This window comes from Anguilla anguilla, chromosome 14 (assembly GCF_013347855.1).
Source record: "Anguilla anguilla isolate fAngAng1 chromosome 14, fAngAng1.pri, whole genome shotgun sequence".
Lineage (NCBI taxonomy): Eukaryota > Metazoa > Chordata > Actinopteri > Anguilliformes > Anguillidae > Anguilla > Anguilla anguilla.
The window spans coordinates 6,199,818-6,271,906 of NC_049214.1; the positions used below are offsets into that span (position 1 = coordinate 6,199,818).

The 72,089-nt window shown below is 40.5% G+C and overlaps 4 protein-coding genes across 10 annotated transcripts in view; 1 reads left to right on the forward strand and 3 right to left on the reverse strand.

The window, feature by feature from the left end:
* Nucleotides 1–707: 707 nt before the first annotated feature.
* On the reverse strand, nucleotides 708–13,448 carry dmrt1 (doublesex and mab-3 related transcription factor 1). 2 transcript variants are annotated; one of them, XM_035391782.1, is made up of 5 exons: nucleotides 13,185–13,448; nucleotides 11,930–12,110; nucleotides 8,271–8,428; nucleotides 6,429–6,600; nucleotides 708–1,998 (listed from the first exon to the last, which is right to left on the reverse strand). In XM_035391782.1, exons 2-5 carry the CDS (start codon nucleotides 12,072–12,074, stop codon nucleotides 1,850–1,852), a joined length of 624 nt encoding a protein of 207 aa, XP_035247673.1. In that variant the 5' UTR covers nucleotides 12,075–12,110; nucleotides 13,185–13,448; the 3' UTR covers nucleotides 708–1,849. The 2 variants fall into 2 exon arrangements, with proteins under 2 accessions (XP_035247673.1, XP_035247672.1); XM_035391781.1 differs by having other exon boundaries at nucleotides 710–1,998; nucleotides 12,947–13,446.
* Nucleotides 13,449–14,790: 1,342 nt separating this feature from the next.
* On the reverse strand, nucleotides 14,791–59,294 carry LOC118213097 (KN motif and ankyrin repeat domain-containing protein 1-like). 4 transcript variants are annotated; one of them, XM_035391778.1, is made up of 12 exons: nucleotides 59,190–59,294; nucleotides 34,841–34,980; nucleotides 23,220–25,823; nucleotides 21,458–21,640; nucleotides 20,431–20,536; nucleotides 19,818–20,018; nucleotides 19,624–19,711; nucleotides 18,177–18,396; nucleotides 17,706–17,848; nucleotides 16,465–16,665; nucleotides 16,061–16,159; nucleotides 14,791–15,652 (listed from the first exon to the last, which is right to left on the reverse strand). In XM_035391778.1, exons 2-12 carry the CDS (start codon nucleotides 34,875–34,877, stop codon nucleotides 15,590–15,592), a joined length of 3,945 nt encoding a protein of 1,314 aa, XP_035247669.1. In that variant the 5' UTR covers nucleotides 34,878–34,980; nucleotides 59,190–59,294; the 3' UTR covers nucleotides 14,791–15,589. The 4 variants fall into 4 exon arrangements, with proteins under 4 accessions (XP_035247669.1, XP_035247667.1, XP_035247668.1 ...); XM_035391776.1 differs by having other exon boundaries at nucleotides 59,033–59,264; XM_035391777.1 differs by lacking the exon at nucleotides 59,190–59,294 and adding an exon at nucleotides 53,148–53,233.
* Nucleotides 59,295–63,984: 4,690 nt separating this feature from the next.
* LOC118213176 (fructose-1,6-bisphosphatase 1-like) lies at nucleotides 63,985–68,152 on the forward strand. The gene is made up of 7 exons (XM_035391934.1): nucleotides 63,985–64,236; nucleotides 65,595–65,757; nucleotides 65,874–65,966; nucleotides 66,189–66,329; nucleotides 66,605–66,742; nucleotides 66,988–67,107; nucleotides 67,643–68,152. The coding sequence occupies exons 1-7, from the start codon at nucleotides 64,067–64,069 to the stop codon at nucleotides 67,829–67,831; spliced, it is 1,014 nt and encodes a 337-aa protein (XP_035247825.1). The 5' UTR covers nucleotides 63,985–64,066; the 3' UTR covers nucleotides 67,832–68,152.
* Nucleotides 68,153–68,991: 839 nt separating this feature from the next.
* The window catches only part of LOC118213177 (progestin and adipoQ receptor family member 3-like), a 7,092-nt gene continuing 3,994 nt past the window's right edge, over nucleotides 68,992–72,089 (reverse strand). For all 3 annotated transcript variants that reach the window (XM_035391935.1, XM_035391937.1, XM_035391936.1), the window contains exons 6-7: nucleotides 72,067–72,089; nucleotides 68,992–71,835 (exon numbers count right to left, since the gene is read on the reverse strand). The exon at nucleotides 72,067–72,089 is cut by the window's right edge and continues 68 nt beyond it. In XM_035391935.1, coding sequence (XP_035247826.1) covers nucleotides 71,693–71,835; nucleotides 72,067–72,089 — 166 coding nt within the window. In that variant the 3' untranslated portion in view covers nucleotides 68,992–71,692. The remainder of the gene's footprint in view (nucleotides 71,836–72,066) is intronic.

Genomic DNA, 72,089 nt, shown 5'->3' on the forward strand with positions numbered 1-72,089 from the left:
AAGCCTGTTCTATCTATAGAGCACAGGGCTTGATTAACTTCATGTACTTGCTATTTGGGGGTTCAGGCGTGGTGTTTGCCGTTTGCTCTTTTTGCTGTCTCTTGCCTTGCTGCTCAGTAAAGTGTCTTTGTGACAGTTCACTGTAAAAAGCGTTATACAAATACAATTGAACTGAATTGACAGATCAACAGAGGCATAAGAGAAAGAGATACTTTATCCCCAGCCTTTACCAAGCCCCCCAGCACCAGCTGATATAGCCCCCCAGCACCAGCTGATATAGCCCCCCCAGCACCAGCTGATATAGCCCCCCAGCACCAGCAGTGACTGACGACTGCGATTACACGGCCTTCCTTAACTAAGCTCATAAAGCACCAGGCAGTAAAACCGAAACTCCTGTAAAATCCAATTAAGGAATTATCTGACTGACTGTATCTTTAATTGAAAACAGAAGTGACAGTAAATTTCTGTGATATATCAGCATCAATCGATACTGCTGTACAATCCAGTCTCAAGAAGAGATTTATAATGTCAAACCTATATAGGTAACCCCATATTCTCCACCCCTAAAACCACTGGTGGATGAAATTAAGACTAAGTGTGCTTATTAAATAAATAAATAAATAAATAAATAAATAAATAAATAAATAAATAAATAAATAAATAAATAAATAAAAACACAAGATGGTCAGATTATTGTTTACAACATAGGGGGTGAAATCAAATAGATGTTTTAAAAGCACAGAGCAAGAAAATAAAAGTACATTTTCTTTCTATTTTCTGTTGCACTCCCAAAACAGACACATTTGGTCATCAATAACACTTTTATTCCAATAAACTTGGCAGTTACCATAAACACTTGCATATACTATTATACAATTGCTGTTTTCATTAAAACATAACTACTAAAACTAGTCTAATAACATGTAATCAAAAATGAATCTCAGTAAAACATTTTTTTCTCTGTGCTGTTATTGTTCTCAGGAAGCACAAACATTAACATAACGGTCACAACATTGTCAAAGCTCATAGAACATTACTGCTCTCTTTGAGAGGAGCTATTTAAGAAAGAACTTGTTTAGAAATGTGGAGGCAATTGCTGAAACTGATACTGCACATTAGATGAACTTTTCAATTAAAACTGGAAATGCACAGAACTGATGCAGTACTTCCCAAAATAACAAAAAAAAAACAAAATATGAGTGATGAGAAAACAAATTTCAGTGGTGTAGTTATCCATTATGAAATGTTAATTTTAGACTACAGATATACTGTACTGACATGAACATGAACATAAGCACACTATTATTTAGAGCATTACAATAATTCATAATACATTTAAGGGTGATACAACTATATGACAAACACATACTGTAGCACAGTCTGAGCATTCCGTGCTTCTTTGTAAAATGCATGGAGAATGTGCCAAAATGAATATTCACAGTGCTGAGCAATTTGAATACAAAATGAATGTTGTATTGCTACTGACAAAACCGACATTTTGCTTTGTTCAGAACTATGATTATTAATAACTTAAAAAATTATAAACTCAAATTTCATTAATTGTCTTAGAGCAAGGCGATTTCTGCAAAACTATAAAATGCCATTGTTATGCAACGCATTGAGAGTCAATGTTGCTGAATGCATTATACTCCATAATGATGCAATTCCATTTATTTCACCTGGCACAAAAATAATGAATGAAAGTATGAAACTTGAAAACAAATACAGAATACAGGGGGCTATGGAAAAGCCACAGACCCTTTCGCATTGACAGTGCTGCTGGTGATCATCAGTGATTTTGAGCTTGATTTAGCTGCTGTGGTGTGGAGGGGCTGTCACCTGGAAGGCCTCACTCACTGGGCCCATCGATGACAACGTTCACGGCGAAGACCTCAGACTCAGAACTGGTCTCGCACTCCTGCTTGGTGTCAGAGTTGACCAAGGGGTTGATGGACAGGCAGGGCAGGCCAGCGTCATGCCCGCTGCCAGGAGCGAACACTGTGGGGAGGTTGGGCGGGGGGCACACATCAAAAACCATCAACTCACTGCTACAGTCGCTTACTTCACTTACTCCTTAACAAAACAATTTGCTGAATTTCGGACAGCAAATACTGCCAAAAATACTGCTCACTTTTGTTGTACTTCTGTACGTAGTATAGAAGAGAGGTCACAATGTCCTATACAAGAAACTATTGAAAATACATCTGACTCCATGTTTTTCGCAATGGCAATGACTAAAACGCACCTCATTTATTCCCGAAACAAATCAAAATGGCAATGACTTAAATAAAGCACTGAAGTGCTGAAACCAAGCGGCTAAAAACTAGGCTGCATTTTTGAAGCTCACTTCCTGGTCTTGTTGAGAACTGATGTTCACTAGAGACCTAAGTGGTTGGCTCCAGTATAGGTGTTCCCAGCACCCGTTTCAATGCAAGGCCATGGTAACAATACCAAAAAATATGCAGCCAATAATTTTTTCCCCACAAGAAAATATAGTCACAATAGGTGTTTTTTCTTCATCTAATGTCTCCCCATGTGCCGATTTATTAAGTTATTGTGTTATTTGGGTAATAACACTGTTACTCACACGCTAAGACTAGAGCCGCGTTTCCACCGCAGGAACTATACCCCGGAACTAGGAACCTTTTGAGGAACTCAGTGCGTTTCCACCGCAGGAACTAGGGTCTAAATGTAGTTCTGGGGGCTTTGTTTTACCCCCCAAAACGTTCCTGCTCGGGGGGTAGTACTTTCCGAAAGTACAGGAACCTTTTGGGTGGAGCTTGCAGCGCTGAACATTTCTGATTGGTCGAGTACTCGTAGCATTTGTGTTGTATTTATTTTCCGCCATTACCCGCCATGTTTGAAAATATGCAGCGGCAAACCAATTAATTTTCATAATAAGTTCAAATCAAACTTGTATGTTATGCGGCGCAGTAGCCTACTTTTGGTTATAGCCTGTCAACGTCTTGGAATTATAACGTGTGCTCTTCTGTTCTTTTCTTGCTTTAGTATTCGTTTTATAAAATGCTAAACATTCGTGCTGGGACAGCATATTACGTAGGCTACCAAAACATTCAAACGGATTAATTCGGTTGCTGAATATTTTCTTCCGGATTTTCTTTGTTAGCCCGTTGTAATTGACTCAAAACGTTTGATACAGTTATGTGAGGTATGCGGTAGTTCTGCATAATTAACATTGGTGATACAGTACAAGCAAACTGGAAATCACCTTCCGCACTTTTTATCCGGGTAAAATAACAGGTTAATTCTAGTAATCTTCCCTTTAGCTTTTTCAGACTGCCGTAATTTTACTCAATTTTACTGCCATTTTTCAATTCCACGAAAAGACCAGGAAGACTATGGACTCATTTATTGTGCATGGTTCGCATTTGGAGGGCACACTTCGCTGCTCGGCTAGCAGTAACTTCGAAGGAAAGCAAACGGTGGCTGTACCACTACTAATTTACATTTTCACGCAAGTCCGAGTTTTCGTTGTATTCTTGTCATTTTGCGATTAGCCTATATGGAATTGACGACGAGAAAGTAATAAAACAGCAAATTGTTTACAACGTGTGCATGTTTTCTGCTGTTAATGAATGTGTTTGAGAGGATATATGAAAATCAATAAATACAAAAGTAACCATATATAGTCATTGTTGGTAACCCGTTGTATATAAGTGGAATAAACTCCTCCGGGCTGTCCCGGTTATTAGAAAATAATGTAGGCTACTTCGGTGGTAGTATGGGGTTACAGAAGATATCATGACAGATGGACCGACGACAACGTCAGTGGGCTAATTTGCCTAATCTTCGCGGTACTTTAGACCCCGGTGGAAACGCAGACAACCATTGGCTGAAGGAACCTTTTAGTTCCTGGTAAAGTAGTTCCTGGGACTGAAAGTTCCGGGTAATTTTGGTGGAAACGCGGCTTAGGTTTCTGACCTTGATGAACTCAGCAGATCACAGCTGTATTAATCTCCTTCCCTCCAACTGCCCCCTTTCCTTTTTGCCTTCTACCACACAGATAATTAAGAAGCCATGAAGAAGAGCTATTTGTCCCCTCATTAACTCTCTGATTGGTCCATGGCTCAGTGTTCCGCTGGTCTGCAGTTCGTCACCAGTTCAAAATGGCCGATCGTTAATACTAATGTGTGTTGCTAAGGGTGTGATGTATTCACTGCCTCTGTACAGCAATCATTTGCAGATCTGTGGATTAGCTTTTTACTCATAACGCAGAAATCTATAGTGCAATTATCCACAGTTCTACTGGCTGTGTGCTGAAGTTCTTTGCCGGGAGCTAAATAAAAGAATGAGGTACATAAAGCTGACAGGCTCAATGTCAATGCTCTTGGGTGTTTGATCTCCTCTGTAATATTTAATACAGATTACTGCCAATATCTTCAAAAGCACAAGAAAAAAACTAATTTATTTCTATTGTGCTGTACATATGCGGTACACTAAAAAAGGCAGCTTCGTACATAACCAATCATACACAATTACATCATAGTTTCTGACATGAAATTCACAGAAACTAAAATTGTACATTTTACAATGCTGCGCCGCGTGATGGACGGGCAAAGACGCACGGCGAGCTTCATAACTGCTGGCGAATCCTAACTGTTCCCGCTCGCTAGCTCCCGAGGCCATTTTCCCCATGACGGCAGACCTGTGGAAGGACGGCCTTTTGCTCCTGAAGGTTATGCAACCCCTTTTACGGTCCACTGATGGTTATAAACACAGGCTCACAGAGATCAGTATAACAGCAGATAGATTTACACTCTATGCTCATTACTGCAAACCTTGTGGACACTCTTCACAGCCTTTGGAAGGAGGGAGATTACTGAGAAAACAAGCCTTTTCTCATCTGTTTATTTTGTACATCTTACCAGTATGTAAACTATTGTATTAAATGTGTTATACAAATTACTGCTACTGTTAATTTGGGACATGAAGAAACTCTTTCTGATGTTCAACGGGCTGCAACACAAGCACCTCCCTGAATCTGACCGCCCTGCGTGACATGCATACGTCTGACATGCTGGCGCAGAGCTCCTGAAATCAGTGCCATCCATTGGCAGTACGGCAGAGGTCCGAAACCCAACCGGAGCCCGACCGACTGTTTACGTCTCGCGTTTATATTTGGGCTGAGACCGATACCGTATCTCAGCTCCGGGTTGGGCTGAACTCAGAAGAAAGCCTTCGGACGCTTGGCACAGACGGGACGAAGAAAGGATCTTTCAGGCGGAGTGACGAACGCACCTCCACACCGCCGTGGGACTGCTAATCTGAGGCGGTGGCACTGGCTGTACCAGGGCTGGAGGAGGGGCAGATAAAGGCTTATCTCCGCCAGCGACAGGCTGTTCAGCCACACAAGGTCACGCTACTTTCACTAAATGCACCCCGCATCATGCCAAATGTAGCACTCGAGTCTCAGCGAGTGAATGAGAGGGATGTGTTCATTGTTTTTGTGTTTTCTTATTGGTTTACTGCCATTCTTTTCCTGTCCGTGAAATGTTTACTTCATATACCACAGAATTAAATGTCGCTTAGGACATTCTAAATGTCTTCTGGTCTGGTGACAAAGCCATTAAGTTGCCAACAACAACACCCACAACTCATAAACAACCAGCACCAGGAGAGCAGACCCACAACCGCCTTCCCACCCAGTGAAGAGGTACAGTAAAGCATGTAGCCATTCCTTCTGCTGCAGTTTGTCTGAGGACATAATCCGCAGGAGAGGTCATTTAAAGGGCCAGCCATGCTACTTTCTCTGAACAGTAAATTATTGAGAGAAAGTGGCATGTATTCCTATATTTTATTAAGATTAACACAAAGTGCACCCCAAGCCTGAAAATGAATAACTTGCTTTGCATGTGTAACTCAGTGTTAAAGACTGGACGGCTGTACAGACACAGCTCAAGGGGTGATGTGGATAAGGCTTAGCAGGGCCTGAGAGAGCAGGGCGCTGTACGGACAGAGCTCGAGGGGTGATGTGGATAAAGCTTAGCAGGGCCTGAGAGAGCAGGGCGCTGTACAGACAGAGCTCGAGGGGTGATGTGGATAAAGCTTAGCAGGGCCTGAGAGAGCAGGGCGCTGTACAGACAGAGCTCGAGGGGTGATGTGGATAAGGCTTAGCAGGGCCTGAGAGAGCAGGGCGCTGTAGAGACAGAGCTCGAGGGGTGATGTGGATAAGGCTTAGCAAGGCCTGAGAGAGCAGGGCGCTGTACAGACAGAGCTCGAGGGGTGATGTGGATAAGGCTTAGCAGGGCCTGAGAGAGCAGGGCGCTGTACAGACAGAGCTCGAGGGGTGATGTGGATAAGGCTTAGCAGGGCCTGAGAGAGCAGGGCGCTGTACAGACAGAGCTCGAGGGGTGATGTGGATAAGGCTTAGCAGGGCCTGAGAGAGCAGGGCGCTGCACAGCACTCACTTGCAGCCTTGGGCTCAGGGAAGGAGGCGTTGTCCTCCAGGGTGAAGATGGGGGGCACGCAGCCGGGGGCTGCCAGGCCCTGGCTCAGGTAGGAGGCCGCGGAGTAGTACGAGTGCATCCGGTACTGCGGGGACACGTTGTGGCCCGACAGGCGACCCTCGCTGCTGGGCATCTGTGCACAGAAACACAAAGCCACACTGTTCTCATAACAATGCATCTCAATGGCAGGTTCCTGAGGAAGGTACTGTATTATGAAAAAACATCCAAGAACAAAATACTTAATTGGGGAAAACTTTCAAGTCTAGAATACACTGCATGCTCTGCAATAATGGTGCATAATAATTAAACGTACAGGAAATGTACTCATGAATGAAGAAAAATAAATTACTTAACTAGCTGAGGATAATCCAAGTCATGCAGGCACACTGGTAGAGCAGAAACCTGGTTAAGGATTACTTTGGATCATAATGGTTGAATTTTATTGCTCCAAAATCACAAGTGAGCAAGCAGATGTTCAATACTCTACTTTGTGGATATTTCTACTTTACAGAAGTATTAAATACCGCAGATAGGTACTTTTAAAAAGCACAAAAAATGCCTGGGTGCCTGTGCAGCACGCTTTCCTGGACACAGTGTGCTGACGTTCGCCCAGATGCCACGCTCGAACTCCAGTGCACGGCACACTGCGTCATTAATAATGCCCTTATCCCTTATCTGGCACCATCGGATGTCTGGATCATGTGCATGGTTATGCCACCCTTATTTTATCATTCTCCGCCTGCACTGCCGGTGCAGAGCCCCCTCGCAGCAGTGGGAGGTGGCAGATGGGAGCTCAGATAAATCTCAGACCGCAGTGCACGTGGATCGCACCCTATCCTACGCGCCGTCGCCCCCTTCTCAGAGAATATGGGCTACAATGAGCAAGAGTGAGCGCAGAGCTCATGGTCATCGCCTACGTTCCTCCACTAACATGCGTAGAGCTAGGAGGAAACAAATCTGATTTGTCAAAGAAGGCTGTCTGAATCCTTCGGTGAGTAGCTGGGGGTCTGTGGTGAGTAGTAGAGGTTGAAGGTGGAGGGGCAGAGATGTTGCTGTTTTACTGATTGCTAAAACAACTACTTTGCACAAATTGGCTCTCATTTAAAGCAGAGCAGGATCTAACACTTATCACAACAGAAGAGAGCATGCTTATAAAACCCGGCCCCCGGTTTTACAAGTGGAAACAGGAAAACCTCAAACATTTCAAACCCCTGAAGATTTTTTAAAAATAAAATCCAAAAACAAGTTTAAGAATCTGCAATAACATGCAATTTAAAAAAATAATCACAGTCCTATGTAACTGTACTGTGACTCTCCTTTAAGAAGAAACAAGATGAAGGGTTATTGAGGTTACTGAATACAGAAAATATCATCTTCCACTATTAGATCAGATTTTGCCCCCACATAGAGAGGCAGATGGTCTGGGAAGTAAAAATTAATAAATAAATAAATACATAAATCCAACGGTTACAGCTGATCTTGTAACCTAAAGGTCACAGGTTCGATTCCCAGGTAGAACACTGCCATTGTACCCTTGAGCAAAGTACTTAACCTGCAATTGCTTCAGTATATATCCAGCTGTATAAACGGATGCAATGTAAAAACATATGTAACACATGTCGCTCCAGATAAGAGGGTCTGCTAATTGTCTGTAATGTAATGCAATGCAATGCAATGTAATGTAAGGCACAAAGGTTTCTCTGCATTTAATAACGTAAATGCAGAGAAGGCAGCAGGGTTAGCATGGGCAGCATGAGGTGAGAACGCATGAGGGCTAGCCTGGTAGTGAGCTCTCTGGGGCACCTGGTACTGCTGGTAGTTGTACAGGTTGCTGTAGTAGGCAGGGTAGCGGGAGGGCTGGTAGAAGTTGTAGTAGGATGCGTCCACCATCAGATCAGATGAACCCTCAGGGTGCCCCCTGCTGGCCGACGTGGGACTGGACGGCATGGCGGGGCGGTTCCCTGGAAAACAAGGAACAAGTCACTGCGGCTGCCATGCAATTTCCTCTAGGGAGTAACAGAATAATCTTATAGTATTTTTATGCCATTTACATATGCATATACCACATATCTTGTTGTTTCTCCTGCTCAACATGCCACCATCCACTTAGACCTTACACTAACAGAAATTTCAGCATCACAGCTAAGATTTCGAGAATGCTGGGTAAATTCAGTCTAGGTTCCCATTTGGTTGTGAGATAACATTATGAGAGGATAACATTAAAACAGTATTTTGGTATATTTATTGTTCTAAACAAGTCACAGAGAGAAACTGCCACCATTATGCTTACATCATTCCCCTTATGATAAATTATTTATTATTCAGTCATAATAAAAAGCACAGAACATATGTGCCAATAACAATTCCAGAACTTCTGTCTGGAAATACTGCAAAGCAAAAATGGTTACTCTCAAGAATAATTAACAGTCACTGTTTGCTGATCTAATACAGCATTAAGTAGTGTAGCAAAGCAGCCAAAGAACTGTTTCTACCTTCAAAATGGGTAATTGTTCCAGTACATATTCACCTGTGCATATGAAAAATGAAGTTTGCGCAGGCAAGTGAAAAATAACAGAAGCCACTGAACTTCACATCATGGAGAAGACCCTATACCCCAAGATACTGTTTAATCCGTAATAGGATAAGGTATGAAAGTCTCTGACAATAACCTAAAGAATCCAACACCAGTTTACAAATATGCCATTTATGTGCTTAAAACACAACTTTAATGAAAGTGTGTAACACAGGGTTTGATTAATTTAAACAATAGTCTTTTTGAACAGTTCTTACTCAACAAGTCTTAAATGCATCACTATCATGACTGCGATCAAAAAGGAAACTTGCTTATTACAAATGTAGAATGTGCACATGCCATCTGCTGGTGACAGATATAATGCAACAGCACTTGACAAGACCAAATTAGAGACGCATTCAGTTCCACTTCAACTAAAAAAAATAACTCAAATCATTTTATATCAGATGTATCTAAAAGGCCAGCTGTAAAATTTATAATCTGTCAAAGGTTCCCAATAATTGTACAGTCCTGAATTTGACATGTTTCACAGAAAACCATTTTGTGAATGTTAGACAATGTTGTTGGTGTGCCTGGCATTTGACCCCGGTGTTCCAAGATATTAATGCGGACTGTCATGAGCTGTGCTCTTAGCTCTCGTCAGCACAAAATAAATGGGTGCTGAGCTCCTTTTGTACTGTTCTGTCACCAACGCTGGACCTGCCATCGCCGCAGTAGCCTTGACCCATGTGGTATTCCACTCCTGAGAGCACTATCTGAATGGCAGGAACACACTGTTTCTCCCACCACACAAAACCTACGGAATGATCAAGAGATGGCTCAGTTTGGCACAGCGCAATCGCTTCCCTGCAGATACGACAACAGCACAATAATGAAATGTTCACAGATCTCCCCTGTCTCCCCCTGACTTCTTCCTCAGCATGAGCCTACTGCAAACAATTAAAAGCATACTGAAATGATATTGGCATGCACAATACAACGAACAAGACCGCTCTGTTTTGCCCTTTCATCTTAGAACCCGCGTAGCAATGCTTCTGGGAAATGTATGCATAACGACAATGGAATGGTACTCATTGCACTTCAAACAGTAAAGTTTAATTTCAAACAGTAATCTATCCGACCACTGACAGTATGGAAGAAAAAGTGTCTCAAGAATTGTTAGTTTCGGGGGTGTCTCTTGGCGAAGCCTGTAGAGCACTGTCCACATGCTCATTACGAGCCGCGACGTCGGCGGTTCGAGTCCGACCGCGTGACCATTGTCGCATGTCTCTCCCACTCTTCCCCGTTCTTTCTGTCTCTCTGGTCTACACTACACTGTCTAATAAAGCTGAAAAGCCCATAAAATTTTCTTTTTTAAAAAAAAAAGAATTGTTAGCTTCATTGTAACTTATTGGTAGTGTTTCAGAAAGGTTTGCTGTGCGTGGAAAGGAAACTTTTGAAATGCTGCCTGAGTTTCAAGCACTTCCACTCAAAACACAGAAAGTTCTTGGGGCCAGAGGCAGATCTCTGCCAGCAGCTCAAAAGCAAATTCAAACACAGTTGTCATGTGAGCATTATGCATTTACCTGTTTCGATAGATAAAACTATGGAAAAAGCATTCCCATGGCTGTTATTAAACAAATGCATGAGAATAAATGGACCGGAATAAAACAATGTGTCCAAATCTAAAATGACGTCAGTTAAGCAGCCCATAACCAGGCTGGCATTCACTGGCACACAGAATCAGGAAACAACTTGTTTCTGATAATCTTTATCAGCAGTCACTTATCGAAGAACTTCTTAAACTCGACTCCCATTCATTACGGTCAGCTCCCACAACTCCTTCGTACTCTCACTCAGTCCATTCTTTTCAAGTGATATGTCGATACGACACTGTGCTGTAAGCATTGTGATGCTTGAGTTTAAGTTTACCAAGAGTAATGTTCTATTATTAAAAAATAAACATTTCAATAATATTTATTCTATTTTGATTATATCTGCAATTAACTTAATTAATTTGATTATATCTGCAACTAATTAATTCTTGACTTCTTGCATTTGAGCTCGAAAAATCTTGAAATCTGTGACTTATTCTGTCATATGAGGGTGAGAGAATAAGTGGGTCTTGGAGAGAAACAAGAGTTCACATGTATTTCAGGAATCACATCATACATGTATTTACAGATTCTACAGATTATTTATAATTCCCAAGACGCTGATGGTTGCTTCTTTGATCCACAGAAACAAACTGATATTAACCTCATGTTTGTAACTTGACTACAAACATGACTACTGTAATTGTTCACCAGGACCACAACAAATTCTTCTACTAAAAATATTTGCATTTCAGATCTGATTTAGTGCAGTCCTGTGTATTTAAATATGTAAGGTTAGTTTGCATCAGAATAAATTGAAGAAGGGGATTAGTGGTTGTTGGTATACTGGGCAGTATAGCACAGAGATAAAGGGAGAGGACTTTACATTGAAGAGTTGCCAGCTTGGCACCTGGACAGTGCTGTAGTAAACTAAACATGACCAAAAAGACTTTCAGTAAATACGTATCTACTCAAATGAATACGTAGAAATGTAAACTATAGAAACTCCCCTGAATAAAGGCACAGCCTTTTAAAAATTAAACTGCTGAACTAGCATTTCTTTTTGACAGACTCTCCAACCAGTAAATTCTCTTCTGTGAATGTGTTTAGGGGAAAATGCACCAGTTACCTTATATTGGACACCATGTTTATATAATTAGCCCAATTGCAACTATTTGTGGTGTACATGTAGATTTAGGGGGAGAAACCCAAACACAAGCACTGTAAATACCCCTGCATATGGTATCATGTACAGGTACAGTTTTTGATAACCTTTATCTTGCAGTGACTTATCGCTTCTCTCTATGAGCACACAGTACTCTGTGTTCTACTGTGTGCCATTAAGCCTACAGTACCTGTAGCAGAGGGTGATGTGGCTTCGTTGTTTTGGAGAGGGGGAGACTTTTCCCCTGCGGAGAAGAAGCAAGCCCTGTCACCTGTGGCTTCATTCTTCACCATGACCTCCGTGCTGGACAAGGTGACTGGACTGCAGATGCCCATCTCCTCCTCTTGGGCCTGCTGTCTGCGGAGTGCCACCTGGAAGCAGGGGATATGAGAGAGGTTCAGGGTACGAGACAGGCTATTAGATGTGTGCAGCACCTGCTCAAGACCAAACTTCCTTAAAAAGCCTGATAAAATGTGTTAAATATACTAAACACAATGCTATGATCTGCATAAATATTTTATTTTTTACCTTTTTAAAGGTCACATTTGCACTGCGTTCAGAAAGCAATGTTTTTCTTTTCTCTCAATTTAATTCAATGCTCTGGGGTCTTGCAGAGACAACCAATTTATATTAGATTGTTGTTCTCACAGGCAATACCTGATCTAATTATTTTTCTACCTCGCTAAATAATTTCAGTTAGCTGGAAACAAGATATAGCTAACTTGTAGCTATTTGAAGACAGTACATGGCTTCTTGGGTAAGATAAAGCCACTAACGACAGGTTTCATTGTACGAACACAACACCAGCGAGTTAGCCTGCTAATACTACTTAGCTGGTTATATACATAGTATCCACTTTCTGCCTTGCAAAATAAATATTTATTGTTATGGTAAATAATGACATTTGTAACCAACCGAGCTAGCTAGCAAACAAGAAAATGTAGCTAGCGAGCAGGATTGCTAGAAAACAATTAACCAATAGCTAGCTAGTACAAATCGACTTGATTGGATTTAGCTTGTATGATAGCTAGATGGCTAATAGTGATCGATTTAGAGATTACACTTCTAGCTAATGCACAGCCACTTGCAATCTCACAGTAATGCGTTTTTAAAAATAATTTTAAAGTTTGACATCTGAGTTCATGTTAGTTAAAAAGTACAACATTCAATTAAATGCTGAATTCTGATCGTGATTAAATGACTTTACCTGTGCCGCCATCACCCTCTGCCGTTCTGCGATCAATTTGCATTTCTGACATAGACAATCCCTCCAGTTACAAAATCGTTTATGTCCCTTCAAAGGTGACACATAACCATGGTTTCTGCAACGGGAACACTTAGGCATTCTCGGCGGTTTTTTGCCAGAAGACATGGATCCAGCACATTCCATGGACTGCTTGGCCTGTTCGTCGTCGCTCATTTCCGATGAAAAGCGTTAAACCCACCTTAGATGTTGCAGCTTATAAAAAAGGCCCTTAACTTTCTAGAGTTAAAAAATAACTACTGGACAAAAATAGTAAATGAAACAAAAGAATGCCAATCTAGTTCCGCAGCATCAACTGATTGCAGTCTCCCCTTTTAATGCTGTGACGGAGATGTTGCAATGTAAAATGCAACAAGCTTGCATTTACTCCTCGATTCTGCTGTCCAGTCACCTCGCGCAATTTGAAATACTTTGGCGCGCGATCAGTCTCCGAATACCAAAACCGCGTGGGAGACGTTCAGACTCAGGGTAGTCCACTCTCAAATAAGCACACTGCATTCATTGTCACTACAGCGCCTACACAATAAAATAAAAAAAAATAAAAAAACAAGCATTGTAACATCACATCGCTTTAACCAATTTAGTTAAATGCAACAAATTAAAAGCATAATATTATTATTTGGTTATTTGTTTTTACACAGCACGAAAACACAACAACAACGCATGAAGGGATAATCAAACATTTATAGATGTAGAAAGTATTGGGAATGGGGCACGGCAAAATTATTATTTCTGACGCAATGCTATCCTGGACTCCTGGAATGCATTTCAACAACAATGTTTTCTAAAGTAGGCCTAATCGGTGTTAGCAAGAACTAGGCAACCATCTAACAAACGACAAAACTCGTACAACACCAGATGGCAGTATTCCGATGTATTTCGTTTTCCATGTCAAATGGTGCAGAAGTAACTTGAGAAGAAGCGTGTAAGAGGCGATTTCAGTAGTAATAGAATTAGCTTTATGTCCCTTTAAAAATTTCTTTCAAATGTTCAGATGTGCTGGAATATTTGCGCTATTTGAACAGAAGGTTAATACGTTTTGTAGCAACAATAACAGGGATAATAATAATGAAAACTAAGATAACTGTAGATGGAATAGGATAGGTAGAATGCGGCACATTAAAAATATTTACAACCTCCTCTCACAGTGGAAGAAAGAGCCTTTTCTAAGCATAGGTTGCCTGATTTTACGGAAGAAACAGACAGCAAGGATCTATCACTGTATATAGGGCAGTAATGCACAACAAGTAACCATTATTCTTTGAGGATATGTAAGCATCCATTTTGACCTAAATATCAAAAAATAAAAGCATTCAGTATTGTCAGACACGAACATCATCAGTGTTGGTCTGTAATTATTACATTGGATAAAATTGGGTGCACAACACCAAAAGGCTCTTAAAAAAAAAAAAATCCACACAGAAGTGCACTTCGACATCTAAATTCATTTTCATCTTAATACTGAAAAGACATTATGGATTTAGTGACTGCAATAATTCTTCAAGACTTATTATGATCGCAACAGTGTGGGAGAATCAAATCAGCCGAGTTGCAAAAGAAAGTTTTATTTATTTTAACGGAAACTACTCAAAGCATATGGAATGGTTTAAGATACAAATTAACACCAGCAGATGGAGGCAGAGAACTATACACTACTGACACCATGCATGTATGAAAACATGGTTTGAAAAATTAGCAATATGCAAAGAGGGCAAACAGGCTTTGCAAGAGCAGCACTAATATAATGATATAATATGACTTTCTAAAGTAGGATGAAAGAGCACGCATGGCAATTCAGAGAACTTTATTTTGTTATATGGCAGTTGCAAGGCACTTAAGATATTTAAATACAAGCACCTGCTTAGAAAGTTTATTAATGGTACATTTACACATGTAATTGCTCTAAAATACAGTCTATATGGTGAAATAAAATATGTGTATACATTAAAAACTATCATCTACTTAACTTATAAATATTAGACTTCTCCTAATTTAGGGAATCTGAAATAATACAAATAGAGTGATTTTTAAATAGATATAAATGATCTTTTACAAAAGACAGTTTATCCAATATAGATATGAATACATATATGAAAATCAGATATATTCAATCCATATCACTGTATTATTCAAAGGCACCTGGGTAAGAGGTTCTGCATCTCAAAATATAGAGGACAGGTAGAGGAGAAATTATATTTGTACAAAAAGTCAAAAGAGAAAAAAAATACACTGCCTTTAACCAGTACGTTCCAGGATCTGAAATCTCCTTTATATACATGGGTTCTACTGACAGTATAGATTGGCAATTAAAAAGTGAAACAATACTGAAGGATAACACAGACCAACTACTTTCCATATATAAGTGTGTGAAGTAAAAGCTAGATTGAACACTTCCAGTCGAATAACAATTTAGAATAAGCACAATGCTTTCTTTCCTCTACTGTTGGTAAATGCTGGTGAGCTCAGGCACAGAGATATCCGCTTGTAAATACATTCATTCAGTTGTGTTCAGGTTAACATGAACCAATAGCAGCAGCTGGAGCTGGGGAAGAGGTGGGGGGGGGGGGGGGGGGGGGGGCGTTCACACTACTCAAACGCAGTCCTCCGAGTGGGGCTCGGAGGCACCTTTCTCCCAAGACGAGGGGTCCCCTGTAGAGAGGGGGCAAAAAATGAATTAAACTAAACTACTAGTACTACTACTAGTACAACACAACACGTTGCTTAATCGCAAAATACGCAAGCTGCCTTCCCCAAGAACAAGTGCAACATTCTCAAAGCAGTGTCGCTAGCGTTTGTCTCTGAATGTACAGTGCTGTAAAAAAGTCCCCCCCCCCCATACTGTCCCTAATACAATATACAATTATATATTTTTTACAATTATACATTTTGATTCACATGTGATCATTGAATCATATCAAATAAGAAAAAGCCACACTTTTTCAATCCACACACAAAAAAAGACAAGTCAATGCTTGTATTCTGTGAATTTTTCTGTCACCCCAAAGGCAGAGAAAAATAGACCTGGGTAAAGAATCTGAAGAGCAAGGAGACTCATACCGGGGACTGGGCTTTGGAGAAGTTCACGTGGGCGTACAGCAGCATGGCGATATCGTTGTGCCCAGCCTCAAGAGCAATGGACAGGGCATTACTCTCATCCTGGTAATACAAAGAGCACAGCTGCTGTCAACCCAACATTTAAAATCGGCACAATTAAAATAATACATAAAAATAAACATTGCTCGTATTACTCAAACATGGTAAGTTCACAAATTATTTATATATGTGATGTACTGGAAATGCCAAAAGTGTTTGTTTGTAAAACATTTCAAAACGTGCATGCGCTGTAGAATAAAAGCTGATAATAAGAGGAGTAATACACCCTGCAGTGCGCTGTGAGCTAATCCCACTAAAAGGGTCGCTTTGGCTGTCCCTTTCATTGTCACAGGAACAGGGGGACTCACGTTGTCGCAGAGGGTGGCGTCGCATCCGGTCTGGGCGAGCAGCAGCTTCACCATCTCCACGTGGCCGTGCTCGCTGGCACACATGAGGGCGGTCGAGCCCTCGTCGTCCTGGATGTTGACGTCCGCCCCGCAGGCCAGCAGGGCCTTGACCATCTCCATCCGCCCGTGACTGACCGCCAGCATGAGCCCCGTCTGACCAGCCTGGGGGGGTCACAACAGTTACTCAATGGGGGGGGGAACCCAGCCTGAAGCAAGGTGGCAGTGTAGTATAATGGGTGTAATAGGTCTTGTAACCTAAACGTTGTACTGTAGGTTTGATTCCTGGGTTGGACACTGCCGTTGTACTCTCGAGCAAGGTACCTAACCCTGCATTGCTTCAGTGTATATCCAGTTGTATAAATGGATGCAATGTAAATGCTCTGTAACATGTCATGTAAGTCGCTCTGGATAAGAGCGTCTGCTAAATGCGTGTAATGTAAGACCTTTTATTCACTGACGTATGGATACATTTGTGCTTTCAACAGCTGATTCTACATATGAGCCTTTCAGGTACACCAGTATTTTACTTAACTGCAATACAGCATTATACTGTGCCACATCAGGACAGAGGATAAGAGGGATGCTGATAAAAACAAATGTACTCCCTTTAAAACCAACAAACTAATCTGGAACTAAAGTGCACCTAGGATTTAGACAGGAAAACAAAAATACAAATAAATCTATAATATAATGACTGATATGATAAGGCCAGTTATCATACACCCTCATTTCCTGTTTAGCAGAGGCTCAGATAGTAATGTGCAATGCTAGAGAAGATGAGTGCATTCACCTGAGTTATATGACCAGTCCTAGCTAACAGCATTGACCAGTGAGAGAATTTGCAGCATCATTAAACTGCTGGATGTAAGGTAACTTATGCCAGTCTAGAATCATAAGACAAGTCATTGTTTTATGCATAAAGTATCACGCCATTTTTAAAAAGATACTTAAAACAACCATTCAAGGATTTTTGTATTTCAATAAGGTGTATCTGTAGAACACATAACTCGTAACAATTAATACCTAATCTCAGGCAATGTTTTATTTTTCTACAACTCGGTCTTTTCAATTCACATTAACACAGACAACATTTGTATAAAACCATAAAGTAAGTGATACTATTCCTAAAATAATTACAATTGCTTGTGTAACTATGTGAGTATTCACTTCTGCCCAGGAAGCAGGTGACTCCTGCCACTCACCTGACTAGCTTTGGCATTTACATCCCCTTTACTGAAGAGCTCCTCCACGATCTGCATGTCCTTTGGTGCCTCCACTGCTGCCAGGGCAGCGAGCATGATGGGAGTGTAGCCTGCCTTGTTCTGCTGATTGACATTGCAGGCATCTGCAACAAGTCCAAGACTACCGTTAAGAGCACGCTCATGACGAAGAGGAGAGGAAGAGTGGTTACTGCCACAGCAGGGGCTCTTTACATGCGGCCAATTAGGCCCAGATCCTCCAGAGGTGATGCTTGAGCCTAAACTCTGTATCAACAGGTGGTCAGAGCTAATGTATGAGGGTGTGAATATGTGGTAATATACATGATACACAAATACCATCTCCTCCAGTACAGGGGGGTGCGCTATCACTGCTGAATTTTACATGATGCGGTGTAAATTACTTCCAATTTCAGGTCTGCTTTGACAGAGAAGAATGAGAAATCAATACGATACCTGCGTCCAGCAGCTTCTTGACGACGTCAAAGTTGGAGTGGGACACGCTGTAGTGAAGGGCCGTGTTGCCGTTGCCGTCGGCCAAGTTGACGACGTGTCGAAGCACGGCAGGCGAAACGGCTTTGAAAGCGGAGATGTAGTCCTCCACCATGGCTGGCACGGCGGACTTCTGACTGGACACTCGGAACCACTCATGCTGGAGGGTGTTCAGGCTAGCTCTCTGTGGAAGAAAAGGTGCAGAAAAGCACTCAACCACATGCTGCAGCAATAGCCTTCACTTTGAAGAAATTAATTCAAATGGGAAAACTGAGCAGCAGTGAATTGGTTGCTATGGTATTCTGTAAAATTATGTAAAACATTATCCATGCACTATTGAATCAACAACATGAATGAGAGAAGCACTCATCACTGTAAATTAATGCTATTGAAATACTTATGTTTGGAAAGAAGTCAGCTATGATACTACAAATGCAGAATATTTTAAATCAGATACTCGATTCATTCTAGTTGCACTTGCATTAAGCTACACTTTGTCTAGGTGCCAGTTCTGTAGAAGAGGAACATGGGACAAATATTAATTTTCCTCTGAAGTAGATTTTCTTTGCATATTCCTGTTTGGTACCAACACAAACACATGTATAAACATTTACAGATATCTTTTATTGAAGGAAGACTAATCAGCAATTCAGTTCATTTTCCTGACATACAAATACTTATCTGTGCTTAATTTTAGGTAGCTGGATAGAAAACAGTAACTTTACGAAATTAGCGATCTATGTAATCTTGTAGATACTTAGCCCGTTTCATCTGTGCTATGAAACACACAATACATATAACACAAATAACTAATGTACAGATTGTCATGGTACTTTCAATAGGATAAGTATTTTCATATCTAAGGTGATTAAAATGAATTCCACTTCCTAAAGACAGCGGAAAGCCATTCCAGTTCAAAAAATAAATAAATAATGAAAAAGGAAACCTGCTATTAACCTGCTATTAAGGCCTGCCCTGTGTTGTTGGCCAAACATTCTTCTACAGAACATTAGGAACAAAAAGATCTAATCATTCCTTAGCTTTTGGAGAATAGAGTAACAAAGTTGGAAATTTGTCACTTCAGCCGGGATCGATCCCTGCATTAAAGAGGCTGCCAGTTAAGCAGGTCACATTGTGTGGCTTCAAGAAGATTATGGATGCCAGGAATTGACATAGAGAAACCCATATTTTAATGTGAGAAATTAGCAGTTTTATAATTCATTTAGATTTACTTTTGTGATTTAAGAATAGTTTGTAGAGCATTATTACCGATTTCATCTTACAGCTTAAGCAGTATTAATGAAAACGGGCTGGAACGTCACACCAAAAAGAGCACTTCAACATTAGCCATTACAGAGCAGTAAACACAACTGCGTTCTAATAGGCCTCTACAGAGAGAAGCAATTCTCACCACATCTTTGCTGGTTAAAGCCTTCGGGTCGTTCAAGTGGGATTTCAGCGCGCTGCACGCTGACATCATTTTCTCACTTAATTCATACCTGAAGGATGGAAATTGTTCAGTCATTAGCCTTGTTCAAAATTATTTAGTGGGGGTACTTAAAAATTTAAGTGTGTGCCATAAAAAAGTCGTTCAAGAAAAATCACCTCTCTCGTATTTCCACTTTTTCTGGACTTCTCTCCCCATCTCCTCCTCCAACATTCATGGCACCATCATTACAGAACTCCTCCGCTCTCCTTTGCTCCGCCTCCTCTTCTGCACAATGCGTCTCCTCCTCGGCTTCCTCCTCAGACTCTTCTGAGCTGCTCTCCTCCGAGCTGGAGTCGTCGCTCGACGTCGTCTCATACCTGCAGACAGGACCCAACGGGATGGACTTTATCACGGCTACAATGAAACCGAGGACAAGATGACTTGGAGAACATACAGAAAAACTTTAATTTTCTGGGAGGACACTGTCATTACTCATATTTATCTAAGCAGGGATTAGCTGCTCTTAAAGCCATATCATGCAGGATTTTACCATGAAAATGTCCGGGTTCGTAGTCCAGACTGGACAATGTGATGTCTGGTCCGAGTAACTGATGGGAGAAATTTACCGGTAGATTCTAATGAATTTGACTCGGTCAGGAACTCAGGGGTGAGTGGGTGAGGTTGAAGACGGAGGAGGAGACTTCTTTGATTGTAAACAGATCCACAAGGCTAAATAATCCTGCATACTATGCCTTTAAGTCACAGTGCCAATTGAGTGACCCTTCTCACCCTCCATTAACGCCCACAAACTGCAGGTTCTTTTTGGTGCCGTCGGAACCCTGTCGGCCATCTTTCTTCTTCATGATGGACTTGAGAGTATTATGGTTACCCAGTCCTGAAGTAAGAGTAAAAAAAAAAAAAGACAGCCTTTTGACAGGGTTTTTTTTTTTTGTGTACACAAAAAGGGACAGCAGCTATGGTGCGGTTAAATAGAGCAGTCATTTCATACAGCTGTGTAAACTTCCTCACTGAGAGACCAGATGAGAAAGGGCAAAGTTAGAAAAAGGTCACACTGAACTACAAGCTGCCTTTTAGTTCCATTGTAAAGATGGTTAACAGACCTCACGTATAACATTCTCTCATGAGGTGGATTTACATACATCAGCACCGATCAGCTGCTACGGTATGGTGATGTGATTTTAATAACAACATATAACAAAGTTTCTGTAAATTCACAAATTCATATTTCCACTTATGGTGAATTCCATAAGCGTGAGCAATTTTAAACCTTTAAAAAATCGAAGTCAGTTTTATGGGATCTAACAGCTTGTGCCATTTATAGCTTGCATTGCGATGCACTAATCGCAGAAATGCCCACTTTTTCACTATAACTTCAAGAAATGAGGATTCAAATTGAACGCATCCCAGTCTTCAATGTGAAGGACACAGCACATTCACACAGAAAGTATTTTTGACCAGGTCTGCCACAGGCCATAATTCTGTGGACAATGGGAGCATTCCAAAACCTAATGCTATCCCAGAAATTTTAAGTACAGGGCTTGTGCAGCCAAGACCAAACCAAAATGACGATCTCCACCTATAATACTGAGGCCGTGGGGTTTTCACTGCTCAAAGTAAAGGAGAAGCAGCCACAAAACTGCAAGGACTACATCTGGTGTGACCCTTGTGAGAAGTCAGGTCAATAACCAAGTACACCATTTTTACTGGAGTGATCATAATCACAAAACCACAGAAACACATATGCTTCATGTACAGATGCACACATGCATGTGTAAATAAATGCTATGAAAATTACCGTGTAAAGCAGATGACATCTGCTGATCTATCAGGCTCTTCTGCATAGATATGCTCTGCGGATGTTTGGCAGGCCTCGTGTTGTCAGACACCACGGACTGCACCTGCGTGACCTTCTTCACCGACTGGACAGTCATGCTCGTGTGGGAACAGGCCCCACTGACCATCTGAGGCTTACCCCCTTCTACACCAAAACAGGACACAGCAGAAATTAAACACTTAACACCGCAGGCTGGTGCAGGCCAGCGTCGTCTACATCAGCTAGAGGCCAAGACAATCCAGATGAAAGCACTCAGCTCTGGGAAGCAGTCCTCTGCACAGGCTAAAGCACTAATGTTGCGGTAGCATTTTTCACTGGCTCATCATTAATGTTTCAAACAGAAACCTGTGATGGATCTCATATTAAAACAGTAGTGGTACGTTTTAAAAATAACCTTCCTGAGAGATGATGGTGAAAGATTACAAACTGATTTGCACCTCTATTACAATAATATATAATATATAATGCAATAATATATGCCAGAGGGTGTGATTGGTAATTACTGTTGAAAACAGCATTACAAAAATGAAAAATAGATTTAGCCTACATATATATTTAGCAGATATAATAATGAAAAGATTAATTTGATACATTTGAGGACTAAACACATCACCTTGAATTTTGAGTCTGTACTGTCAAACTCAACCAAATGATCCCAAAAGCTGTGTATTTGTACAAGTGGGCCACAGTTTATTACTTTACTGACTGAGGACAAATGCTCATTTCATTTAGCGAAAAGAGACGGAAAAGGAAAATGAGCATGTGCCCATTCAAAGAAAGTATATCCTTTTCACACTCCACTATTTTTAACCTAAAGTTAAGAAACAGAAAATCTATCACACAACATATAAAAAACACAAAGGCTAAACTGCTTGGGGGAAAGATATAAAATAATACAAAATAATTGAATTATATTATTGTTCACATGACACTGTTCCACTGAAAGTGAACATGGAATCCTTGGGGATTAAAATGCAGTTGTATTATCTGTTGACAAGCCATAGAATTTACGATTACTTAACTAACCATCAACTATTAATCATCTCAAAACAGCAAAAAGGTAAAATCTAGGTAAACATCTAGTTTATCTTTAGAACTTGTATGAAACTATGGGTTGCAAAATAATCCGGAATACACTTTTCTTGAAGTAAGCATAGTAAGCTAAATTGGCCATTATTTCTTTCTACAGACAAACTCAAAGTTGTGTACAAAATTTAATGATGAGAGTTTTTCAACATGTGGTAACTTCTTGATTCTATTTAAAAGCAACTTGCATTTAAATAGAATCAAGGATGGCAACTATCTTTCGACATTGACCATTTTGTTGAAAGGCAGAAGATAAAACAGAAATGAACACTTCAACACACTGTAGAAAAACAGAATTCACCTTTGAGCCGTACTTGTGCCAATTATATGTGGGCATTTACATATAAAAATGCTATAAATAATAACTAGAAATATAAATAATTCTCTTTGGTGAAATTAAGGAATTGAGAAAGGAAAAAATGTTGGAAAATTCTGGACATAATAGATAGTGAAATTCTCCATTTTTGGCTAAAGCTTGGCTGTAATTACTATTTACGTCATAAGCATACACAGCTGTGAATAATGCAATGTATTTCCACGAAAACAATACACAGAAATATGATTTTGCCAAAATATTCTACCAATTTGATGAAGTCCCTTAATAAAAGGCATGTAGGCGAGACAAGATTTTCCATACCTGCAATGGCGCCCGTAGAGTCCGGGCCCTGCTTCTGGATGTCAAGGCTGCGGAGCTCCTCCGTGCTGGCATACTTCATCACGGAGTTGATGGAGGACAGCGTGTTGACCAGCTGACTGTTGATGGAGCCGATCTGGGTGTGAGGCTGGCCGAAGGCGTCTGCTAGCTCGCTGTAGTTCTCTGCCAGCAGCATCTGCTGTTCCTGCAGGAGCTTCTGCACCCTCTCGATGTAGTGGTCCAGACCGGCCGCTGTCTCCGGTGGAGACTGCTGCTGCGTTTGGGCCGCTTCCCACACTCTCTCCTCCCCGACTCCAATGCTCCTCGTTTTGGTAGGATCAGGTAAGCGAGAGGGGCCACAAGCTATGTTCCTTGTTTTCAAGCCAACCAGAAAATTCTCATTTATGTTGGCTAGCCCAACCCCACTATCTTTCGTCTTGGCCACAGACTGCTTGTCCAGAGCAGTGTCTGCCCTGACTGAAGTCCCCACTGCAATAGATCGTGTTTTAACAGCAGTCTTTAGATCTTTCACACGACCGTCTCCCACAGACACCGACCTGGTCTCGACTGGAACTGTGCTGGTGTTTTTGTCATGAGTGTGTCGACTTGTGTTTGTACTGGAGTCAGTGAAAACAACCCTTTCCGTACTGGTGAACTTGTTTCTGGCATCTACCACTGTGTTTGTGTGTTGAGAGGTAGCCTGGGGTACGACTGTGACTCCAAAGTCAACCTTTATCACCTGATCTGTTTCTGTGCCACAAGAAACCAGCTCTTTCACAGGACAGACCATCACATCCACTGAACAATCACCCACTCCGACTGACCTGTAATCCTTACTCTGTTCAGGCCCATATTTGGAAAGGCCCAAACAGTCCACGGTCTCCTCTGTGTTGACTCCCACTTCACACACATTCGGACTTACCCCAACACACTGGTTAGACACTACAACGTGTATTCCGGTACCCTGTTCATGAGTTTCCACTCTTTCCTGCACAACCCATCGCTCCATAGGGACTTCAGGACCTACAGCAATGTCGTGCAGTTCTGGCACGCACGACACTCCCACCGCAACAGTAAAATCCCTGTGGTGTCCCACTCCTTGATTTTGCATCTCCACTTTAGCTTCTACCGCTGTGCTGTAAGTGTCTGGCCTGGCCATTGTCCCCTTGTCAGCTTTCTTCTTGGATCCCGCCGCCTGAAGCTCCAGTTTCAGCTTGCCCATCTCTACCGCGTGCATGGCCTCGGTCAGCTGCACCTCCAGCCTGTAGATCTTCTCCTTGAGGGCCTCGATAGTCTGATGCTGTATCTCAATCTCCGTCTCGGCCTCTGTAGTCACGCCCAGCATGGCCTCCGTCACCCCGACCGCTGTGCTTGCAGTCTCCAGTTCTGTCGCCACGGCTACGTCCCTGATCCGATCCGATGACTTGCGATAAACAACTACGTTATCCATGTTCTCATCCTCCCCGACGGAGATGGATCTGCACTCCCTGATTGGCTGCTTCAATGCTGCAATTGGGTGTAGACTGCGCTGAGCTTCACAGTTATTATCCTCAAATTTCTTCTCCAGCTTCTGCATTTCCGCAGTCAGCTGCCTGAACTCCTCCAGTCTCTGGGAGCTCCTGACCTTGCTCTCCAGCTCATCCTCAGAGTCTATGTGCAGCTCTGACTCCAGCCGGACCTGGGAGAGCTGCTCGAAGTGGTCAGCACTCCCTACGCTGTGTGACCGTTTCCGGAAAGTGCCATCCTGGTTCTGACTGGATGGTTTTTGGTTATTCACCTGCAAGGCCAGCTGCCTCTTCTCTTCCTGCAGGACAGCGATCTTCACCTGCAGGATTGGGACGGTCTTCACCTGCTCCTCCAGTTCCTTCAACCTCTTCAGCGCCACGACCATCTGGTCCCGGATGTGCTGCAGGTGCAGGGGGCTGACGTTGGTGACCGGGGTGGTCATTCCTGAACTCATGGGGCTATGGCGGATGGAGCTGCCCACGGATGAATTGAAGAAGAGGTTGAGATCACCATTGGGCTGGTGTCCGTTATGGAAGGTCTGATTCTGGACATTCGATCCCGTGAAAGACGACAAGGAGCTGTTCGATCCCATGCCCCCAAAGCTGGCCAATCGCCGGCGAGGGGGATCGTTGACGGGGGCCTGCATGAGCAGCCGCTCCTGCTCCAGTCGTCTGCGTGTCTCCATAAGCGTCTTCTCCACATGCAGATTATACCTGCCCGCGCCAGGGGAGGGGGGTGGCTGAAGCTTAGCCTCGGGGCCGCTCAAAAAAGCCACGGGGGCCTCATGAATCGAGGCCGTTCTGCATTGAGGGGGGTCAGGTTGCTTTCTAGCTGAGGATATGTACAAGGCCTGCTTGCTCTCATCACTGTTGGACGAGGACAGGGACTCGGTTGAGATCCATTCGTTCTGTGGTGCCACAGGGGGCCTGACCACTTTGGGCTTTCTCTGGATGTTCAACTTCTTGATTGTGTTACCCCGCTGAATATCGTCTACATATTTGAGGAAGTCCAAGTCTAGCTGAAAACCATAGGGAGTCTCCAGGCAGTACGGCGCAACAGAGTCCTGGTCATTTTCTGTGCTCGCAGATCCGTCTCTGCTTTCTGTGGAGAGAAAGGAGGAGGAAATCAGTACTGCATTATCTCAAAAGAGGGTCCTCAAATAAAACAAAAACATTGAAGAAGGTTTTGGAATTGACCAGAGGAAATGAGCTAAAATTCTTGTAAAATGAAAGATTTTGTGGACAGCGGCTATGTGTCAAATAAATAAATAAATAAAATCATAGCATACATTTCAAAAATGTATTACCAAGCCCAAATATCAACTTTTATCAGTACCAATCTCAAGTTCTTCAGTAGTGAAGACTCCTACACAGACAATACTCAACAAAAATATAGATTTTTTTTCCTGTTCACTAAATGTATAAAAAAACTAAAGGTATAATTATATCAAAAAGGACATAAAAAGCAAATAGTTTAACAATTTTGATATTTATCTAGGTCAGACATCTATAAATCAAATTGTTCCAACTAATATGGATACTCTGACATTGACATGATAATAAAATATCACTATAAAAAAAGTAGTTCAGTTAAAAAAAAAAAAAAAAGTTCAGTTCTGGAACGCCTTCTCTGGTACCCTGCAATTTGCTAGCTAAGGCAAGTACAAACATTTGACAGTATTACTGGTCAAGAACTGTATGTACATTCATATCAGGCAATTTCCCTTCATTCACCATGACCTACAAGAAAGTACCTTCAAAACACAAAATTTGCCTTTCTTTTTTTGTTACCCACTTTAAAAAGATTGCATTTTTTTAATCGAATGGTATAAAAAGGAACAGTCTCCGAAGTTTTCAATGTGCTGCACTGTCAAGTTCATTCAGACAGAGTGAAAAAAAAGCAGGATTCTGCATTGAGGGGATATTTTCCTCATAACAACTACTGTTAACATGTTTTTTTGGTGGAATTCATATTGTAGGAAAAAAATACAATGACATGAAAAAGTTGTAACTGTTTACGTAAACAGAATGGAACAGACTAAGCTGCCTGCATCACATTCCAAATCTCAAATCAACGAAAGAAAATGCCAGATGTGTGTTAGAATACATTTTCTCAGTGGAACATAAAGCTTTCCGGATCATTGAAAAAACATACACCTAAAGCCTGTTCTCATGCACAGAGCACCCATTCTTGGTAAGCCCAGAAGTTTCCTGGCTGAAAACAGCCACTCAAACAAGACCAAATCCACTTCGACAGCACCAGATTTTCAGCCACAATCTCCATTCAGAGCAAAAGAGGCAGAATAAAATGGCTCGGGAAACATCATTCCCGCTCATCGTCCAACACGTACTCACCTCAGCCTTAACAGTGGAGCTCAGTCTAACTCTTAGAGCCGGGACTGCTTTCTATATTCCTGTAATGGAAGTAAGCTGGAGGCTCACTCCTGTTCTCTCTGGACTCTCTCATTCCTCACTCCACGAAGGGGGAAAAAAATGGTGTAAACTTAGCAGAGCCCAGCGTGGCCTGTGATAGGCCGAAAGCATCATCCAATGAGATTGTGTTTTCATGCTTTTACGCCTCTGGTGATATGAGACTATCCCGAAAGTGTGTGTGAAATATATACTAAGTTTTTTGACTGAAATTTCACTTTGCATGGTTATTTGAACTGATCTCATTTTTTCTGTTTCCTGAATAAGAACCACTTGAATGAAAAAAGGACTGCAGTTTCAGAAATGACACACGCATACACAAGCTCTCTCTCTCTCACACAAACACACACATACACACACACACACACACACACACACAGTGCTAGCAGTGTCTTGCTGCTAAACAGATATGAGCTATAACCTCAGCCATGAGCACCAAATCCAAACAAAATTTAGCAGCCACTACGAGACCTTTGTTTATACAGGAAGTCAGACTGAGAGCCAGGTCTCTTTAACAACTGAGCCCTGTGTCAGTAGCCTACAGGGAAAAGAATATAATTACACATAGGCCTATTACAAATAAATCCATATGAATGTACACAAACCGTATACGTACACAATAAAATATTCACACATATAACACAAATTCATACATTCTCTCACCCACACGCAAACTAATACATAAATGCTCTCATTCATGCACACGCACACACAAACTAGCATATAAAGTCAACAGGGGCCTATAATAAAAAAAATAATAAAACCATCAATTAAAGCAATTTCTCTATGAGTACATCGGGTTACGACAATAATAAATAATAAGAAAAAACACCATACGGGAACCCTACAACTCGTATAATTTACACCCACCCTAACACTGAGGGAAAAAAGGGACCTCAAGAACAAAGCTATCAGGGGACCGTGTCCTGTAACTACTAAAACTCCAGTGCAATAAATCAGAAAAATAAGCCAGGAGCTTAATGAGAAGGGTCTTACAAACAAAAAGAAACCATGGTCCATCCTTCTATTTGCCAGTGATATAAGGTGCAACGGTTGGTTTGATTGCAATCACCCATGACAAAGTGTACTGCACTGTGCTAAATAGCATCAAAGGTTTTCAATGCAGTTGAAGATGCATGCATAGGCTACGATATCCAATGGGAGATTTAAAAGAAAAATAATCATCAATGTAGATAATGAGATACTCAATTTGGTCACCACCCAAAGCACATAAGGGCAAATTATCATTAACATTTCTACAAGATGTACAAAATAGCATGCACATTGTTTTATCTACATTGAGCACACACCAATTTTAATTCAATAAGGGATTTCAGAAGGGCAGTAAATGCAGCCTGGAGCTTAGAAAAACGCCTGTTCAACAGCAGGTGCAATAGAATATACAATGGAGATTACAATTTTATACTGCCGTCCTGATATTATTTATATAAATGGCAAAAACCACTGGACCAAGAATGAAGCCTTGAGGAATGCCCTTTGTTATATTTATATAGCCTGATTTAACACCACCAGAAGATATACATCGTGTCTCATCTGTTAAATAGTTTTCAAACCATCTACAAGAAGCCTGGTCTAGCCCCATTTCAGTTAACCTCTTGATACAGTAAGTAGATGATGATCAACTGAACCAAATGCCATGGAAAGGGTCAACAAATACGGCAGCACAATAAATTATCTCTAGGTAATTCACCACATCATCTAAAACCAGTGTAGCAGTGAAGCTTCTACCTAATTACAAAATACTATCATATATGTCCAGTAATATGATTTGAAATAATTCATAACTAAAACACATATTTTTAGATAATTTAAAAAGAGACCCAGATAAATAGATACCCTGAGCAGTCCTGTCTGGCTGCTAAAAGACTGCTGGGGTAAGTAAATGAATGTGCTATGCTGCAAATTCTTAAGATAGTTCTCTATAAAAATGCCGAGGGTGTTATTCAAAATGATAGGTAGTGTCATTGTTGGTTCTTTTCCTGTGTGCTTAAAAACTGCATCTCAGCAGAAAGGTCTAGACTTTTCCCTATAATCACTGTGGTGCACTGCCATAACTCTCAATGCTTAGCCAAGCTCAAATTCTGACCAAACAAGATAATAGCCCAAACTTTATCTTTTGAATTGCTTGCTTTACAAGATAGAAATAGCTGACCAAAATGTACTCAGGACATCTGAACCACAATCACAAAGAACTGTTCAGATCACAAAGCAAAAACACAAAATACATCTGAGGACATTTCAAATCTCAGTTGTGAATAATCAAAACTTTAGCATTAACATTCTCCAGCCTTCATGGCTTCATATAGCCTATGCCTTGCCATCATATTCAGCTTCGTCGCTAAACCAACTAGGACTTAATGTCACGTTTATCAGACAAAACAGCAAACTTGATAATATATCCACATCGCATTGATCATTTCTGTCGACTCCTCAGCTAAGCTTTGACAATTGACAACTGAGATTTGATCTCAGATGTCCTAGAACTAGAAGAGATCCCATAAGTACAATCTTTCAAGCAAAACACACAGATGCCAGCCACTTCAAATAAAGCATACATACAGTGTTGGTCTGCTATCATAGATGTTCTAAACAACCTAAAGACGACGTCAAGAAAATATTGTTTGAGGAATTTTAGTGCTGAAGGGCATTGTGGAGATAGCTGAGGAATGCAGAGACAAACCACAGTCTTTATTTGCAACTAGCACATCAGAATCAAAAAGCATGAATTTCAATGGTATCTTTAACAAAGATGGAGTTAGTCACATAATTAAATGAGTTGAGTAATTTCACAATTATGTGTTCCCTGAAGCTCCAAACTGTTGCTTTTCGATTCTTACGCCTGCTGAAATAGGTTGGGTCGCATTGCCGGGGCGAGAGAGTTATTTCGGTTATTGCTGGCTTTGTCAAAACGTGGCTACGCTTTTTATATAACAAAACATTTTGGCAGTGCTGAGTAAACAACTAGAAATAGAAATCCGCAGACAGCCCAGCTCCTGACATTCCATTCCATTTCCACTTTCCCCCCAAGAACCCAAAATGGTACACTGGGGGGGGGTCAAACATTTTGCTTTTCACTGGATTGCAAAGCAATCTATCACCCTTGCACAAATAACCAGTATGTCGGCTACATAATTCACAAAGCTGGCAACAGGCTGCTCATACAGGGGAGGTGTCAAAAGTTTCCTTCTTACATTCTTTAATTGTGTGAACCTTCCTGATGTAAACATCTATCATCAGCACAAAGACTGAGTCACTGTCGCAAGATAATAAGATATGATCACTATCTTCACATTATGCCTCTCCACTCATTTCCTCAGCTCCCTTAAATATCTATGTGTGGCATCTTCAACGGTTTTTGTCTCCTCTTCAGTTCTCAGACTCAGATGTTCTAGCTCTCTCTGACACAGGATGTGAGGCTAAATGGTTTGGTACACCTGCCTATTTTTCACATTCATTTAACAAATGCTCACTTTCTGGGAAATTTTAAAGTAACATCCTATGGAGGCACTGTATATTCAGTATTCAGATCTTCCTTACGTGAATAACTCAAAGTAGAAAGTTAATAATTCTACAGATACAAAAAAAATTGTGTTGCTTCTTGATTCTTCCAAAAAAAAAATAGGCAGAAAAGATAAAATATCTATTGGTCAGCAGCAGCTAACCATTACTACAACGTGACAACATGAAAAGCCATATAAAAGAATAATGCAAGAAGCACTTCATTGTTCACTAAGATGCACCTTATTCTAAATGTCTAAAATTGTTAGATTTCAAGCTGCAACATCATATCAGACACAATAGATGTACAATGGCTATAAATAAACAAAGCCTGTATATGTATAAATTTTAACAATTCAAGGAAATACTGAAAACATAAAAGTTATCATGAAGATAAGATTCCCCCCCCTCACGTAAATGGCGGCGCTAAAACAAATAGTTTTTGAAAACACAGAGGAATAAAATTACCAATGGAAAAAGGCTATTGAACCTAATATTTACCTCAGGTTCACAAGCGAAGGTTCAAACAATCTAACTGGCGAGGCCTTGGTGAGAATGATCTTTCCAATAATCTTTAGTGGCTGTGGAGAAAATCTCAATGACCAAGTTCTCTCACATACAAGCTCTGCTGATTCCCTGGGGAAGTTATTAGAGCACGAACGCAGTGGCAGCGGATTTGGGAGAGGCTTTGGGCAGGGTTAGAGGACGAGGGAGAGAGCGAGAGAGAGAGAGAGAAATCCACACATCCTGACACATCAGCAGGCCACAGGCCCCGTCCACTCAGAGGGCTTTCTCACACTCCCCTGGAATTTCCTGACCCAGTCCGCTAAATGGCTGCCAGCCGACCAACGTTTAATTACCCAGCCACCCCCAACGTCATCTCAACGCCCCCCGGCAGCTCGGTTTGGCTTCATTAAAACCCTGGCAAATGAGCAGAACAGCGAAATCAATTCTCAGGGCCTTTCGCACGTAAAAAGGGGAACGAGCAGGACCGATAAATACATGCCACCTCAAGTATGGTGCGGGGAAGAAAGTGACTCCGGCCAGCAACAGCACGGAGGACTGACTGGACATTATTAGAAGGAAACACCAATGAAAACACTTCCTCATCTGATTAGGGGAGAGGTTTAAAAACAATGCAGACAGCCTCCACCTAAATAAACGGCTCCAGGATTGGCTGTTGACAACTTTAGGTTCATGTGTAATCAGGAGTATGAACGTAGAATTTCCTAAACAAGTCAGAATGTAATAAAAGACCGCTACTAGTGAAACAAAATATTTGAACTTGGGAACTTGGGCCACAGCAATAACAATTCATTTCCTCACAAGTGAAATAATAATGGGTTTACACAGAGCTCCCTCTTAGCACAAACATCTACGCCTACTGTACGTGGCTTGTAGAATAACTCACTCATAGTGATTCAGAATGACACTTGTTCTGAGTGATCTTCCAGGATCAGGGACCTTCAGACTTCTCTTTCAGGGACACCAGCCCACAGTGACACAGTGAGCTAATTAACAAAACACCTGGTTAAGCACTGTGTGAAAGTGACACGTGGTGACAAAGTTATATGGCATTGGCTTTGTAACATTACACTGCAGGGGGGGGGGGGGGGCAGACTTTGTAACATTAAACTGCAAATAGAAGATATTGTTTTCATGCTTCTTCAAGAACACAGCTTAGCTTTCTTCTAACCTCAGCCATTCACTATCACCATGAATGTGCTGTTTTATAGGCAAAGCTTAATTAAGATTGTGTAGTATGGAATTTTACCAAAATAACCCCTTTCATGCGACTCACATTACAGTATACAAACACCTAAGGGACAAGGGCATACTGTTCCTCCCCTTCCCATGTACTCTCCTAACTTCTCCTTCATCTGAGTCAGCATCGGCACTTTCTGTGGACAAAGCTTTATCATAATTTCTGGGTGAATTTCCTATCGCTCCTCTAATGGCACTGCTTGACTAATAATTTTAAAGGAATCAACTTGAAATCCCAGCTGATTTTCCAGCTGACTTAAATATTTGCTGACCATGACTGAAACTTTTGAACGACCTTTCATGCTTTTAACTGTAAAACATCAGAGGTGGTCTTGTTAATCATTAATCGTCAACAACTTCTAAAAAGTGCAGCTGCTTTTCATGTGTTCAATAGCAAGTTGAAAATTGGTCTAAAGGGTAGTTGACAGTAAAGAATTAAAAATGCAGCAACACGATCAAAAAGACATGAGTAATATGTTAAGTTAGACATGTTCAAGCTTGGAAACAGTTTTTCTTTTGACACAGTGACTCATAGCAGAAATAAAGCAAACTTTAGGTACAAAAGGGTAATTTTCTTCTCTTGCAACTGTAGAGAGATTCAGCTTTGGAATGTCGGAAGGCACCGGGTATATGTGTACAGAGATCAGCCAAGTTGGCAGGGCATATTTCTATTCAAACTGCGAAAATTCCAGACAGAATGTATGTTCGTTATCACTTGCGAAAATACATTTGTAGTTTACAGCTCTGGTGTTGTCAATGCACCTGTTGAATTTTCTAGCTTTTTGTAGTTTATTAAATCAAATCATTGGTCTCGGATGTCCCCAGCGTTAGTCTCCATTGTGTTTGGCAGATTTCCCAGTGTTCTGCTCACACAACAAAAATGCTGGTCCTAATCCGAAGAAGAGACACCGAGCAAAGGAATTTTCATCAGCAAGGTTTTAGCACCGTGAGCCATGAGTGATTTTTTTCTGAAATGGTGACATGTAGTTGCAAAGAATATGAGTTCCTTCCCCTTGACAACATTAGTTACACATATTGCCTGGAATAACACATCTCATTTCAGCTTGTTTTAGCATAATCGGACAGTATAAAGGGAAAAAAGGTATATTGTACCTAAGCTCAGTTGAGGGAGTCTCAGTCATGTTTGTAGTAGCAACAAACAAAGGTCCATTCTGATTCAGAGAAAAACGGCTGAGTAGAACAGGAAAACGGTCACTCCATAGCCCTAGTGTCCAAAATAGCTCCATCTGCTCTGAATAACGTCAGTGTTCAGCATGGTCATTTGGCAAATCCACGACTGCCTAGGCCAAACTCCCAGATCCAAGGTTGCCGGGCAACCTGCTTCCAAAATGTGGAACACAGAGAGAGCTCTTGTGTCCCAGGTATGTATAGATCCATTTACAGGTCCAACCTCTGGTGAACCAACACTTTCAGGTCTGTGAGTGAAGACTTTAAAAAACTGAAAGGTCAACATACTCCCTATACAAAATTCTGGAACAAAGATACTAAATATTTTGGATTCAGTTCAGACTTGAGAAATTTTGGTGCTTTTTATATATTCTCGGCACATACTGTAAGGTGCACATATTCAGACTTAAGATATGAAAGGGAGGGCCCATCCTGGGTTTCACTTAAGTCTGTAAATCAGAATAGGTCAGAACACGGTACTGAAAAGTAAACCTGAAACTAGTTTTTCATAAAAACCATTCCCCAAGTGAGGAATTATATTGTGGTAATTATATTGCGCATAGCAAGTAAGGATGCAGAACAAACATGCACATATGCAGCTCAAGGGCTGGAATCTCCTTAGTGTAAAGTTATATAAACCAGGTTGTTTTAACACTGATTTTCCTTTTTTTTCTCCCATCCTGAAATGCCCATACTGAAACCCATCTTATCACTCCAGCACCCTGCATTGATTCAGGAGAACAAGCAGCCAACTGTCCTCTGCAGTGTAAAACAAAATCTTTAAAGAGCAGAGAGAGAAAATTGGGAGAGTAAAAAAAAGTGGGTTGTTACTCTGCTATCCATCCTCAAATCCATTAAGGAACTTCATACATTCAACTTTAAGAACAGTTCTCCCCACAACAGTTCCTTCTACACCCACACCAAGACTGTCAAATCATCAATACTGGCAGAGCCGAAGCTAGGTAGAGTACTCTAAACCAGGGATCAGCAACTCTGGAAAAAACTGCTGGTTTTCCACCCTCCCTTTGCCTGGGAGTCAGGTGTGAAGGCAGTCTGGCCAATCAGTAGCACTAATTACCCGGGAGAAAAGAAAACCAGGGCTGGATTTGGATTCGAGGGCCAGAGCTGATGATCCCTGCTCTAAACCATCTTGTGACACAGCTACCACACAGTGAAGACGCAGCAGGGGAAAAAACAAACAGCCGGAGCTCATGTTACCTGACGCACTGCCGTTAAAGTGATCCATTCCAGCCATGGGTGCGGGTGACTGTCGCTGTCACATCCACGCTGGCAGGTACTGATGTCATGTGAACGCCACACATCAAATCCAGCTTACTGCTCACCAGGAATACTGCAAGCTGAGTAAGGAGAAGAGAGAAAAAAGTTAAATATGCTGCTGTCCAAACCTGGTTACATAGTTATATATGGTGATCCAAAGCTACGAAATCCTCCGCTAATACCTATGACCAGGAACTGCGGGGAGGAACACAGCCCCTGAGGCTGCAAGAATCTAAAGGAGGTTCATACTCATGCTCACACACAAGCACACAATCGCAGCCACACAGTCATTTCATGCCTAGACTACAAACCTGCAAATAAAATGAAGTAAGGGCACAGTATTCTCAAAAAATATTTTTGAGGTTTCTTTTTTTTTTTAACATCTTGCTCATCCTTGTTCCACACAGTTATATGATAAAAAAACGTTGTTGCTGAAGCCATTTCAATGGACATTTTAGGTCAGAGACGTCTTTCTGGGCAGGTACAGGGCAAATGAATGAAAAAGCAGGCCCAGCTGTCATGCGTGTCATTCCTGGAGGCTCAGTGTACCTTCATAATGAAGCGCGCACTCCAGAGCACTCCAGCAAACACATGGAATGCAGGGCCAGGAAACGGGATATTGGCCCTTCACTCAGTGACCAACATAAGACCAGCAAGAATGCGCACGACTTCCGACCCAGAGTGCAGTCTTACATTCACAACCTTCATAGTTTCTAGCAATATACAGCAACCTTCATAGTTTCTAGCAACATACAGCAAAATTTTCTTATGAAAAAATAAAATAAAAATGAACAAAAAACAAAGGTTCCAGCTACTTGCACTGAATGTGGTATGGAACAGCCAACATCTGACCAACCTAGCCTGAAGAAGACCAATAAAAGAATCATTGCTGCATACCAAAATAGTCATTATAAGGTATTACAAGCCCAATGGACCATGTAAATTTTTTTAAGTAATATTAAAATGAAGCAATAATTTACAACTGACCATATAATTACGAGGGCAAGTAGTATCAAAGGGACTTTTGAAAGGGTGTCCATCAACCACACCAATCAGTGAACTAAACGCGGGATATTCACGCGTGACATTCAAAAAAGTGTGCACCAAATGCATCAGGAGACTCCAAGAAATCACTTCCACACAAGGTTCACCCCAGTTTGTTTTCAATTAGTTGAGCAGCTTGTAGCATGTGTTTATTTGAACAGTGTTTGGCAGTCGCAGACGTGCGGAGCAGGCAGGAAGGCTGTTCAGCTCACAACATGTACTGACTTATAAATTCCTTAAGGACACGACAAAGTACAGCACGAAGCACTCGTGTTATCAACAATGGGGATCTCAAAATGCTGTCAAAGATTAAATTGCGCTCAATGCTTTCAGGGGGGAAATAGTCTAAGAGACCAACTGAGTAAAGGTGATCCATCATACATAAAAACGCTGTAGCTACATTTTGGGAGCTTTATATGTAGATGACCAGCACACAGCAGCTAGCACTGTAGTTGAAGATCATGATTAAAAAAGAGCTAGGCTATATATTTTTTACATCACACTACATATATTCAGTAGCACACACTAAACCTGTCATGATGCTTTTAAAAACTGGTTGATTAACTGCACAGATGAGATTTATTTTAGGAGGTCAGAAAGGAAACTTTTAAAAACAGAACTATGTTGGAGAAAATATTGCAGCAGTTGTTTCAGAGTGAGAAATGAAGGATTGTCATGATGTTCTTTAATTCTTTCTTCAGTCAAATGGCCACCTCCCTACCAGCTTGGCTGCAGTTATGTTGACCATCAGCAGTGTATGACCATCCCACAGATAACTCAACATCTATTATGAGCAATACATGCATGTAGAAACTCGTTTTATATCCTCATCTCGTTCCACAATTACTGCACTGCAGTGACATCAACATGAGGTATGCTGTAGGCTATTTCTTTTTTTTTTTAATGTAAGTTAATCAGTTCCAAATAAAATGTAGGTAATGCATTTGAAAAATAAACAAAAATAATCTACAAAACGAGATCAACTGAAATCATAAAATCTGCTTTTGAACCTCTTTTTAACCTTAAATTAACCATGGCTGTTTTTATACTTGCGATACATTAAACTGCAGCAAGGCCAGCTCTAACCTGTAACACTGGTAAAAGCTGATATAATTAGTTGATATAACTGACCTCACACTAAGAAGGTCCACAAATTACATAGTGATTCAAACCTACAAAATCCTCCACTAATACCTATGACCAGGAACTGCTGGAAGGAGCACAGGCCCTGAGGCTGTGAGGGTTTAAAGGAGGTTCAGTTCCAAAGGAAAGATTTGCTATACAGCACAGGTAGCATGAAAAATGAGGCAACTGAAAAATCCAGAGCAACAGAGGTCAGGGCCCATCATGAGGAGGCTGACAACAGTTTGACATTAAGCCCTTTAGAATATTAAATGCCTCATGAACACATTGCTTGAATACCATGATGACCTGATCATGCATTACCAGATCATTTTATAACAGTAAGGCATTGCGCACCCTCTCCCTCTTTCACACACACACACACACACACACACACACACACACAATATCATAATATGTTATTTGCAGTGTATGTATGCACCAACTTTCCACAATATGAGTAACTCTGGACAAGAGATCCTGTTAAATTAATAAAATATTACTACACAATATGGATAACATCAGGCAGGCACGCAGCAAAACACACCGACCCTCATAAGGTGCCTGCACCTTATACAGACACCTGCAGGAAAAGGACTGGGTCAGGGTTATACTGCACTGTCACACACTGTTAGAAACACACTTTGGTATTTTATTTTTGCTTGACCCCATTTGAAACACTCCTCTTTCAAAAATGCAGCATTTGAATAAGACCAGTTACTAAAAATATCTGTTATGTGAACCAAATATAATAAGGCACTTTCTCATCCAAGTTCTCCTTTTAACACCGAAGTACATTCTAAGTGGCAGATGTCACTCACACTGTGTGGTCTTTTTCAAGCCATTTCTTGGCTCTGGTGCATGCGCCACACTGGTATTTTAATGGTGTCACGTGTACAAAAGCTTTGATCTTTATTCCCTCTGGATACAAAAACATGTTTCAGAAAACTTTCAAATAATGTGTTCAAGCCACATCCTGTTCCATTGTAAATAATACTCAAAATGCAAATCAAAGTTGTTTGACCAGAAGCTAAGGTTCCAAAACTAACTAACAAGAAAAATAAATGCTACTGTCCAAGAAACAGACGCATATAAACAACCTCTGTATAAATGCATATCTGCACATGAAAGGCAATGTTACGGAAACATAAACTCAATCAGTGGTAATACATTATGCGTAGAATACATATAGGCCTACACAAACATTCTCAGTTCAAATCTCAATAAACCAACTACAAAGGCATTTGAGTTAATTTAATTAGATCATATAAGCTAAACTAACCATAAATCTGGTCTGCATTTCAAAAATAAATGACACCACCTTTTCTCTGAATGCTTTCTATATTTAAAAATTAGCGCATGGCATAAATCAAGCAGTATTTCTTACTGGATGACACAAGAAAACCTGTTTAAATATATCAACGAGGTATATCAACTTACAATACTAATTCTGGAGGGTCAAAGACCAATTAAATTTGAAACTGCCATGTGCTAATGAGCGTCTGGCTTGCCGAATAGACATCATTTCTGTAATTATCTTACTGTAGGCTACACTAATATAATATAATCACATCTTGGATCTGCCTTGCAAAGGTGTGCTACCCTTGAAGCTGAAGGATATGTTTTTGAAGACAAGATATAGTATTGGTATCATCGTCATTATACTCAAGTATCCTAACAAGTGAAAACGCAATGGCTTTCAACAAGTATACAACCATTATTTAATATATCACTAACTGCAGACAATTACATGACAACATTAAAACAGAACTCACACTTTAAACATAATCAGTGCTTACCTAGACTTTTTTTTTTTTTTTTTTTTTTACCAGATCCCCCGATGCCATACAGGTAGCAAGAGTGACTGCAGTCTATAATGCACAGGACCAGTCTAAAAGCCTCCTGAAGACTCAGACGAGGTATGAGTTACAGCTAAGTTTAGCCAACTTCCTCAAATGACGGCCAAACTATCTGTGTCCTATAAGAGGAACCAGGGCCTTTTGAATAGACGAGGGAAACCTGGGATCTAGTTCGCAGACGAACGCTTCTAGGTAATGCTGCTTTTCTGCGTGCACTTTACACAAGACCCACCTTTGACTGTAACATCAAAAAAAAAGGAAAATATTCAAATTCTTGTCAGTATTGCCCCCGAGCGATCACAGGGCACTCCCTCAGAAGGTTGAAGATTAACAGCAGAGAGGTTCATGGGCCGTCTGGGCATGTGGGAGAGAAGTCATTCCCAAGTCTACGGAGACGAACAGCAGAGGCAAGCGGAGGCCGCCTGCGGCAGTCACCTCGAATATAAACCTTGTGGTTCCCAATTATATCCTGGCTGTCAGGTCTCCCAGGCCTCCCGATGGGACCCATTCCAGCGCCATTCACACGTGTGACTGAAACGGTTTAGCCTTAATCCATACATTTTTTAGGCCTTTATTATGGGAAAGTGGGCGGCGTCTTTCCTCAGCGTCGTCAGATGAGCGAACGTGCCTCTTCACGCCATATTCTGCTACGTGGAAAGTTTCGAATGCAAAAGGCAGCGTACCGCTCAACAGCCTCTGCCTCAGACTGCCTGTCCTGGCGCGGGAGGTTGAGTCTGCCAGATACAGATCGAATTAAAGATCTGTCTGCGCAGCAGTGATGTCTGAAAAAAGCTGTAATGAGCACTCAACTAAACCTGGGACATCCACAAATGCTGAGAGACAAAGGAAGAATGAAGAGGTGTCACCTGACAGCACCCATAGCAAGTCGCAATAGCAAATACGTGGGACTCTGCAAAGGACACATCAACACAGAGTGCAATACGGCAAAATAAAGTCAGTGGGGGATGTGGGGGAGGGGTGGAATGAAACAAGCCCAGGATCACTGGTGCTTTCCTGAGCCCAAGAGCAGAGACTGCCCGCTCATTTAAACACTCCAAATGGAGTTCCTTGACTAATAACAGAGCCCCTGTGGTACACTGATTTCAGGCTCAAGAGCATAGGTATTGTGGACATTCCAGCAACCAGTTGACAAGTTCACAGGAAGACCTGCAGTCATGGCTCACATGTCTCCCGAGGGCACACCACACAAATCACTCAAGTGACCATAGATTAAAGGCTGTGTATCCACTCAAACTCTGCCGAGGATAAATCAAAACAAAAATCAACTAAACTCCACAAAATGCCAAAGGCTCAAATAGGGTCAGGTGTAGACATACTGGTGGGCTGTGTGTAAAAACTAAGGGGATCTTTTTTTAAAGACGAATAGCACTCTTGAAATACAACACCTGCTGTCAGCAGTCTGTCACAGAGATGCAATCACATGTACACAAGGTTACAAGCGTCCTAGAGTGATGCAGCCCAGGCAAAGGAGTTTCTCCTGAAGTGGCTAATAACCCAAATTATGCATTATGTCACCCACACAGAAACAGCATTATTAAACCACTCAGACATGTTCAGCACACCCTCCCCGCCGTTTTAGTGACAAAGGCCCAGGAAATAAAAGGAGAGACATTGGAGACACCAGGAGGAGACTATATTAGGGGCCACTCTTCGTGTACACGGTAAGCAGGGGTGATCTGATCGATGGAGGAGGGCGAGGCGTGTGGGGTCCTGCTGTCGGTGGCAGAGAGGGGCAGAGAGGGACACAGAGGACCGATGCTGTGCCTTTGGGGTTCATTAAGGGGCACAGCTTGAGAGAGGGGGTGGCTCTCTGCAGAAAACACCTGTAGCTTCGCATTAACATCTCCGTTTGAGGCCCTGGCAGTGGCCTGACCCAGGATTCTGTGGGAGCACTCTCTGGCGCCACCACTTTCCCTTTCTCTCCCAGAGCAATCCCGCAGAGAGCTGCCTTCACATCCAACATCAAAGACATCTAATTATTCCTACAATAAAGGAACGGGGAGGAGGGGGGAGAGAAATCTACTTCTTGCCATGCTGCCGTTTCAGGATAACCACGTCTAATTCAAAGACATGGGAGAAACATCTGTTGGGCTCTTAGAAACAACAAAGCTTCAAATGTGTGATAAATATGAACTTGATATGCCTTGATATGTCTTAGTTTGTTGCATCTTCTTCAGTAAAAAAGGCATTGTAGTGAATGCATTCAGGGCTTTTCAATGGCATTTTTCAGATACCTCTCAGCCCATACCTTGTAATTGCAATTCCATACATAGGAGGGACAAAAAAGGAACGGAAGCCAAAAGCCATTGATCCAAAACACAAAACTACCATGTTCGCTAATTAAGTCAACCAAAGCCGGAGATCTCAGAGAAAACCCTGAGTTAAGAGGTTCCAGATTGACAAAGGGTATGAATTCTTGGAGCAGAAACACTATATTTAAGTCCCATTATATTGACCTGAGTGTGGTTCATAGTAATGCAGTCAGCTATACATGACAAGAAAATTATTTGTGCCCTACAATAAAACAACTTTTCTGTGTACTTACATGAGTGAAACTTTTTTTTTAAATTATTGTTATCGTAACATTCCCCTTCAAATGTTCTCTCATTACTAAAGGCCGTCTGGGTTTATCTTTAAATAAACATTGAAGGAGGCTCACAAGGACAAGAGCCTGGGGTCTCCTGGACCTGTTCAGTCAGGCCCACAGAGTATTCTGCACTGTTTTTTCTGAGCTGTGTCTGTCTAGGCGGGCTTCTAAAAAGTCCATTCGCAGACTCCAAAAGAATACTGAGATAACAAAAAGATATTATGGGTCGTCAGAGATGTAAAATACTGTATATTGTATACTACATGCTTGTGAAAGAAGTGTGCTGAAATGAGTTCCTTTTCCCTCTGCCTGCCACACACCCTGTCCCTCTCCCTCTTCCCTTGCCACCCCTGGCAGCAGCAGGAAGACTGTAGAAAATAGCTATCTAGACTTTTGATTTAGGTTAATTGATCGAAGTTTTAGTCTAACAACCCCACCCCCATCAACATGTCAAATATATCCCACAATTTCACATGCCACATTCATTATTCAAAAGCAGGCCTACTCCTTATACTGTATATAAGCATACTGGATAATGATAAAAAATATTTTGAGAACATATTTAGATGCTCACCAATATAAAATGAGTTCATGTTCTTCACTGAATGGCTGTGGAGTCAAAGCTGTTTTCACAAAGACTCTAAAAAGCTGTCATTGAAGAAAGATACACCACATGCAGATTTTCTGCCCATACTGCTGCAGGTCAGGGGAGTCTGGCAGCTTTTGTTGTCAATCTAGACTGCATTCAACAGTCACAGAATTTTTGAAAGATCTAAAGCTCAATGTTAAGACCATAACATGGCGCACACACTCTGAGCTTATGAAAGTTCTAGTAGCTACAAACACAGTTTTAAAAAACTGTTATTTTTAACTTGTGCTGACAAGTTTTCATACAGTATATTAAAATATTTCTATGACAAAGTTTAGAATTCCAGTGCACAAAGACACTACATTGAACAGGAAAATGTAAAGGCAATCCACTTAATATATAGATATCTGATCAATGCTGACAAAAGGGAGACCAGTGCAGATGTCCTTACATTATAAATTATATTCTAAAACTTTTTAAGAATCATTCTGCCTAGTTGTTTCACAGTATGGCTAAAAACCTGACCTTATTACGCGCTATGTAGCCTTCCTCTAAATCAGCAAGGTTAATGTCATGGAATAAAGCACCTCAGATGAAGACTTGGGGGTGGGAGTGTGGCGGACGAATTATTTACCGAAACACTGAGAATGGCTTAAAGCAAAGAAAAATGTTTTATTTCTAGAGATCTGATGTAAAACAGAAGTTAGTAAAAGTCAGCATAACGATATTCCCCTCATAATACAAGACCCAAACGTGTGTGACAGAAACACTTTTTAATCTTTCTATACGCACACAGAAAACAAAACGATCCAGTTCAATGCGCGTCCCCCTCCTCGCCTCAGCTGTGGGCGGGCAGCTCACAGTGCCGGTCATGGAATGCTACTCTGGCTCCGATGCCCCTCTATTTCAGGAATGCGTTCTATCTGCGCGAATTCTGAAGCTGCGTCTGGCCGCGACGCAAGCCGCTGAAAGGCGGCTTTGGAACGACCCCGCTTCCACACGAAAGAGCAGGCTGAACGGCAAGAATGCAAACCTTCAATTATTCTCAGGAAGTGCGCAGTGACGGGTTATTTTCACAGCGCCGGGTTTGACTGGCGAGATGAAAAAAAAACAACACACACACACAAAAAAAAACACACACAGACCATTAAAACAAACAATAAAGCAAAAAAAAAAATGTAAAAAAAAATCAGACGTTCTTTGTTTCAGTCCAGCTTTGTCAGTGGCAGAGTGGTTCACACAAGATGAAAATGACACATGTGAATTTAACTGAATTTTTTTTTTTTTTTTAAAAGCCATAGTTTAGTTGCAGTCCAAATTCAATATCTTTTTTTCTGGATTTGGATCACGCGCTCATATCTGATTACAGTGTGCCGGGGAGATCTGAGCTTGTGGTCCCCGCTTGCTGAAAGAAGCAGACCTTTTAACCGTGGACTGACTCCGCAGCCAAAGTTTGCTATTCAACCATGCTCCCGCACAAGTGAGTGCCGTCTCCTTCTCACTCATTGACTGCACCATTCCAGTGCACCCATGCAAGACAATGTCAGTTCTGGTCTCTGCAGAACAGCGTGCAGTGCCAGAAACATGTGCCAGATACCGCTAAACAATTAGCTATCATCGGCCTTCCATTTAATGCTGTTGCAGAATGCACACACGCTGTTTTCTACATACATTTTAACAAGTACTTCAGAACTTTTTGACTCAATTTCAAAACAACTACTCTTGCATTCGGTTCTGCCTGACAATGCTGCCATCTACAGGGGGAGGCCAACATGGCCATCTTTCAGCTTGGAAAACCCGGGGATGTGCATGCCTTCGAGCCAGTTTACACAACAGCTAAACCACAAAAGAGATCTGCTCTGTGATATTCCAAATCATAACATTAACAGCTGTAGCGTCTAGCATGTCCGAAAGTGAAAGTTTATTTGAAAACGAATTGGTTAGTATGAGCATGCTGCCAAAAAAATTGCTCTTTAAAAAAGAAAAGAAAAGTGTGTAAATGTGAGAGGACAAGGGGGGGGGGGGGGGGGGCGGGGGGTCCTAGTCAGCAGATCTAATCTCCCCCCCCCCCCCCCCCCCCCCCCCCCCATGCTAAGGAGGGCCCCTGTTCAGTTCGGCTGTACTTCACTGTGAGCAAGCTGGGCCCCGGTGTTTGCTTTGCACTTGAACTGTGCACAGCGGACACACGGGAGCCCCCTATTAGCCAGAGCGGACATCTGGGACCCTGACAGCCTGCTCTCAGATAATGAAGTGGACACGCCAGTGTTCACTCGGCTTGGTTTTAGGTTTCCTACAGAGAGTTTGGTCAGCACGGGGGCTTGATGGGTATAGCGCTGTTAATTTACTATGTTTGGTCTTCCAGGGAAAGAAACAGCAAATATTTGCACCGGTACTTTATGGTGTGAAAGACCAACAATAAGCTCTGAATGTAAAAACACAGAAAACAAGAGAATATCTAGTTTTCCAAACAGCAAACTAAATGCAAATGTAAAAGCCTACACGCTATCCGTAGCATGGCATGACCGTAATAGTAATGGTAGGAAACCCTCCTTTTTCTAGAAAGAATTAGCTTTTCCGTCAGTGTTTACACAAAGTCCTGAGCAACCACATCTCTGTTAAATAGCATCGCTGACCTTTGAAGTCTCTACAATGAGGCCAGCCTTTCTCCTCAGGGACCTTGCACAGAGGAGTGAACAAAGAACAACGTGCGCCATAAAGAGTTACATTAACAGAGAGAATGAGAGAGGGAGAGAAGGGGGGTAGTGACAGAGAAATTAATGAAATAATATCAAGGCGGTTTTGGAGTAAGGTATTTGTATAATAGATGATTACACAGAAATCAAAAATTACGATTCTGCAGAGGAGAATACTTGCAACTTCACTTCTCTGGTCAGTGCCACTGCAATGAAACTGCATATTTTTAAATTGGCAACTTGAAAGAAAATCTGATCCTCTCATTTGAAAATGAGCTCCATTTAAAGTAGGTAACATATCAGACCAAGAGTAATTTGCTGAATTTCTCTGCCAAACACACCTTGTCAATCTTAATTACAGCCTGCCTCCAACGGATTTAGTTTGCCGAATGACCTCAGCTACGGAACCAGCACTGGTGGTAATGAGTTGGGTATGTTTTCATTTTATTTATAAAAAAATATAATAAAAATACATTTTCTGTATCTATTCAAAGGGCAAAGAAAGGTAAGATTTTTCTTGCTTTCATCCGATAAGACCAGACCACAGGCTCGCACTGATACGCAGGCCAGTGAAATACCTGTGGTGCATCTTTGACCTTCAGAATTTCATTCATGACATGGTTCTGGCCAATCCCATACACCGTGTCTGGACTTATCCTGTGTTACCATTCTGGATTCAGCAGAATTTCGATGGCTCATAAACATTACTCCTCCACCCCGGCCCGTCATTTTGGATTCCTGTGTTCGCACGGAAGCGCAAGCTCGCTATGGTTTCGGTGGAATGAAAAGGCAGTGGTTGGGCTGCTTCTCATACCAGGACGCACGGACGAGAGGGCTACGTTCTTCACCGTGTCGATTCGCGATGCGGAGCAGCTGCAGACGTGCCGTGGATAACACGAAATTGGAGCGACGATCGATTTTAAATGCCTTCCCGAGCGTAACGGGGAAAATAAAAAGGCATTTAGACACTGCGGATGAACTGCCCGGTGGGCATTCCTGCAGCTGACATGATCGTCATCTCGGCTCAGATACGAGATGTCTCGGATTCGAAACGGGTGCGCAAGCTCTAAAAAGTCACGATCAAATTGTGTGTGGGCTGCGCTTAAACTTTAAGTGCAGTCTTCCTGCTCACTGAGGGAGTGGTTCTGTGTTACGGCATGGAGGAACTGCCAGTTCTGTAAATTTCTCCAGTGTAATTAGAGAAAAGTTACATAGTATGTAGACTTTTTTCCCTTCAGATGTATTTCCATGATCACTACAAATTACTATTATTCAAAAAAAAAATTACTATGTCTAACAATATAGATTCCTTTGTAAGCTACATATTCCTGCTTACAACCAGTTAATTCTCCACCATCTGCTGAACCTACAGAAAATGTGACCTACCACATTTGAGCACCTGTGTTGGTTTTCTTACATCACACATTCTTGCTGGTCAGCCTTTTCCCAACATTATATGTTTGTTTCAAAAAAGGGAGAGCATACAGTGACAGTTTAAGGACTGGAAAACACTATCAAATTTGATGATATACCAAGACAGGCAATTTCTACATTATTTCCCTTCTTCAGATCCATGATTGAATTGTATTTTTTTTCACCTGTATCTCATACAAATTCAGTATCTTTTTTATGATGTTGCTCATGATGAAAAACTGAAGCAAGCATCACTCCTCATGGCAAAGTTATCTAAATGAAAGAAAGACAATACATTTACATTTAGGATTATTAGGGTTTACAGTAACACCTGCAGTTAGGTATCAGTATGCAGTTAGCTTACAGTATGTTGCACACAGCAAATACCCTGTATAAAAGTATGTCCCATTCATTTCAGTCAAAGCTGATTTTTAAAAAATAAATAAATTAACGACAGCGCTATATACAAGCCACTACTTCAGTGCACAAGTGCACACCAATCCTCAAAAAACGATTACCTCTGCTATGCAAGGGAATGTTAATCCCATCTGGGTCTTTAAATTACTGACCCCAGTACTCTTGAGAAAGGACTACAGGGCAGGAGTAGGGGGTCCATGTGCAATAGTACACTATGCACCTTTATGTGCTTTCCCTCTGGCCAGAGTGGCCTGGCTATCTGTGCCAACAGCTTCTGATCCTCACTCAGATCACAGTACAGGAGGAACAATTCAACAGCACATAAAACACACATGAACATTTAATCCCTGCTGGAAGCAAAATAAAAGGAGGGCCAGTCTGAATTCACAGCATGATGTACAGGGATAAAACACGCTCCTTATAAACATTTATTTATTAACAGGAAATCATTTCCAGTAACGAGCGGTTTAAAAGTGTCAGAGACAAAATTGTGACCTACTTGCAGACAGATGGCCCCTCAAGTAGCCTATATCACAAACATGGTGAAGTAATGCACCGTATCTGAACAACGTAAACCAGAAACAAAATATAACCAAGTAGTTTTGTTTGTTTTTCTCAATAAAATTGTCATAAGTTTATTGTGTTAACAATCCAAGGTATTTGACTGTAATAAGTTACTTAAGACACTGCTCAGAGTAAACATTTCATTTTTCCAATTCTAGTCAAGTTTTTAATTAGAAGCAAAAATACTTCATGTAATCAATTTGGAGAACCAAGAAAAGTTTCTTATGGATGGAATACTGGCATCTGCACACCAAGCCACATCTGTGGGGTTTATGATTTGTCCAGGGACATCAAATTTGTTTAGAGAGATGACTTTAGAGCGACATGCAAATTCAAAAACAGATGACCAGAGCAGCAATGCTGGCTTATTTCTCCCCCCATAAACTCTGAGGTTTCTACACAAAGGGGATTTCCATGAGTTTCATCCATCTACACCCAATATAAAAAAGATAGTGAAAAGGTGGCTAACTTTTAGTAGGTGTGAATAGTAAACTCCATTCAATCAAAGCAAAAAGAAACCTGAAATCTACCAGCCTGCCTGAGGAGTCCAGTCTTTCTTACGTTCTTGAGGTTTACTCTTTGAGGTACCAACAGGGCCTTCCTCATAGGCTAGAAATGCCTCTCCTGGTAACACAAAACAACCTGCCATTAAACACCAATTCACAATGCACACCAAGCATGATAACGGTCATATATAGGTAAACACAGGACCAAAACTCATTTGAAAAGCTAAAGAAATGTCCCAAATGCTACTCCGGGTTGTTAGCCCAACAATAAGAGTGCATTTGCATCTGAAGTAATGCACACCCTCAACTGTAACTTCCTAGTCAATGGGAATAAAAACCTGCTGTATTTAAATGTAGTAACAACAAGTTCATTTTCAGTCAGAAGCTACAGTATTGCTAATGATATTGCTAATGCAAATGCTAATGAAAATGCACAGCGGTCCACAGTGCAGAATTCCCTTGCCAATGTTAAAACTTGTGTTAAACCACCAGACACGGTAATTCATGTTGAAACATGAGAGAGATCAGTGCACCCAAACCTTAATCAGTGCTGACAACAGTGCCTTTTCTTCTGGGGCACTGGAGAACTGAAAAAAAAATCACCCAATATCATCTTTTCCACATCAAAAAGTTCTACTACACACAAGCCAATAAGGACGATCTATTAATCTTAAAAAAACAATGGGCCATCAAGCTTACTTTTGCTGCTGTAATATAAGCAAGACCATCATAAAAAAAAATGTACATGCAAAACAAATACAAAATGTAGCCTATTATACCACTCGTAACAGACAAATATTACAGTACGCTGTTTTAAACAAGATCAGACAGGACCCAAATACACTTTCACTATCAATCCATGAACTTACTCAAAGGGTAATGTCAGTCTGAATAAATGTCGGACATATTAACTGGCAGTTTCACAATTCGGTTCAGGTCTGGGGAAGATTAGGCTATACCACACTAGACACAAGATTGCAAAGCAGTCCAGCAGAGCTTAAACCAAGACAATAATGTGACACTCTCCCCTTTCACAAGCATACTGCTCGGTTATACAAATTTTAAGGAAGGGCTCAACAAAACACTCACTATCAATACATCATGCTCAGTACATGCTGCATGGTTCGGTTCCCAGCAGTGTTGAGGTGAGAGCAGCCATCACTGGAAGAGTGCCTAACAGATTTGCTCCTTGACCTTTACAGAAAATATTCACCAGCCTGACCAAGAAGGGACAGCGGGCACCGTCACTCTCATGCTGGACATGCTGTGCCTTGGCTCTCCAACAACAAGGTGCATTGTGGGAAGAGGTGGGAGGATAACTGTCGAAGCACTCAACAGTCGAGTGTGAAAAGACCTTTAGTTCTGCAGGAGAACAGAGGAACAGGGGACTACCCCTATGCTGCTGACTCACTGCTAATATTAACACCTGGGAACAGATACACAAGCACTCCTGGGAATAAATAAGTATACTGTGACCCAAGATCTATGGGGTCTCTAAGGGGTCAAAGTGCAAATCTTAAATCAGCCCCACTCTTCTTACCATGGGAAAATTAAACATACAGCAGCCATGGGAAAAGCATGTCTAAGCTGTTACATTTAAGGTAGCCTTGAGGTATGTTAAACAGTACAAATGGGAAAAAAAGGAATTAACTCACATTTCAACAGAACTACAGTAGGACAGTATAAATTCAATATCTGAAACCCATGTATGTATTCTGCATTTTTTTCCTTTTGCTGACCTATTGTATAATTGACATTCCACTGCGCAACAGCAATGAAAATGCCTTTGTCGCCATTTCACCGTTCCTTCACTTCCTTAACAATAAATAACAGCAAGACACACAATATATTGCCCCTCTCATGCATTTTCTGGAAGTAGGGGTGCTTGGGGAGAAGTCTATAGTGTGAGAGTGGCTAGCCAATCAGTGTGTACTGATCAAATGAAGGACTACATTGTCCAAAACAATCACACCCAGTAAACCACTCAACAATCCACAGGGATTTGGAGACTTGAGCCCTTGTATAATGAGCTGGAAAGAGAACGCAGCACAGAAATTAGCCCAAGGAACAGATCAACATCTGGCCCTAATGGAATACTACTTTGGACCAGCTAAAGAAAAATCTTTAAGTGAGATGATATTGATGATATAATTAGATGCTGCCAATGAGAAAACAATCAACTGAATGATTAACTACTTTTAATCACTTACATTCTCAATATAAATTTAACATGTGGAGTACGACACTGTCTGGATATAACTTTTTGCCAGAAAATTTTGATCATTCAATATTTTTAGAAAATTCAGATGTTGTTCACAGCACAAACACGTAAGCTAGTTTAAGCAGTACTGCATGAAGTTATTGGACATTGTTAAGCTATTTTATATCCAGAGTATGGCCCTTAAAACGAAGAAATTAGCCACTTCAAGGTCCACATAAAGTTCAGAATATAAATAACAACAAAATTTTATATGCAAGATTAACAGTCTGTTCACTGCTTTGAAAGCAAAAGTAAATGAGAAACAAATGCAAATTCAGAGCCTTAAAAAAATTATCCAAGAACAGTGGTGGGGGGAAAAAACCTTGTAAACAACATGGGTGTCACAAATGTTCAATGTGTAATAATGTCCAACTCAGCTACTACCGTTCCACCGCATTCCACCGTCTGACCACATCCAGGGCCAAGGAATTTTTAATTAAGACATCACACTGGGGCTCTCTCCTGGCGCACAGCTGCTTTCGTGAAGTGCTGTTTATTGTGACCCAAGCCATCTAAGCCCTGCACTCCAAAGCACTTTGGAGGAGCAAGCAAATTAAAATGCCCTGCTATGTAAACAGATTCTTGGTCAGTGTTTTTGGTGCTATTCTGCACACTAGACTTACACCAAAAAAAGGATGGAGATTTCGTAGCACATTTTTTTTTTTTTTTTGGTAGTGTGAGGACAGACTGCACTCATGGGTACCTTACCTCTGTGACACATCTCTCATATTCTCAGGTAAATCATTTTTACAAGACATATTTCTCACTGCTTGACACCACATAGTGTATATATATGCACTATGGACCTCCAGACATTCACTGCAAGAATTTTATCACAGACTAAGTAGGGTTTGTCCATGGGAATTTCTGCTAAAGCACTAATATATCTATAGATCACGCCTTAGATCATCACTATACTATCAGGCAGTGATATGCCACATCGTATAGTTATGTAATGTTTACATGTTTATAATCTATACTGTTGGTGGGCAAGCGCCCCATTGCTGGAACTAGTGATCACCAAACCCCATGTGAAAGTAGGCATATTATGTAAGTATGCCTTTTTTTTCTCTAATCTGTAATTAAATTATTTTTTAAAATAAACAGAACATTGTAAACACACTGGAGCCAGCCAAGCCATCCACTGTCTAATTTTCCCACATATTTTAATGAGCAGTATGTAATGAGGCTGTAAATTCTTCACTAAATGCGTGCCACACTGAGATGAAAGGAGCATGTCAGGAAACAAGCTGACATGGAAACCCTGTTACCAAGGTGAGCTCTCTTAGTCCCTCCTTTGTGAAAACAGAAACCTGAGACTACTGCTATCAGCATGGCTTAATAATAGCCAAATAACAAGGCACTGGCACACGCACAGACACACTCTTTCTCTCTCGCTTGCTCTCTCTCACGCACCCACAGGCGCACACGCACGCACGTACACACAGGCATGCACGCACGCACACACACACACACACACACACACACACACACAATAGCACTACCCCAGGTGCCACCACACAGCACACAATTCCAGATAAGCTTTACCGCACTGTATCAACAACCAAAAGCATATCAATGAGTAGACAGAGTAACAAAGTAACATTCAATTGCATTGAATGTTACACAGACTCTAAACAAGTCAAAATAATCTTTTCTTTAATCATCACCTTCCAAGCTAAGACTTCCAGAAGAAACTAAGCACTTCCTCAGGGGCATAATGAAGAAAAACATTTGGAATGTTAAGGGGGTGAAAGTAATCTGAAGAAGGCTGCCCCACTGACTTAGTTTCCTTTGCTAATTACCACATATTTTCTCAGGGTGTGAACCTTCATTATCAAATTTAGTCTAGCAGAGGCAGTCCATGGGCACACAAGAAAGCATACTTCAAATCAGAGCCTTCCTGCAAGTTCCACACAAGCATTTCACTGGGGACAACGAGATCAAGCAGCCAACTGGGAAGCCAATTCCAAATGTAAACAAAGAGCTCACCACAGGAGGAAGTCATTTACTGTCCTCGTTAAACAGTAAAGTGCAAAATAACAAGGTCTCCTGTCTATTTTCTGAATAACAATGAGCAAACAAAGAAGAGAATCAACAAATGCATTCAGGATACACACTGACACTGTTGCTTTCAAAATCTGTGCTGTAGTTCGGAGGGAAAAAACAGCATTTAAAATGTCTTAAAGAAACTTTTCACACCAATTCACCTCACCAAAGCCATCCGCCAAGTTAAATTCAGCAATGCGTGCCTTAAGTGACGAAAGAATTAACACTCTTAACTTTGCATCAGAATTAACACTCTTAACTTCGCATCTAACAAGATTTCCCACTCTGTCTGTGTATACTAACCACAGGCTCTGAGATGTTCATTTTGCACACTTCCAATATTTCTTTGGTTTCACTACAATGCTGTCATTTCATATCATGTCTCAGTCTGATTTCTGAATTGTCAGACTAGTCAGACCGTTCAGGTTTACTCTGCAGGATGAGAAACTTTACTGAACGAGGAGGGACTGAGCCCTAATTTCACGCCATAAACTCCAGAGGATTTTCCCAGAGTCCGGTTGAGGATTCTTATCCACCCTGTGGTCAAGGAGCATTAGCCTGTTTTTCAGCAGCAGCAGACAGATTTCAACAGATGAATCTGCTAACAGCTGTGGACAATGGCTATGGAGTTACAGGAGCTCTGCCAGGTAAAGATGTGGGAAACCTCAGGGTTCCCTTCGTACGCCCACCAAGATGCACGCTACAGTCCTTTCTGAAGGATGTCAAGAGTACGAGCCATTCATTGCTCTCATTTGTGATCTGTATAAAAGCAGCCACGCGTATTCTTTTGTCTGTATTAAACTTGGCTTCGGTTTGCCTAAGCTTTAATTTGAGCACATTCACTTGACTTTTTGCAGAGAGCAGGTTTCCACAGAAAATATGAACAAAACTAACTTTTAAATATGTTAAAAGGAAAGTGGCAAGAGGGCACAAAGTCAACATCTATACAAATTTTGCTACAAAGAATATAGCCTACAACATGACACACAGACATCATATAAAACACACTTTGTCACCACTCTGCAGTACAAACTTATTCCAAGAGTTTTTTCCCCCAGCACGGGAGGCTAAACCCAGCAGAGTGACAACATAAGGAACAGGGAAAGTACAATAAGCATCTTACCACACAGCTTTAATAGACACAGCGCAGCATCCGAACGTTAGGCGCATCTGTGACTGAATTCGGTGCCATGCACCAGAACAGCACTGAAAAGGTTGTCAGACTGCAGCAAACCCACAGCAGTAACCTGACCTGGCTGGGAAGGGGGCAGGAACTACAAAGAGTTGATTGGCCAATGGGCTGGGCATTCCTCATTCACACACCACATTGAATGCTGTACTGTGCTGTACACATGACATTACAGGCATTTGGCAGACGCTTTTATCCAGAGCGACGTACAACAAAGTGTATAACCATAACCAGGAACAAGTGTGTCAAAAACCCTAGAGAGAAGTACCGTTCCAAGTGCAGGGAACAACCGCATAGTTTAACTTATTGAACTTCAAGTTACCCTCATAGCAATACATGACTACAATGCCCCTGTAATACTGAATTTCAGCCAGAATTAAAGTTTTGCTGAATGAAAGTACCAAATACAAATGCATGAATGGTTATCATCTTTAATGAAGGCATTGTGGAATGCAAGACTGAAGTAGCTGAGCAGTAAGAACCTCTTAAATACTGGATGTTCACCCTCTTTTTTATTATATGAAATTATAATTCAGTTTTGTAAAAGGAGAAGCATGTCCTCCAATTTCAATAATCCCTTAAACCTCACACAAACCAGGAATTGCAAGAGCACGGAAAATGTCATACTTGTACACTGTAATCAGGTATCATCTGTAACTATTATAAACATCATAGTCTTGAATTTCAGTGATATCACAATCCCATCTTTGTTTAAAAGATTAACTGTTCCATTTGCACATTCGTATGAATGAAAAGCTCATGTAGCTTCATATAGCTTTATATAGACTTTAGAATGAGAATTTAAAGCTGTAATGAGTCATTCCAGGAGAAGTGGACCAGGCTGTTGGGCCTGTTCCTCAAAATCCCTTCATTTTTAATATACATATTCCTTAGCTATCTGTAAAAACTTTAACTGAAGCGAGAGCCCTAGATACCAAATTATTTTCTGAGAAATAAATGATCAATGATCATTCAAAACAGGTGCCTTTTTGCTGAAGCATCTTCTGAAAATGATCATTGATCATTGGTTGCCTTTTTGATCTTACAAAAAGAATTTCGAAGAGATAAGAATCTCATTCTTTTTCTAATATGACAAAGGCAACCAAAATAAGGTAAGTTTTTTCAGCCTCATTCTTTCATCATTTCATGGAGATATGTACACAGATAAATTTTGGAAATGGCGAGCATCCTTGCATAACTATTTAATGTTAAAATTATACATTTAATTTTATACTGTTACAATGTCTACTTGAACGCAATATAGACTTTCACAACCAGTGTTGTTCTAGTTCAGTATTCCAACAGAAAAACCACACTGTGACAAAATACTGCCCAGTTTATAAAAAAAAGAAAAAAACACAAAGCTTTTTATGTAGAACTGTTACGAGGTTGTGCAAGATTGCATTCCCTATGGCTTATAGCCATGAAATTTTGCCAACTTTGCCTATGTCCAAAGAGAATATTGCATCAAGATATGGTCCATAACAAGGATTAAGAATAAATTGATTGAAACCATGAAGGAATTCCATAAGGATGATGACCTGGGGCGCAAATCAACTACATCCCTGCTTATCACTATGCTTTACTGGTGAATTTGTCATGAGTGTACAATTATGCCCACATATGCTTTTTCATTCTTAAAGGTTTTAGTTGAATAAAATAATATGAATTTAATACATTGGCATTTGAGACAAAATTGTACTCATTCTGTGTTCTTTGCATTCCGTACTTTAAACTAACTTTTTCACTCATATTCGTACATACAATCAGATACCCCCAACCGGTCAGCCATTTTGGAACTGTTTAAGACCCCTGTATCTGTTAAACTATGCACGATACCATGTCTAAAATTCGGTTTTATTCATTTTAATACACAACTGCCTGAAAGAAATGAGGGAAAACTTGAAACATAAGCTTGTAAAACGCCCAAACCCTGGTTTATGGAAACACCATAATGTTCTCAAAACTGAAAAGCAAAATCAACTGACGTATTTGAAATGCCACGAGAGCTTGGAAACAAGCTTATTTCAAGCTAATTATTTTCTACAGCCGTTTAAAACGGTCCATTATAAACCTTAAATGAATTTTAAAAGCACGTGTACATTGTAGTACGGACTAATTTGGTTCCTCGCTAAGATCTTTTCTAGATTCGTTGCCATCACTAAGCATAATCAAAAAACAGGTCAAAAGTAAAACTTTTTGCCTCCAAAATGTTTTTGTTTTTTTTTCTTCTAAAACTGGTAACCTTAGAAGCTTCCAGACATCCAGCATGCACCCCAGACGTTATTATTTTCAATGAAAGGGTGGCCCAGACAAAGGTAGCATTGCAACATATACCCATTTCGTCATCTCCTCTAAATTCAAATAGAGTTATCATGACCAGTGCATCACAAACAATACAATACACCTTTCAAAATCAGTTTGAAAAACTACAAAAGCAAAGCCCTATCAGTGCCCCTTGTTATGCCTCAGGCAAAACTAAAATGTTAAAGCATGGGCTAATCCTTGTCTCATGATATACTGACATGTGTTACTCCACACTGAGTGATACCTGAGCAACAATCAAGTATATTTTTGTTCACCTTTCACTACATCATTCCATGTATTAGGCCTACCAATTGTGATAGAGAATACCATTACATCCTTCTCTATAGAGGAAAATGCTGAAAGGGGCAGTTGACCTCTAAGACTATTAGAAGGGATCAATGTCAGATACATCAATCAATGTCAGATACACTGAAACAAGTTCACAGAAAGTTCAGCAGACATTGCAAATGAGCTGGGCCCAGGTATGGGGGGAAATACCGGAACAGGTACATTTTGATGAGGCCTTTGACGGTATAAGAGCAGTGCAAGCATTCTGTGTGTGTTCAATTTACATTGGCTATTATTCATCCGAATACCAGTTATGCTTCCCAATATTTACAGTTAACTACTTAATTACAGTTATACTACCGTCAGTGTATCTCCTTTTTTTTTAAATACATTTTTTAAACAAACATTTAAAGTTCTCATCTACCTCTATGGAAAATCTCTCTCCTATATGTTAAGTGGAAGTTTTTTTTTTATTTGAGGTTCCTGAAAATGCCTTTTTTTTTTTTTTTTGAGATAATGGGCTTATGCATGAGACCAATGACATAATAGTCTGATAAATCCCACTTCAACAAACCAGGACAGAGAATTCCTGCTCTTTTCCCTCACACCACAAAGACAAAGTCCCCTTTGCTGAGGAGATTATGGAGCTGAGGTGACCAAAAGGGCAGATTAGATGAGCAAATGGTTCCTGTTGAGCAGCAAAGTGGAAGTCATTTCCTCTAAACAAACAATGTGAGGGAGCCTTGTTTACAGTTAGAGACAGAGGCGATGCAGCCCCCGCAAAGGCCTGCAATCACAAGACACTGGAAACAGATCATTTAAAAACCTGCAGACAAGTTGAAAGGGAGACCCATCTTAAACGTGGACGGGAGGGGAACAAGTCCTATATTTAGGAAACAGATACTCATATTTCACAGAGAGCAAAAGCAGTTGGATTTATTTATCTTTAGAAAATACAGAATATCCACACACCAGCAAATGCTCCCTTGTGGTTTATTCACAGTGCAACGTTTCGAACCAAGAGGTCTTCATCACACAATCATGTGAAGGAAGTGGAGAGTATGTAAACAGACAGGTACAAAGACACACACATGCAGGCATGCATTAACACCGTAAGCACAATGAACTTAATAGTATAAAGGTATGAACTTAATAGTATAAAGGTCTTAAACAAAAACATACATATGGAGCATTGTGTAGGTGTGATGCAAGTATGTGGGCAAAAATGCATGAATTCTCTAATAAATGAAGGAAGAAACACATGATCACCAACATGAACATATCTGGCCCAAACATTAGAGGGAGACAACAAGGAAATAAACAAGGGAATAAACCAGACACATTCAAAGAAAAGGCTTGTTGTCAAAATCCTCACTGAGACCCCTACGGGTGTCGAGGGTGTAGATCCAATATGTTTTACGCTGAAGTAAGACTACCATGTCTGTGCGGTATGTCCACTTTCTAAATGCCAACATATCTGAGGGCACCAACACTGCGATGTTCCTTTTTAAAATGGGCCACTATCGGGCTTCTCTAGTCACCTCAGCTGATGTTGCTCTATGGTCGCTTATTCTCGTGTGCAAGGCATGGAAAGTCTTGCCCACACAGGCCAGTCCACAAGGATACTTGATAAGATAAACATGCGTGGTGCTGCATGAGATTACACCCCCTATGCTGATATCTCGACCAATGTGAGGATGGTTGCATGTTTTACATCTGTTTTACATTTTGCTGGTGTGAGAGTATTCTTTATTTTCTCATTGTCTAATTCTTTTGTCCTGCATCTGGCCATGCAAGCTGGATGTGTGTATATTATGTTCTTTGCATTTATTTATGTTCCCATGTTACTCTTGAAATTAGAAACTTTTGGCCATTAATACAGTGCTACAGAATTATAAAAATAATTTCACAATTTACTTCCTGTTCTCATTGTTGTCATTATGGTAACAATGCCTGGAACGTGTGTCTAAAACAGCTTACTACCCTACTATTGAGCATGCAAGTTGTAACATGCATACTCAATAGTAGGCAAGTAGGCTTGAGATGGCTACATTCAACTTTGTGGGACATACTTCCTGTCAAAATGTGAGCCAATACTGAAGCATTCCAGAGGTCTCCAGTAACCTAGCATTGGAATCATACCAAATGCATGTGAATGAAAGCAGAGACCATGTTCAGGCATGATTCTTTTACTAAAAACAAACTGAAAAAAGTTATACTGTACAGCAGACAGGCAGATGTGAAAGCCCACTAAACTTTCACTAGGTCAGATCTGAGGCAAGAGCTTAGATTACCATAATCTTTGTCATGTCTTTTCATTTTAAGGTAGAAAAGATATAAAGGCGTGTGTGTGTTTGTATGTACGTGTAAGAGAGAGAGCGCTGCCAGAATACAAGGCATTTTTAATAATGAAACAAAAAGTACAGGCATTCCTACCTTGAAGAGCCCCATAAAACTTAACACGTTATTTCTAACAGTAAGTATCAGCAAGGCGGTACAAAACCTTGACTCCAATAAGCAAAACTGACAGTTATTTAAGAAGTTCACCACGACATTATACCATCAAAATAAAATGGGAAACGTAATTAATATTATAAAAGGAGTCATTTGAAGTGTTCCGTAGGTAGACGTCTATGAACAGACAATCAGTGGTGGTCAGAGGCAATGTGAGAGGCGACGATAGTTTCGCCAAAGAGCTGCTAAAGACCTAAGAAAAATAGGCCAAGTCATGAATATACCTTTTTATAGTACATTTTAGGAGAAAGAAAAGTAGACTTCTAACATAATGTTATTATGAATACATGTCGTTCCTGACAACTATTCCGATGTGCAACATCAAATCTTGAAGTTTGACTGCTAAGAAAAATCCGAGTAGAAGACTATGCAGATTAACCAGTTACACTCATGGAGTTGGCCTACATTATTAAACGTGATAAACGGTACTTAAGCGTTGTTCTATGGTTTTGTTGTAATAACTAATCCATCATTACACAAACTGTATTCATAACACTGCAGACTTGTATTTTGTCTTGTCTTGCGTGTATTGTGGTAGCTTACAAATGACAAAACGTAAACAACCTTCCGTAAACGTGAACATTTCCAGCTTACAAAACATGCATGCTAACAGCGTTTTATAGACTGTTTGTGGGCTAAATAAAATTACGATAAAGGTCAATTTAAATGTAGCCTAATATATATCTACTGCATTGGCATATGCTACTCACCCGGATGGATGAACGCAGAAACAAACTTTCCTTTACGTTGTTCAGTTTTATCTGATTCCCTAAACACCACGGAATGTTTCACATGCAATTTACAGAGTTGTTTGGACTTACGATTGCATAACACGAAAGTACAATTAAAAAGAACCTCTCGACTGACCCCAATTAGTTTTTCTTAGTTTCCAATGCCCTCATGCAAGATTTCACTTCGTGCTCATGCGCACAAAGTTAGCTCTACAAGTGTACACCTTAATGATGAACTCAAAAGGGTGTGTCAGAGCGTGACGTTCACCGCCTGTTCCATGGCAGGTATCCGGAGCCCTCTGGTGTCAAATATTAATGAATGACACATCATTCTCTAGCTCGGTTGTACCGACTGGACAAAACAAGGACATGCTGTTCTGTTTTATCTCTCTGCACGACTATATCATTTCACGCAAAAAAAAAAAAAGGAACACAAAGCTGGTGTTTCACTGGCAATGGCTGTAGGCCAACGACTGATTCAGTCTAGAAAACGAGGAACTGTTGCCTTTGATAGTGCTGCATTAACTGAACACAATTGGAGGTACAACTGTTGTATTGTCTTATAACACTGAATTTCTAGAGTTGTAGTGTTGAAGCGGCCTTGTTTCAGACATCGATTTGAGCAATGAAATATGATGACGCATAAATGAATAAATAGGCCGACTATATTATTGTAGAGTGTTCATCAAACTTTCAGATACAGTACATTTTTTCCACTGCTGTTAATATATTGGCGATCACTCTAGGCACAATGACATGCACTGCAAAACTCTTTGTACAAGAGTAAATGTGGTGATATTAATCATGTATGGATGGTACACTAAATTCAGCTCATGTGTGACATCTTGTGGCTTTAAAAGGAGGCTCAGAATCATATCTCCTCGTATATTTTGTACCAAGGAGGCATTCTGAAATCACGGAAATGAAAATCAAAATATAATCATTTAATTAAATAAAGGAAAACATAAAAGAACGGTTTTTAGGATGTTGAGTCTTAACTTATGATAAGTTAATTTGTTGCAAATGACCACTGACTAACCACTACTATTACTCAGAATGATTTGGCTGCAGCAAATCTGACTTGAACAAAGTAAACAATGGTTTAGCTTTACTGTTAGAATTCAAATAAGTATGAAAAATATTAATTTAAATTGTTAATTTTCTTTCTGGGGTTTCTTATGTTATTTCAGTTTTAGTGCCTGTTTTCAAATGCCCCAGACAGTTTTTCTTTTGTTTTTGTTCTTGTTTTGATATTTATAGAAGTCTCTGACAACCTGGCTGGCATTGGAGTATTTTGTGGACTAAAACAAGAAAATATGTTTCATGGACCTGCAGAAAACAGTTTGTGCAGCAATACTACTTCTTCAGAGGTTCTACATATAAAAAAAAAAAGTTTATTTACAATTATAAGTGAGTTTTTAATATCCTATTGGTAATTCTTTCCTTCTCATGTGGACTACAACATAGGAAATAATTACAACCAAAAACAAGAATAAACCTTACTTTAAAAAAATAATTAGACGGCTGCTGTACACATGTACAATCCAGCAATAACTACTAACAAGCTGTTCTGGAGTCATTTGAAATTAATTTTCTACACCATAAACCAAAAAAGCCATAGAACAGTTTTTATTTTCTATTAAATATGGATCAGTGTGGTGCTTTCTTTAATCATTTAAGTCCCTCTATGCATGCATGAAAGAGAGCCATCACACCCTGGTTCAAGAAATACATTGCAGAACTGCTACTGGCCAGTAGCTGGCAATATTCACACATGTAATGCTTTACAATGTTTAAACCCCTCTGTATTTCTGAGGTTAGATTGTTGCGACACATGAGATTATACATTGGTAGCTGAACTGACATTCAACCATGATTGTCAATCATTAAGGGCCATAAGAACACCACTGTTGCAATATTGTTTGCAAAGTGCTGTGTTGTTTTTACAATATGAAGGCCATTTTGGAGATATAAAGGCAGATTTAATTGATCAATCCCATGGGCTACTGTTTGGCATGATGTCATAATTGGCCTCAGCAAGGAACAAACAGTGCGCATTCCTCCGAAAGAACTGTTATACAATGCTTAGGCATGTTAATTGTGCAAGCATGCAAAATGGTGTCAGGTTAATATTAGCACCAAAAGGCTAATCCACAGGCATTAGCAATAACATTAACTCGATTATTTTACAGATATTATACAACTTAAATCTATTGGCATATGAACTATGCACATTATTTTGTTACTAGGCAATTTCAGCTTTGTACATTATTCACTTCTGTAAATTAGGTAATATTGGTAAATATAATAATAATAATTTAAAAAAATAATTAAAAAAATAATAATAATAACAACAATAATAATAATAATAATAAACCAACATCAATATTTTACTTTGCAGTCATAGTGCAATTCAAATATCAAGACTTCAGAGGGCTCTGGTTGTCCCTCACACACAATTAACTGAAAATGATAACATGTTGATCCATGACAAAGTTCAAAGGGCCTCTGCTTGTGCAATCCCCTTCAGGCATTTTGTGCAAACATTTCAGAAACTTCCATTGTGAAAGTACGTAGTCCAGGTCTAATGAACTCATCTCCCCTCAGTTGTTTGCCAGGAACTGTTTCATTCACCATTTGAGATGCATACGTGCAGTATTTGACCTTTAAACTAAACTTTGTATATTTACAAAAAAAAAAAAAAACCCATAATATTAAGGAGATTAACATGTAATTAGTTTCTGTCAATTTTAACAATTATTTGATTTGTGAAGTCAGGATGCTAAAAATATAAAATATGCTTAAAAAAAAAGAAATATGTGTAATTTAATCTGCATATAAAACTGTAAGCTATTTCAAAGAGGCACGTGGAAAAAGGGCAAGTTGTTCTGTTCTGCTCACCCCTCTGAACCTGATCCACTGCATTACTCTCCAAGCATTTAGTAGGGCCTAAAAAAAATTAAAAAAAAACTGGCATCTCCAATACCACCAAAATTTTGAATGTCCAATTCACTAACTATATACAGGCGAGTTAAAATACACCCGCTGCTGCCGGCTCGGGAGTGTGAAGACAACTCGCAGCCACAAGTCGCGTATGCACACAGCGGGAGTGGAGGAGACCCAATCATACCCAATTATGCACAGAGAGCAAGCCACGGGCACCCGAACGGCTAACGAGGGTCATTTAAGTAATGGACTCTGTTATCACCAGCAACTGAATCCTTCTCATACATCCCCTGGGTTACGCACAGCCAATTGTGCACCGTCCCTGCAGGGCTGCCGGCCACAGTCGGCACTGGTGCGGGCCCAATTTGAGCCGAGACCATGGTGCTCACTTATGCCCCTACTCCATGGCTCGTTCATGTACACAACCGACACCTTTACAGAGTACCGAGTGGGGTTTTGAAGTTCAAAGAAAACCATAAACCTGTGTGAACATCCTTTAATTCATACCCAGCTGGCATAAAAAATTATTGCAGCTTCTGACACCATTGCAGTAGGGTTGTGCAGAATATGAATGCTGCTGCAACATTTCAAATGGCCATGTGATGTTTTTTAGATTTTAAGTTATAGAAACATTGCCTTCGAATTTTATCAGGTTGCAGACATCCTTAAAATGTTTTCCAGCAGGAACAAAGGTATGAGTGTAACCTTTATTACCCCAAAACTGCCAGAAAAGTTGAAGTTTTGGGGTAATAAAAACAAGTGCAACTCAGATCTATCCCATGCTCCTCAGGCACTCTGAGAGACTGGGGTGTATTCTGTCAGTCATACACAGGCTACTATAAGGACGAGGCAGAAACCACCTTACACACTTCTGTGGCCTTGTCATCTTTATCTTTACTGGGGCTTTTGCCATTTAAAAGTTCAAAAAGAACAGTCTTCATGAATGAAATTTCTTCACTAAAGCAATGAAGAATTACTTCACACCTTTCTTATCAGTCAGTATTCTGAGTCAATGTCAGATACTTGGAGCTTTATTTTTGAAGGTTCTTCAAGAGGCCGATCTATAGGTTGAACGATTTTTTTAAATCAAGTTGGTGGATAATGATTGAAATGAATTGATCTCATGTTTCAGATTACTTAGACATACTTAGTTTCACTACTTAAGACATATTGTTTCTGATAAATTGTAACTACAAGAATGAATATTTCAGTAAAAAGTGTAAGACGAAACTATTTCCCTAGTGGAACTCTCCTTTAATGTATGTGTCATGATTCAGAATATCTTACAACACTCACATCCAAAGCGACATGTAGATATGCAGCATTGTGATGCTGAATTTACAAATAAATGTAAATATAGTATCACTTTATGCATCATTATAGGAATTTATTTATTTCTTGTTATCTTGCCAGCTCTATCCCCATGGGAGGAGAAATATGGGCTGTATTAATCACAGGTATCTCCCCATCTATTCTTATCCACACCCACCTGCTTCAGCAGTTGCCTTCTTAATTAGCATGCTAGGGTTTTTCCTCTCCAAATAGTCCTTTTTTTTTTGAGGAATTGAGTTGACATTATGTTCATTTTTGAGTAATCCTACTGTCAATTCACTGTATTTATTACAAAGGCCAAATGTGAATGTAAACACTAACATGTGGTTAAATACTACTTAGCAGAAACACTGTACAAATGTTCAAATGCTTGACATACAGCCACGGTTAGCCTACTTCCATGCTGACAAAGCTGCGTATTCGCGCAAGTCAGCTTCTACTTAATTACAAGCCTGAAAGAGCCTATTATTGTTGTACCGTCTCGTTGCACTCTGCCTGTGGTGTCTGTTGATCCGTGTGAACTTTGCCCTCTTGTATTTTGCAAAGCCAGATGTGTTCACACACAGCCACTCCTCTCCCTGTGAGGGATTGCACTTCGGATTGGTTTCTGCAGGGACACGCCCCTTTTTCCGCAGGTTTCTGATTCAAAGCTCTTTTTAAAAAGATTCCACCACCTCAGTTACCTCACTCACCTGAGGCGACAATCCACGTGGCTGCTCTCTCCCCGCCATCATCATGTCCGACAGAGGAGCCTTCGACACAAATGTGGTTACCCTCACACGATTCGTGCTGGAGGAGGGGAGAAAAGCCAAGGGGACTGGAGAACTGACAACACTTCTCAATTCAATGTGCACAGCCATCAAAGCAATCTCAAGCGCAGTCAGAAAAGCTGGCATTGCTAATCTGTGAGTAAAGTCTTGAGCTTACCAGTGGCTTGACCTGCCGGGTGGGGGCTGGGGGTGATACAGGTGTTAATAATAATGCATTGATAACAATTACCCTTCATAGTTTCTTTTTTTGGGTGGGGGGTGGGGGGGTGAGGGGTTGTCTGCAAAAACAAAATGTAATATTGCATTGTATGAATATAAAACCTACCTTGACATGCTGCATGCAGGTCCCAAAATATCTAGTGGAAACAAACAGAATAAATTATTGCAAACAAAACAACAAAATAACTGTTTGTGCAATTTTAACTATACTTCATAGAAAAAAAATGTGGTTCATATCTTGAAACCCAACAGTTGAGTGCTTACTGAAGGTCAGTTGCAGGGGGAAATCAAATATTTACCAAGAGATGAACACTGTCTGCTCAGCAAGTTTTTGCACAACTTTTACGGTCACAGGTCCTGCTTCCATATCTGAGGGGAAAACAACAATCTAGCTGACCCACGTTACTGGGGTTGATCAATGATTCCTGAAGTTTATCACCGTCGTCCACATCAACCAGTTCCACAGATGTCTGGGTGTCCTGCTACTGCATTCACAGTCCGATTAACTTGCATTGCAATGTCATGCCTTTAGTGCAAATCCAGCTAACACAGTGACTTGTTCTTTCACTGGTGTTTGTGCCTTATCACTTGATACCTTGCAAACTGTAGCGTAACCTGCTTTTCAGGAGTTTTCAGATTTCTGTTCAAGCTGTTCCATTTCCTGAAAGGTGATAGTGAGTTTCCTTAATGGATCATCCAAAATCACTGCACAATATAAGAGATTCAATCAACATTTACCCACAACTTTGTCTAATGAAAATCTTTTTCTTCACAAAACGTTAGAGTTCAGTTTGAGTTACTCAACTCAACTCACCACTCTGAGAGTTGAGTTGAGTAATAACTCTGACTTAACATAGGCCATAGTCATGGGTCATCTGAGTGTATTTGGTGCTCCACAGGATTCTGTCATGATGTGGACAGCGTTTGTACGTAGGACCTGACTAGGTGCATTGTGTGAGGTATTGTAGAGCTAATGTGGAAAAAATGAAACTTAAATGTTTCATGACCTTTTTCCTGTAATAGGAATCTGGTTTAAAATGTAATATGTCACTGCAATATTCCAAAGAGATAGAAAGCCACTTGACATAAGCCCAACTTGCCGTGGCCACTACCTACTGTTTCTTGCCAGATCCTTATAGTACAGCTCCACCTTTTCATACGTTTCATCTGCTTAGGGTGCGATTTCACTCGGAAAATATTTATGCTATGTTCACAGTCCTCTGCCCACATCTGTGATACAATCCACTGATCTCACATTTCCCCTTCTCCTGCAGCTATGGCATTGCTGGGAGCACCAATGTGACTGGGGACCAGGTCAAGAAGCTTGACATCCTCTCCAATGACTTGGTCATTAACATGATCAAGTCATCCTTCACCTCCTGTGTGCTGGTCTCAGAGGAAGATGAAAGGGCCATCATTGTGGAGCCAGAGAGCAGGGTTTGTGTCATATAAGGATGGGTCATGGTCTACCGTAAACAAGTGGACAAAGAAAAGCTTTTGGTTTTACAGTCGCATTTACACTTGTTCCTATTGTCTTTTTATATTTTATCCAGGGTAAATATGTTGTCTGTTTCGACCCTCTGGATGGTTCTTCAAACATTGACTGTCTCGCATCAATTGGAACCATTTTTGCAATCTACAGAAAGGTTTGATTTTGATAAAATATTGTACCACTGGGAATGGTTTGAGTCTTAATCTCAGGTTTCAAGAATTACTAAAGCTAAAAAAAGAAAAGAGAAAATCCTATGGCATTTGAAAATGAAATTGCTACCCAGATGAACGCCATAAAAAGTAAATGTCTTTCTTTTCAACTCCAAATATATCTTCTCTTGTCATGCTTTTTGTAATCAGACGCATTTGTGCCCTAGACAACAGACGATGAGCCAAATGAGAAGGATGCCCTACAGTCTGGCAGGAACATTGTGGCAGCTGGGTATGCCCTGTACGGTAGCGCTACAATGATGGTGCTGTCTACCGGCCAGGGGGTCAACTGCTTCATGCTGGACCCTGTAAGTTCTGATCTTTTTTCATTACACAATAACCACATCTACACACAAAGCACACCATGTCTACCCGAACCTTTACAGTTCATATTACACATGCTAATCTAGGAGTTGAATTACACATGTTATTTGATGATTATTTTTGTCTCCAAATTCTCTACCGCTCTGCAGTGCACCCAACACTCAGTTAGCTCATCTCTTCGATAGATTTAATTTGCATTTAATGATTCTGCGTGGTTTCGGTACAAAATGATTCTTTATTCATATCATTTTCACCTTAGGCAATTGGTGAGTTCATTCTCGTAGACAAGGATGTCAGGATAAAGAAGAAGGGCAAGATCTACAGCCTCAATGAAGGCTACGCCCAGTATTTCGACCCTGCTGTCACAGAGTACCTGAGAAAGAAGAAATTCCCTGAGGTAGTGTAACATTTGTATAATTTTCTAGCCATTGTCCTGTTTCATGTATTTTCCATCCAAATGAGGACATTTACATCCATACTTTTTTCCACCGTAAAAATATAACACTTATGACTGAAATTCAGTTCAGCTCTCTCATTACTGCACTGGAACTGCATTAGCATTGAGACCATGGCCACTGAACTGGGGTGATGAGTTTTTAGGATGTAGTGACTGAAAGTGTGCACATTTTTCTGTATATTCAGGATGGCAGCGCCCCCTATGGTGGGAGGTATGTGGGCTCAATGGTAGCAGATGTACATCGGACACTAGTGTATGGAGGCATTTTTCTGTACCCAGCCAATGTCAAGAGCCCTAAGGGCAAGGTAAGAATACCTTCTGCCACATAAAATGTTAGAATCACAAAAATAAACCTGGTTAAGACAGAATTCCGTCTAAAAAGAATATTTTAAATAATTCAGGAAATACATCTTTATAAAATATTTTACTGCTGTTGTCTTTGGACATCAGTAGATTTCACCTCATTAAGTTGTGCAGGTTATAAACTGATGTGTACCAACATTTAATATAAATGAAACTTGCACAATCTTTTATACTTTATGTAGCAGTATTTTCTTACCATCACAGACTTGCAGTATGAGTCTTAAAATAAAGTATGCTTACATAGATACTTTGGACAAGGGTTAGTTTCAGTTCACAGCCCTCCAATTACTGCCCTTTTTTCCATTAACAATAACCTATATATTTCCATTAATAACAATATTTCTTAATAGATACCGTGTAATAGTTTTACATGTATACCCACTAAGTAGAAGTATAAGTTGTTTTTAAAGCTTGTAAATGCAAGATAAGCCGCATATTAGAGAGGGTGCAGTAAGACTCGCCTATTTCACTGGCCAGCTGAGGCTGCTGTACGAGTGCAACCCCATGGCCTACATCATGGAGCAGGCCGGAGGGATGGCCACCACCGGGAACATGAATATTCTGGACATCCAACCCGAGTCCATCCACCAGAGGGCACCAGTGGTGCTGGGCTCCCCTGACGACGTGCAGGAGTACATCGCCATCTTCAAGAAGCACGTCCAGTGAGCAGTTTCCCTCACACAGCACGGGCCCCTGGCCACAGACCAAGAGCAGGAACGCACAACAAGGAATTGGGACAGGGACGTCCTCAGAATTCAGTCAAGCTAACATGAGTTTCATTACACCACAACTGTACCATGCAATCATGTCTGATTCACATCGGGATTCAATTCTCTGCACTGCATTCTTCAGAACATACAACCGAATTTAACAGAAGGAGCGTTTATCACTTCTGGGCACTAAAGATTACACTTAAGATGTGAAGGTTCATCTGTTGGTAACTTGTAGGCTTGTAGGATATTGTGAATAAAAACATGAAAATGTGCATTTGACAATTTTATTTTGCTAGTTACTTACTGTACTGTTGAATTAATCTGAAAACAGGTGTTCGTTGCTTTTCTCGAATTGGTAACAGATCGCAAAGCTAAAGTTGTGGGGAGGTTTACACATAAATGATATTTGTAGAGAAAAAGAATACAATAGATTTACAAAGACTTAAAGACTCTCAATTTATGTTCAATTGACAATGATTGCTGCCAAGCTAAACCTAGATTTGTAGATTCTTATTCACACGTTTTTTCTATTTTTGCACCTGGCCTAAGTATAGTAACTCCCCAGAAAAAGGTGCCTCTGTGGACATACTCAGAGCTGTTTAGGGCAAGTTTAGTTGAAAGGATCCAAGTAGCCTAAAACTATTGAAATGCAGTACATAGCATTTTGGCTAGGCACCAATTTTGGAAGGCAAAAGCTTTTGCCAATTCAGTCAACCAAATGAGTGCCATGAAATGCTATTTAGCATCTATTTTACTAGACAGGAACAAATATTAAAATGTCCATTGTTTTTTTACTGAGTTTCCCTTTCATTTTTCAATGCTTTTGGGTTCAAATGGCAATACCAAACACAGTAAAACACAGTCATCTTTGTAAACTGAAAATTAGCTCCATCTGTTGGCCACACACTAGATGCTGCCCATTAAAAAGGTAAACTTGTAGGTAATTGCCCACCGGTAAAGAATGGCTTTTCCAATTGAAAGCTTCAAAAGCTTGAGCTTCAGAATATTGGGGGTGTGGTCTGTCTGGGCAGGTCACTCATTTATTTAAAGGAGACGTTCTTCGAAAATTCCAGGTACATCTATCATTAAGAAATGAGGTATTCCAATCACAGCAAGAGTGGAAAGACAATGTGCCCTTTTTATTCAGTGTCCAGTTTCAAAACAAATATTTGTCATTCTAAAACATTTTACAAAAGTTTAACACAACCACATCTGTTTACATACAGCACTGTAGGTATACAAGAGGCTCAACTAACAGATAAAATGCACAGTCAGATTTTCATTTGTGTTGCTTCACAATTTTTCACAGTCAAGCAGTCTTTTAAATAAATGATGAGGGGTGAAGGGGAACTTAAGCCTTTCTTCAAAATCAGCCATTTTTGCTTACATTGCCCATGTAATGTAGTTCCCCCAAAATGTAACCCCAAAACATTTACAAATAAATAAATTCTTAGTTAAGCAAAATGGTAACTATGCAAAACTTTGTGTAAAGGTATGCATGTAATTTAACAATTACTTTAACAATAACAATTACTTTGCAGGCATTAATAAAATTGTGTTAAAATGTTATTATACTTATTATAGCAATGCAAAAAAAAAAAAGAAATATCCTAATAAATCCAATAAGATTTATTCCAATTGATATGATTGCAATTTCCGATATTAAACAGTTGGAAACTGACCAGTATTGACCACATAATAAATAAAACACGCTCTTGACAGTTTATGTTCCAGTGTTTTGAATCTTGGTAAAACTGTTTCCACTTGATCTCACTGAATAACAAGGCTCAACACATAGCAGCTACAAACGTAATCCATCTTAAACCAAAGTAATCAGAAACTGATGTAGAGAAAGCACTGGGGTGAAATAACTACAAAAAAACAAAAATTTACTCAAAGTATCACACCAAATTAAACAAACATTACATTCACATGTATCAAGTTTAAATACTGAACAATGACAGCTCTTATATAGTATACATACTTACATAAATTGCACATAACCCCTAAGGGTTGAAAGTGATCGTAGGCAGCAAAGAGGTCATTTAATATGTAGCATTCAGGCAGTTCATGCACAAACAACAAAACATGTAAACAGCTAAGACACTGTTCTCTGTGTGGGTATGTACAGTTTTACAGGTTAAGGCAACGGGAATCATTATCTACACAAGATCCAACTATCCTATCTGGAGCCCCAGGCTCCGAACCAGAATGTTGGTAAGGGTTGATCCCCACAAAAGGATTTCCTTTGCTAAAATCAGTGACATTTTGATTTGCAAATAGCAGTAGGTGTACCTCACTGCTCAGTTGTGTAGCAATGGAGAACAGGACAACCATTGTCTTGACCAATGATTGTACAGTGTGTATGTGCGTGATCACAGTCTTAACAGGGACTGAATGTCTTAGTAATGAAGTATCTACAAATGGAGAATAAAAAAAAGTAAAATCAAGAACTTGGTCCATTTATAAATTAAACAATGTAAAAGAAATAGTTTCCAAGGATACTGACCAAGGCAAACATTGTAGTTTATGGCATCCTCGAGCAGAAATCACATTCAAAAGAAAATACTTCAAACAGACTTCAAGGCTATCTAGGGAACTGCCACAACTAAATTTTCCTCCTGATTCATGCAATTTTGAAGGATACTGTTTATTTAACAATAAAAAAGGTTAAATTATTATATGATATTAAGAGACAATGCCGTTACCAGTGTCAAAACGAATAACATGAAGAGAAACGGGATGTAGTAAAACACAATACAAAAAACCCCAGCTTTTTTTAAATAAAAGCAGGACAAACAATAGGTTTAAATAAATACAGTATGCAGAAGAGTGTAAATTGGACGCGGATTGTGTCAGCATCAAGTACTGTATATACTGTGCATTTCACAATTTTCATTTCAGTCAGTTCAACTTCACAAATTTAGTAACTATATGTTTAAATAGTATTGGTGCAACACACCCAAATACCAAATCACAGTTCATTACAGGAGAGGCAATCCAAGGACACTTGTACTTGTGAACTTCCTTGCGCTCGGCATAATTCCATTTCAATGTGGACCGCATATTTTGAATGGACACTTCATAGTAAAACCTATCACAGATACAGACTCCCAGGTATACAGGTTGTGCAGAGCACACAGAGACATAAAGCATGATCTTGAAATAGCTGAATGACTAAATTATACCAAAGTACGCACACCATTGCAATTGAGCCAGTTGTACTTTCCATGCGTGTGACTGGCCATGATTCAAAACAAAATACCTTCTGGGCATTTTGATTTCAATAATACATTTTCTACAATTATAATAAAATACTGTACACATTTCAAACCTGCATTTCTTTCTTGTTATAACACATACTTAAACGTTTGCTGTAACAGTCAACGTGACTCCCGTGCTTCCATTACAAATTCTAAGCTGAGACATTACCATCTTAACTATGGAGTTCACTATATAAATAACTATATATAATATAATGAGAGCACTGTGTTGCTTGACCAATTGACCAAACTGAAAGGCAAGTAAAATAACTGCACTTTACTTTGGATCACTTCATTCCTGAAGTGTCCCACCCATTAAAAAAAATGAGCACATTTACACCATGTCAACAACTAGTCCATTCTCAAATGGTAACTTAAACATCTTGATATCTGGGCTCATTTGGACAGGAGGCAAACTATACCTTCATCTTCAGAAAAGACCATTGTTTCAGAATAATTGAAAAAATATGGGGATGGGGGGGGGGGGGGGCAACCGCCCCAGAGACCTGTGTGTCGCGTGGGGGCAACACCGTCGGCCATGCCATGAGGAGCTAACCGCTTTGGGAGTACTCTGGGCAGGGCTGGCTGTGGCGAAAATGCATTATGGACACGGCAGTCTGGTGCCACCAGTAAAACATCAGCACCACCAGGATGTGCCACAACTGATGACTGGCACCAAGGTAATTCAGCTGCCCTGTGGAAGCCAAAGACGTTCATTTTATTTCAAATACTGTTAAGACTGATTTGCACACGGTATGATTACATTCAGAACAAGGACAAACTTCCACAGTGTCCATGGTTCCATAGTGTCATAAAAACCTTACATATTGACATGAAATACCATGCGAGAACACCTTCTGAATTGAGTTACAACTGAGTGCATATATACAGTACGTTCTAAAAAGAAACGTCAATGCATACATACCTGGAAAATAGCGCTCAGGAACT

What these genes read in the sequence shown, in the direction of transcription:
- dmrt1 (XM_035391781.1), bottom strand. Translation starts at nt 13,159, where the DNA reads ATGAGCGACGACGAACAGGCCAAGCAGTCCATGGAATGTGCTGGATCC. An exon ending in ACAACTACCAGCAGTACCAG is followed by an intron (nt 6,601 to 8,270) that starts GTGCCCCAGAGA and finishes TTCTGTGCACAG; the next exon opens with ATGCCCAGCAGCGAGGGTCG. An exon ending in CCCTGAGCCCAAGGCTGCAA is followed by an intron (nt 1,999 to 6,428) that starts GTGAGTGCTGTG and finishes ACCTCCCCACAG; the next exon opens with TGTTCGCTCCTGGCAGCGGG.
- LOC118213097 (XM_035391778.1), bottom strand. Translation starts at nt 34,877, where the DNA reads ATGGCTGGAATGGATCACTTTAACGGCAGTGCGTCAG. An exon ending in TTTGTGGGCGTTAATGGAGG is followed by an intron (nt 20,019 to 20,430) that starts GTGAGAAGGGTC and finishes TCCTGTCTGCAG; the next exon opens with GTATGAGACGACGTCGAGCG. An exon ending in CTTTAACCAGCAAAGATGTG is followed by an intron (nt 18,397 to 19,623) that starts GTGAGAATTGCT and finishes TTTCTTCCACAG; the next exon opens with AGAGCTAGCCTGAACACCCT.
- LOC118213176 (XM_035391934.1), top strand. Translation starts at nt 64,067, where the DNA reads ATGTCCGACAGAGGAGCCTTCGACACAAATGTGGTTACCCTCACACGA. An exon ending in AAAGCTGGCATTGCTAATCT is followed by an intron (nt 64,237 to 65,594) that starts GTGAGTAAAGTC and finishes CTTCTCCTGCAG; the next exon opens with CTATGGCATTGCTGGGAGCA. An exon ending in GAAAGAAGAAATTCCCTGAG is followed by an intron (nt 66,743 to 66,987) that starts GTAGTGTAACAT and finishes CTGTATATTCAG; the next exon opens with GATGGCAGCGCCCCCTATGG.